This window comes from Chanodichthys erythropterus, chromosome 8, assembly GCF_024489055.1.
Source record: "Chanodichthys erythropterus isolate Z2021 chromosome 8, ASM2448905v1, whole genome shotgun sequence".
Taxonomy (NCBI): domain Eukaryota; kingdom Metazoa; phylum Chordata; class Actinopteri; order Cypriniformes; family Xenocyprididae; genus Chanodichthys; species Chanodichthys erythropterus.
This window is the reverse complement of record NC_090228.1, coordinates 43,256,003-43,316,950: the sequence shown is the minus strand read 5'-3', so window position 1 is coordinate 43,316,950 and position 60,948 is coordinate 43,256,003. Positions and strand designations below refer to the sequence as shown.

Here is a 60,948-nt window from a genome sequence, read left to right as displayed (position 1 = left end):
CTAGTGGTTTTTGGATATTTTACGGTAAAATATTACATATTGCACCTTTTTTTAATTTCATTAGTTTGATTTCATGTTTAAAAAATGTGATCTGTAGGTAAACTATGTTTTGGATGATCGAAGACCAAAGGATGAAATCATAGTGAAAGATGGTAAGACATGCTTGACAAAAGAGAATCTCATTTCCTTTGGAAAAATAAAGTACATGGATTCTATGGTGAGTATTAAGTACCCTATTTGTGCTGTGTTAAGATATTTTTGGAGACAAATCTATGCATAATTATAGGTGGGAAATGCTTGTTTGAGACTTGTCAAGGCAATGATACAGAAGCAGGTATGTATGTTTGACATGTTTTTTTTTTCCCCCAAGAAAAATTAATAATTTTTAGTATTTTACTAAAAATGTGTAATTTTTACTTTCTACAGGGAAAAGATGTTTTTATAATTGATCTCCACATCCCTCCAACATGGATCCAGCCTTAGTGCTGTGACTCTTTGTGTAGTCTTCCAGTAAGTGTTTTGTATAATAAAAATATAAGAATAATAATAGCATGAATATTCAACGAATAGGTACAGTGTTAAAAAGTACTGTAAAGGAATATTTTTTGTTTAGAAAAACTATTATAATTATGAAAATTACATGTTTTTGGTGAGTTCATAATGTAATAAATTTCTCATAATGTAAACATTACATTGAGCAAGATTTTATTAGTTTTTGAGAAAATTATTACATTATGAACATGTTACAATAATAATGTAATACTTATTACAATATGTGCAGTTATTTCATGAGTTGCTACACACCTGCTATGTTACTAAATGTACCTGATTTTTCATATCAACATAAGAGACTCCCTAGTTCAACCAAAGTTAGTTAGTTCACCCACAAATTAAAATTCTCTCATTAATTACTCACCCTCGTGTCATGTCATTTCAACCCCATTCATCTTCACATAAATTAAGATTTTTTTGAGTAAATGTTTTTTTTTTTTTTTATTCTCTATTGAAAGCAATGAATTTACCACATCCAAGTTCCAGAAAAACAGTTGATGTAACTGCAGTGATTAAATCTTAATTTTATTAAGCGACAAGAATACTTTTTGTGTGCAAAATAAAAAATATCTCAATTTGTATTCTGAAGATGCATGAAGCTCTTATGGGTGTGGAACGACATGTGGGTGAGTAATTAATGACTGCATTTTCATTTTTGGGTGAACTAACCCTTTAATCAATTTGTACCTTAACAGTAACCAAGATTCAGTTCTTTAAACCATAATTGTTCATTAATTTATGACAACGAATGCTGTAACTTATTGTAGTTGTTTTTTTTTTGTTTGTTTTTTTTTAATTGTAAAGGTTAAAGTAAACGGCTTAAACAAGAAGTCAAATAAATCAAAGACCTCATTGTACCTGCTCTGAGCCCATCATCGCATCTGTGACCACTGTGCCTTTTTTTTAAAGGTAAAACATGATTGTTCATTAATAAATGACACCTAATGCTGTAACTTATTGTAAAGTGTTTTGTTTGTTTGTTGTTGTTTCTTGTTTTTAAGGTTGAAGTAAACAGCTTAAACAAGAAGACAACAAGAAGACCTCATTGTGCCTGTGATTTGTTCATTATTAAGTCAAAATGAAATATGTTGAAATGGAAAAATTGTCTTAAACATTTGGTTTGATGTTTTATGTGCTTTTTTTATGGTAAAACATTAATATTCATTGTTAATTCATGACACCTAATGCTGTAACTTGTTACCAAATATGAAACATTTATTGGAATGTTTTTTTTTGTTTGTTTGTTTGTTTGTTTTTTTGAGGGAGAGAGACCGGTGACCAATGTGAATGTGTGTGCATCTGTGTTGACAAATAAATTCATAAATACTTTCTCAAAAGTAGCTTAATGTCAGTTCATTTAAGCTTAGTTTAAGAAATAAGTTATTGATTCAGACGTCCTTTTTTATATAAGGAATAAAAGTTTCTTAATAGACTTTCATATATATTATTGAAAAATGGCAGGTTGAATACATAATTATGTTGGATTTTTTAGTCAAGCGACCATATTAAATTATTAAACGATGCAAACAATTCTCCTTTAATGCAGCATTAAAAAGACAATAGTGTCATCGTTCAGCTTAAAGGGGGTCGCACACCGGACGCGTAGCTCGGCGCAGCACCGCGCCATGTCTTTAAAATTCGAACGCATTGTTTTCTATGAGAGTACGCACACCGGCGGCGACATTCGGCGCCTGTCCGCGGCACCCAGCAACGACTCAGAAAGTTGTTTAAAATCCTGCCGCGCCACAGAGCGCCATGTACATTGTTTTACATTAAATGTATATTATATTTCTCTCAAATCGTCGTTAATGTACATACTGACTTCACCCTGTGCTGCAAGATACATCAGTTTCACATTCTGAAGTTTAACAGCTTGAATAAAATCTAAAAATGTATAATAAACGTAGCCTTTTCTTTCCTTTTGCTTTGTTGTGCCATTTTTCCATGTACACTTACCCCAGTGCGAAATATTAAAGCATAGGCATGTAACGTTTCCCTGTTGACGTTAAACACTCCCATTGTGCAGCTCTTCTATCAGGAGTCGAGTCAAAATTGAGCTCGCACGTATATAATGTGCGCGGCCGGTGTGCGATACCTGTGAGTTGTCAGAGACGTGACGCTGTGCGGCGCCGAGCTTCGCGTCCAGTGTGCGACCCCCTTAAGACCAGTTTTTTTCAGTCAATAACTAAAGTGCATAATTATGGAGGAAACAGGTGGCATCACATTTCAGAATATTTCATCCATCCCCTGCTTGAAGATCAGTTGAAATTCTTTTAACTTGACACGGCGTCTTAAATACGCGGGGCTGCAAAAGACGCACGTCCCTCAAGCGTGTGTTTACATAGAAAAACAATGGGAAAGTAGCGCATTGGAATAGAAAAACAAGTTCTGTGTGAACGGCCCCTAAGACAAATAATGTTAAACCATTTATAAGTAGTACGATTCTGTAGCGATTTATCTTGCCGACATTTCGTTTTGGCATCTCGCATGGTTCTGTGTGAATTGGACAACTTCAAGATACGCCCCTCAACAAGTTACGCCCCTTTCTTGTTACACCCCACTCTTGCAGTCCACAGACAGATTCTATTGGAAAAACACACAGTGAATTGCAGCCATGGAAGCCAGTGAACAAACTGGGTCAGAGATCGCAGATTCTACCTGACCTAAAAAGCTTCAGCATCTATCTACAAAATCTCTATAAACGGGAGCATATTAAAACGCGATATCAACTCATCATAAATCAACTAATTATTTTACAGTGTGTAAGTCACTTCGCCTTCCATTGTCACTCCCGTCGCATGTCTTCAAACTGGCAACCCACGAGAGCGTCGATCCTGAGGAGGAGGGGGCAGGGCAAACAATATTTTGAATTTGAACTGCAGTACCCATTTCAACCACTAGCCGTCATTCTTACATAGAGCCATTGATTACATTGGGCTTATTGATTAGAACCTATGGCTGGACCATAAGACCTAAAATCAAAACCTTAACTAAACATTTTTAACTCGATTTTGATTTATGAATGATTGTTTTCTTTGTATTGTAAATATGCTTGACTATTAAAGGTTGGATATTTTCTCCTAATGAAAGAGTGCTCCGACATAACAGCTCACTTTCAGCAGTTATTTTATAGATGGTTCATACAGATTTGTTACAGATTTCTGCTCGTTGTAAATAAGATACAGATAAATCAGCTCATATTATGATCTAAAATCACGTTCAAATTGGCAAGCCTTCAAACACACAATTGTTAAACTTTCGTAAGGACTCAAAAGTGATTGCACTTCGGATCGTCTCTGTTTTGACTTGGCGTTTGAGTTCGCCTCTGTGTTGCTTCCATGCCGCTGACGGAACGGGGGCAGAGTTTTTAAGCGGAAAGTATTAACAATATTCAAAACCCAAAATGACCGACATGGGAAAATTATGTCAGTTAGAGGTTCTGAATTTCGGTTAATCATCCAGCCCCATTATAACCTATTGTTATAACATGCCAAACAAAAAATGTATTTCCTTCAGAGGTTCAGGCTCTTTGGAGTTGCCCAGATGGTCATGCTGCATTTATGCATTTTATCATGCCTTTATAGTACAACGGTGGCGACACCCAGAAATAAGAATTAAAACAAATTAAACAAACTTGACCTAAATCAAAATGTTCAGGCGTGAACACTGGTCAATTTCAATAAACCCGATAGCCACCGGTTACAATATTTTTCTCTTTACTTCAACAATAAATGCACAAGTAACAAATGTTCAGTTTCCAATTATATTGTTGCAAATAATCAACAGATAACTAGTCAATAAACTATAACACAGGAAACCTTTTACATCATCACAAAGAGTGAGAGTGAAAGAAAAAATGCGATACTGACAAAGATAATTTTTATTTCTGTATTCAGATAAACACTTTCGAGAAATGGACTCATGAAAGTGCTTATCTGAATACAGAAATACATTGAACAAGTTATTTAACAAGTTATAATGCAAAATATATAGTTTCTGCCAGACCGCCTTCTGTTTTAAAATTACGGAAAAAACAGAACTGGCGTTGCGTCAATTCCGTAAGTTGAATAGGGAAGGCGTAGGACGTAGCCTAAGCTTTCTAACTTGCTGGAGTTTTACACTTTCTTCGTAATTTGCAGAATGTGGTCTAGTGGAAGCTCGATATTTTACTTCATAACTTGTTAAATATGGATTTTTTATTTTATACAAATGCATTGCTTCACTTCAGAAGGCCTTTATTATCCTCCCGGAGTTGTGTGAAGTACACATTTATGATGGATGGAGACACTTTCTTCAGCTCAGACTTTTTTGGTAGTGCATTACTGCCATTATAAAGTTCAGATGTATCAGGATATTTATTAATATAACTCAGATTGTGTTCATCAGAAAGAAGAAAGTCATATACATCTAGGGTGAGTAAGTGGACATTTCAAAGTGAACTAATTCTTTAAATCATGCAATGTGTTGAGTTATCAGTGAATGCAAATAGTTTGTCAGAACTTTGAGCTTCTGTTGTCTAGCACAAATTAATTCTCACACTTTAATAGGAACGTTCAGATTTGGTCCAAATTCATTTGCGGTGTGAATGCAGCCTCGATTTTACACAGATGAGTATTTTCTGGTGCCATTTTAAATTGCTGAGCCATTTGAAACTCTTTCCACACAAAGAACAAGAATGTGGTTTCACATCTGCATGACTTTTTAAGTGTATCTGTAAGTGTAAAGGCAAAATAAATCTTTTATTACACTGATCACAATTAAATGGCCTGCCTCCAGAGTGAATAGATGAGTGATTTTTGAAATTTCTCCTTTTTCTAAACCTCTTACTACATTCAGAACTCTGCAGTTTCTTTCCAGAATGAGTTTGCAAATGTCGTTTTAGGTTTAGTGCTGCTGTGAAGCTCTTTTCACACAGTTTGCATGTGTAAGGCTTCTCTTTGGTGTGAATCCTCATGTGTTTTTTAAGATTTCCTTTTTGAGTGAAACTCTGTCCACACTTTTGGCAAGTGAAACAGCTCTCTCCAGTGTGAATTCTCATGTGCACTTTGAGGTTTCCTTTATCAGTGAAACACTTTCCACACAGATTGCAGGTGTGAGGCTTCTCTCCGGTGTGAGTTCTCATGTGGATATTAAGAGTTGGTTTAAGTGTAAAACTCTTTCCACATTGAGGGCATGTGTAAGGCTTCTCTCCAGTGTGTATTCGTATGTGCCTTTCAAAGCTTCCTTTTCCAGAGAAACATTTTCCACACTGTTTGCAAGTGAAAGGGCTTTCCCCAGTATGAATTCTCATGTGCCTGTTAAGGTTTCCTACTTGGTTGAAGCTTATTCCACATTGAGGACACAAGTAAGGCTTTTCTCCGGAGTGAATTTTCATGTGGGAATTAAGGTATTTTTTTCTGTTAAATCTTTTTCCACACTGTTGGCAGGTGAAAGAGCTATTTTCAGTGTGAATGCTCATGTGGACTTCAAGGTTGGTTTTTCTGTTAAAACATTTTCCACACTGTTGGCAGGTGAAGGAGTTTGTATCAATGTGAATGCTTATGTGGTCTTTAAGATGTCCTTTTTGACTGAAACTCTTTCCACACTGAGGGCATGTGTAAGGTTTTTCTCCGGTGTGAACTCTCATGTGCCTGTTAAAGCTTCCTTGTTGAGTAAAACTCTTTCCACACATTTGGCAATTGTACGGCTTTTCTCCGGTGTGAATGCTCATGTGCTTTTTAAGGCTTCCTTTTTGAGTGAAACTCTTTCCACACTGTTGGCAGGTGTAAGGTTTCTCTCCATTGTGAACTCTCTTGTGGACTTTAAAGTTTCCAAGCTGATTGAAACTCTTTCCACACTGTTGGCAGGTGTAAGGCTTCTCTCCATTGTGAACTCTCATGTGGACTATAAGGTTTCGACGTTGATTGAAACCGTTTCCACAGTGTTTGCATGTGAAAGGCTTCTCTCCAGTGTGAATTCTTATGTGGACAGTAAGACTTCCATGTTGATTGAAACTCTTTCCACACTGTTGGCAGGTAAAATAACGTGTAGTCCCAGTCTTTGGAGATCCTTTTTGAGAGGAAGTATTCTCAGTCTGTGAGTTACTAAATGATCTTTTTCCACTTATGAAGTCATGTTTTTCATACTGATCTTTCTTTTCCATTTCATCTAGTACTTCACTCTCATCTTTCAGTGCCATCAGATCTAAGGTAAAAAATAGAAAGATACAAGTTAACCCCAGTTTAATGGCATAAATCAACAAAGCATCAAAACCAACAACATGTATGCTAGATTCTATATGCACTAAGCTACTGAATAGGGCTGCATGATTATGACAAAATAATCGTAATTTTTGATTATTCCCTTGAAACTGAAATTGCAGTTATTAATTACAGTTATCACAATGTACATTGAATTGTGTTTTGAATAGATTTATACCATAAAGCTAATACCATATACCATTTTTGAAGTAACTGTCATATTTATATATATATATATATATAAAAAAAAAACAAGCTGAAAACAATGTCAACTATACATTGTTTTTTTGTTTAAATAAAAAAAAAAAAGCTAACCAAACATATGCATGGTAGGTATAATAATAGGGGTACTCACACCGGGTTGCTGTAGGAATTAGACACCAGGGTGGTTACCCGGGAACTATTGTTCACCTAGGGCCATTTTCCTAGTTGCATTCGCACCACTAGTAGGAACTCTGAAGTGACGCAAGCTGCGCTTGTTGTGACTTTTATTTTGGTAGACATTTTGACAGCACTGAGAACAGCTTGGCCAAAGCCTGAGCACACAGCGCTCACATTCTCCGTTTTCATTAGTTTAACAGTCCTGTCTAATACATTATTAGCTAGAACTGTTATACAACAAAAGTAGACAGTATTTGAAAAAGTATCATCTTTTGCCGTGTGGTTGATGTTCAGTGTTGCTGGCTGATCAGAAATACATAATCATGTTTCGCTTTGTCCGCTCAAAGTCACACTGGATTTTCTCAGCGTATTGAGGCCCATCTATCACGTTTGTAGAGTTAATTTGTGAAGTAAATATATAGGCGGTGTACACAGCTTTTTAAAAATGGCAGGCGTAACATGCTCTAAACACTCCTCTTATGGTGTGTTCACACCAGACGCGAATGATTTACATGTTAAGTCAATGCAAAGACGTGATAGACATCCTGTGGCACGCATTGAGCGTTTCAGGCAAATTGAAAAGTCTAAACTTTGGCGAATATTTGTGTCGCGTTAACCAATCAGGAGCTTGCTCTAGCAGTGATGTGATTACGACGTAGCGAGTGAAGGCAGAAATCCGAAACAACAATGGAGGACAAAATCATCGTCGCTGTATGTGGATACCTGGAGCTGTATGATACATCTTCGTACTTTTACAGAAACAGGAATAAAAAGGATCTTGCTTGGAAGAAAGTGAGTGAAGAGGTCAGACAATCTGGTAAGCTCTTTACTCAATTTGAGCTAATATATATATATATATATATATATATATATATATATATATATATATATATATATATATATATATATATATATTTATTGTGTATATATTATATATATATATATATATATTTATTGTGTATATATTATATATATATATATATATATATATATATATATATATATATTTTGTGTATATATATATATATATATATATATATATAAATATATATATGTATATATATATATATACATACGTATATATATACATATTTACATATATACATATATACATATACATATATATACATATATACATATACATATATATACATATATACATATACATATATATACATATATATAATAACTCTTGTTATTCAACTATGCCAAGGTAAATTCAATTTTCCATTTGATGGCACCTTTAAATGTAATGCTGTATAAGCTACTTCCATATTATTTTTTTCTAAATTTGTGTGAAATGTTGTAATAGTGAATGCACTTGAAGGCAGCATTAGTGTTTCAAAAATATCAATTTAATATGTTGAACATTTTATGAGGGTCAAATGATTCAATTTAGCTTTGTGCATGAAACCAACCTGTTTGTGTCTCAGTATCTTCTTGTTTCACTCTGAATGATTCTTCAATCTTCATGTCTTCACTCTCCTCTTTAATTAATGCCATCTTTATAATAGTGTAACGTGAATCTCAGTCGCTTCACCATCAGTCCTGTTTAAGATGAGAATAATTAACGGAAAGAACAATAAATCCACACTAAATCTCTGCGTGAGTCTCAACCAGCTCTAGTTCAGTTAAAGTGAGTGTTAATGGCCTTAAATTACCCGATTAGCAAAAAAAAAAAAAAAAACTCAAAAGTAAACTACAAATTAACAACATTATACAGACACTTAGTATTTATTATGCATCTTTAGTATTCAATAATTTGTAGATTATATTTAATAAATTGCACTTTCATGAAAACATTAGCAGTTGGTTTGTAAAAGTTTCACACATTCGTGTTCTCGTTTCATTTACAGTTTTTACCAGCAGGTCTCCGTGATTCAATTGACTCGCTTACTGTCCGATTAGGCAATACATTTAAATTTACTTGAAATTCGGACATACTCTTTTGACGTACTGTTTTTCGCATAATAGGTAGTAAAGTATTTGATTTCGATTTTCCAAAAGCTCTACTTCTCTCATCACTACGAGACCAAACTCGTGTTTATGATAAACTGATTCAGAATATATTGGGAGCGAATTGAGACGCACCTTTTCTGTTACTCGGGTGTGGATACACTTTCCTCACACAAAATAACGTTCATAAATGTTAGGTAAAGCATTACAATTTTACCTTCAATAACGTTGAATTCATTTTAAAAGCCACAAGAATTTCCTGAACGTGTTGTATGGATTTAAATGCTTAAAAACACAAACCTTTCTTCAGCCGAATCACAACAAACACTGGAGCGCGGCGCAACGCTGTGGCGTCACGATGTCAGATCAAAATAAAAGTGGTGAATATAATGAACAATATCAATAAACGAGCAGATTCTGTCTTAGAAAAGTCATGTTTGACCCTTTATTAACAAACCAGAAACCATTGCATTATATTGTTTAGCACTGATTTAATTCACTGTTGATTACCCTGTATGGAAATAAAACATTTGGTTAATAACCCTTTTATTTAGTAGAAATGTATTTTTCTATGTTTAAAATTGTACAGCTGTAGGCCTAAATCAAGGAAATACTTACATGAATTTATTTCACACTAATTTAAAATGATTTCATACATTTTCGATTATCCTGTGAAGTAATAAAACATCTGGCAAATTACGTTTAGTACAAATATATTTTTATATATGCAATGTACATTTAAAACTGAAGTTTGAATTGTGTTCCCCCAGTTCACTGTACTGAAACTGAGCAGAACTGGCACAAACCCAGAACGATTGTAAGTTTAAGTGAATTTTAGGAAAAGATAAATGATTATTGCTTTCCTAACCCTGTTCCACAAACAGTATGTTTTAAATTCAGCTCTGCTCTTTAATAGACGAAGACCTAAATTCATTCTTTATTAGACCTAAAAATTTGAGATACGAAATCACACATCATTCATGCTCTACCGCTTACTGTCGACCATTTTTTATATATACTAAATGTGCACATCCACCTTTGCCTTGGTGTCAGCAGTTTTATCAAAAGTCAGTAGCAAGCAAGATTGTATATCATACAATACTTTGAGGACACCATTAATAATATTCCACAGAATGAATAGTCTTGTTTTATTTGTAATATGTAATTGTCTGTAGACTATAATTTTGGAGAGTGTGAATGCTGTATCTACAATGCTTCAAGCTACAAACGCTGACATACAGAAGGACAATGCCATTCGGAGCTTGTCTGAGTATCATGATGCTTTTGACCAGGCAAAGATGACAGGGCAGATGCTTGCAGAAAAATGGGGATCTCAGACAACTTTCGAAAATGTGAGAGTCAGGAGTTGTGTGAAGATGAGCGCCTGTCCAACACAGAACATTATTTTAGAGTCAACATTTTTAAAGCATGTCTACTTGTAAGACATTTAACAGGTTAATACATTTGCCAAAGCATTGCATACTGGTCCGGTTTCATGGACAGTGTAGTTTCTAAGCGAGGAATACTCAACTGTCCAGCACATGTTGTAATCAAACACACCTGAACAAAGTAATCAAGCCGTTTAGGATTATATGGAGTGAAAACAGCATCAAAACCTTCAACACATGAGCGCGAGATCCACACACATTACCTGCAAAGATGCAATATGGTCCAGATGCTTTCAAGTTGAATCTTCCAATGCATTCATTTCTCAAGATGTTTTCTGACTTAGTGAGAAACTGAAGTCTAAATATTTAATCATGTACATAAATGCAAATATAAAGTAAAACCAAACATGTTTTTTTTTTTATTCTTGAACAAGAAATATATAGCCTTTTAAGAAAACCATTCAGATAACAAGAAAATTATTTCTGTAACTGTTGTCCAACCTCCTGGCTGAACGTTTTTTTGTTTGTTTATATTATTGTACTTCTGAATGTACTTTATAGTAATGTAATAACCCCTTCCCCACAGCACATATTAAAGGATTAGTTCACTTTTTAAATAAAAATTTCCTGATAATTTACCCACCCCCATGTCATCCAAGATGTTCATGTCTTTCTTTCTTCAGTCAAAAAGAAATTAAGGTTTTTGAGGAAAACATTCCAGGATTATTCTCCTTATAGTGGACTTCAATGGCCTCCAGATGGTTAAAGGTCAAAATTACAGTTTCAGTGCAGCTTCAAAGGGCTTTAAACGATACCAGACGAGGAATAAGTGTTTTATCTAGAGAAAAAATGTAAATGTATATGCTTCATATAAACAAATGATCGCCTTCTTCTAAGTGGTTCCCCCAAAACCGCACTTTCCGTTTTCTTCAAAAAGCTTAAGCTTCGAATCTTTACAAATCATTTGTTTCGAATCAGTGGTTCAGAGCACCAAAATAACATGATTTCAGTAAACGAGGCTTTGTTACGTCATGACTTTGGCAGTTTGATACACACTCTAAATCACTGATTTGAAACCTATGATTTGTAAAGATTTGAAGCTTCATGAAGCAGTGTTTTGAAATTGCCTATCACTAGATATTGTGGAATAAAGTCGCTATTTTGTTATTTTTGTCATACAAAAAGTATTCTTGTCGCTTTATAATATTAAGGTTAAACAACTATTGTCACATGAACTGTTTTAAAAATGTTTTTAGTAGCTTTCTGGGCATTGGAAAGGGAGTGTTATTGCTGGCAATGAAGGCCTAGGAAGCTCCTGGTTGAAGAAATGAAAAAAACAACCCCAGTGGGACTCTCATTTTATGAAAGATGGACCAGACCTTCTCAGTGAGGAGACATAAGATTGTGGATGCAGAAACTCCAGTGAAAACATTGAAGGAGCAGTGGCCAGCTCTTTTTACAGTAAGATACTTTAGTCCAGGTTTTCTCAAGAAACTCTTTTTATGATGAACCAATTTATTTGTTTACATATAAACATTGATCAGCGAACTTTAGCAGAAATGCAACAGAACCAGAATGGCACAAGAGAACAAACCTCTTCCGGAAGCTCAAACGTACTGCGTAACACATGAGAATGAACCTCGTTGGTTACGCAGCAAGTTTAAGCTTCCGGAAGAGGTTTGTTCTTGTGCTTTGTATTATTTGATTTATTTTGAAGTAGATTATTGTACTATAATCAAATTTTAAACTGGTCAAATTAAAGTGACTTTTAGAAATTTAATTATATGAGCAAACACAAACTTGTGTAGACCATCCATGTGTTTATTTGTTGTAGTATAAAATTTAACTTAAGTTATTGGAGTAACACTTGGTCTTTTTAAAGCAACGGGTTTGCATGGTTTTAAATTGGTTAAGTACATTGGATTGCTGTTCAAGTAAATACAACTGAGAAATTCTAAGTTGCAAACAGAAAATGACATCTTAGCTCAACTTAAATAAATGTGTAGTTTAGAATACACACTTGAAATCATTTAGTTGTTAAATAGTAATCCTGAGTACTTAAAAAGCAAAAATTTCTGGCAATGGGGTAAGAAAAATAATCTTGTTTCTATTTGAAATCTTGTTTTTGTCCCAAACAAAAAGATTATTTTTTTAAATCTTTTTTTTATAATTTTGCTTGTTCTAAGCAAAATTCAATTTCTATTGTTATTTTTTGCCCAGAAAACAAGAAAAATTCCCTGCATCCCACATGCAGTGCATCTTCTGTCAGCTGCGAGATTATGTATGCGATCTTCGCAAGGTCATTGGGGAACAGCTGCGGCTGCATTTCAAAGAAGAGAGAGCATTGTAACATGAACCCGCTGCATTCCTCCGCCTCACCAGAGTATGTCGCTGGTCCTGCCAGTCAGTGTGGTTTATATGCTACATCTGTTTGTTGTGCTATTAGTGTGCAGAGTCCAAAATATCCAAGTCCATGTCAAGTCAAGTACAAATTCACCGGAGTGCATGACAAATCCGAGACAAAATTGGACTCGAGTCTGAGTACCGTAACTCTACCAAACGTATAAAAATTAAATTGATAACTTAAGCTAGAAACACCTAGAATGAGCAAGTAACACAAGTACAATGTTCATTTCATTCAGTTTGTCCTTTTATTTATAATCTTTCAGTTACAATTTGGCATTCACAACAAGATAGAAGTTTACCTATTATTTTAATTCAGAGGCATCATATGACATGCATTGACATTAGAGGGCACTCCCACAACTGCTCAATATTTGAAATTATAACAAAGAAGATGATCAAGTGTGGCCACTGGTGTACTTATGCACAAAATAATGTAGTAAATTAGCTAAAAGAAAAAAATAATTAACATGATTTAAATATGAATATTTGGATCAGATTAACTTGATGTAGGTACATTAACATTGTTATCAGTTAACAGTTCATCCTGTGAACACTTAATATTGATTATAATTAATTTGCAGAAAAGGATATTTTTCATGGCCACAGAAAAATAATTCTAGCTTAGCATTTACAGCACTTAGAGCGTGTAACAAGATAGATCATTTAAGTGACATTTATCCGCAGGCAGGGACTCAGAACCAAATATGTATTGTGCACAAATGTTATCATCTAAATCACAAACACAACTAATCTAACAAACAAAAACACACGTACATGAGTAAGATGGAACTTGACAGAATGAAGCCGGAAAGGGGAACAGGGAATGAAGCTATGGAAAAGAGTCCATCAGTTTATTCTGAGGATTTTACTGCTTATCATAAATCTCTGTTTAGTTAAAATATTCTTTACTTGCATATCTTTTGCAGTAGAAGCAGTCTGTTGTTCTGAACAGGTTTTTGGTGATTCCGTGAATCGATGGTGTTGAAGTTGCAATCGATTTCTCCTGCGTTGAATGAAGAAATTACAACAAACTTGCATGGTTATTTTGACTATTGTAGTTGGGAAAGAGTTCTCCCTCTCACTCCTAGGTAAGCACATGGCTGGAGTGCAGGTTGAGGCCTCACAGCAACCAAGAGATACCGAGAGCAAGAGGAACAGGCATGTGTATGGCTCTTTAACCCTTTGAGCGGTACGGTCCCACATATGGGATTTCAAACGTTCAGCGATGTCACATAACTGCCAGATTCAAACTGCACTTTGGCTGCAAGATGGATGCGCGCAGCTATTGTCATTTCACAACTATGCAGTGTTTTCAGCCACAATGTTTCTTTTAAGGTTTTAGACATTTAAATACACATAAGCACCATTAAAACAATACATTTAGAGTTTATAAAATACACACTGATGTCAAGACAGTGGAAGCAGCAATAACAGTGAATTAAAATATAATTTGCTGACATTTATTCATATCAGACACACATAATGGGCCTATAAGTAACTATAAAGTTTACTCTATTATTCTTCTGGTTCACCAGCCACTTACTTGCATATATTTCAGGAGAAACTGATGAATTCACCTGCTTTAAATCCGATTGAGAGGACTCATTATAATAAAGATAAAGGTTTTTAAACGACAAAACACTCACTTATACATATTTGAGAATTGAAATATCAAATTAATAGCGATCCATCTGTCATAGTGTTATTGTGGCTGCGTTCAGCGCTCGTGACACGCACGACGCGTCGCCATGGAAACAATAAGTTCGAAATAACTGTCGCCTAAAAAAAACTCTGGGGGGTCAGTTAGAATATATTAAACTCACGCTTGAAAAGAGGTGCGACTTCTCCCAGATTTTAACCCTAAGGCAGGAACACACCAAGCTGACGGTCGGTCATGGGGCAGTTTTTGTTTGTCGGCCGACTAAGTTTTCTCAGTGTGTTCCGCACCGTCATCTGAAGTTGGTCCTTGTCTGCTTTTTTCGGCCGATTCAACATTATGAATCGCCGTCGGAGCTCGTCGGTCTGATCATTCTGATTGGCCGTTCAGATACTACCACCTGCTGGTTCGGAAAGGCATTACATCTTACGCAGACACAGAACTGACGTGCTACTTGGCCGTCGGCTGTCTAGCGTTGGTTTGGTTTCTCAGGCCAACTTTGGACCCAGACGCTGCCGATGTGAGCCAACCCTGCTTTCGTCGCCGTCGGCTTGGTGTGTTCTGGCTTTTAGGGTTAACCTAACCAATGAGATGAGCGGGAAATTTCTCTGTGGGGAGTTTTACGATCCTTTGTCCTTCTAGCAGGGCATTTGCATATGTAACTGGATTGATGTAATACTAATATGTTGCACAGGTATCAACATATCATATACAATAATTTAAATCTTCTAAATACAAACTCGTAGTCCCCAAACTTGGTATAGGCGAGGTTACAATAACCGTTATTTTATCATAATGTTTTCATAAAACAAAACACCATACAAAAAGACACTACACATGACAGTAATAACCATTCACACTATGTCCTGGGATGTATTTTCATTTATAGAACAGTTTGTCTAAGTAGAAGAGTCTGTTTTTACAGGCTTTGTGACTTCACTTTGGCCTGATTCGAGTGAGTTTGGAGCAGAGTTCTGCATTCTTTAAAACCATAAAACCATGGCAGCCAGAGGTCTAGTTACTATACTTTGAGGCTGGTCGCAGACACCTTGGTGCTGGGTTTTAAATATTATTTGTTAAATATAACAAATATTTGTGTTTGATTTGTCTCAGCCATTACAAGAAAATAAAAAGCCACAAGGTATAATATAAAGAGGTCAAGAATTTAAATATAAGTTAATACCAATAAAATAAGTGGTAATGAATCAGATATGACCCACATTCAGTTGTGATGTGAAAGTAGCCTTGATTTTTCAGACAGATATGCATTTTCTCACATTTACATAACATTATCTGTATAAGCATATCTCTACGTTTGATATTTTGAACTGCCTTCCTCCAGAGTGAACGTGCAGATGATTGTTCAAATTGCTCCATTTTCTAAACCTTTAGTCGCACTGAGGAACACTGCAATTTCTTTTAAGAATGAGTTTGCACATGACGTTTCAGGTCTGAGAGAGATGTGAAAATCTTTTCTCACTAAGACTCTTGTAAGGCATCTCTAGTGTGAATTCTCATGTGAGCATTTAGGTTTCCTTTAAGTCTGAAACTCTTTCCACACTGAAGACAAGTAAAAGGCCTCTCTCCAGTGTGAACCCTTATGTGATTCTCAAGGTTTGTTTTCTTTGAGCAAATCTTTTCACAGTAATGACACACGAAAATCTTCTTTCCAGTGTGAGTTTTTACATGACTCATAAGATTATTCCTTTCTGTGAAACTCTTTTCACAGTGAGGACATCTGAAACAGTTCTCCCTTGAGTGAATCCTTATGTGATTATTAAGCTTGTCTCTATATCTGAAACTCTTTCCACACTGATCGCATGTGAAAGGCTTCTCTCCGGTGTGAATTCTCATGTGAATCTTAAAACTTTCTTGGTGTGTGAAGCTCTTCCCACATTGTTCGCAGACAAAAGGCTTCTCTCCAGTGTGAATTCTCATGTGGACATTAAGGTCTCTTTTCTGCTTAAAACTCTTTCCACACTGAGCACATATGAATGGCTTCTCTCCAGTGTGAATTCTCATGTGAGTTTTAAGATTTCCTTTTAGTGAGAAACTCTTCTCACACAGTTTGCAGGTATATGGGGTCTCTCCATTGTGGATTCTTAGGTGGGCAGTAAGGTATTTTTTCTGTGTAAATGTCTTTTCACACTGAGGGCATATGAACGGATCCTTTTCAGAATGAATATTTAAGTGGATGTTAAGGTTTCTTTTTCTATTGAAACTTTTTCCACAGTGCTGGCAGGTGAAAGGGCTCTCTCCAGGTTGAACTTCAAGATTTTTACTTCCTGTTATTTGAGTCTGTGAGCAAGTAAGAGATTTTTCATGAAATCCTGACAATTCCTGACAATTCTTTTCTATTTCATTCAGATCTTCCCTCTCCACAGTCAGCAAAATCAGGTCTAGGGTAAAAAGAAACAAAAACTAGTTAACAGACATGAAAACATTTAGGCTTGTAAAGCATCAGATCCAACATGTATGCTGGATCCAATATTAGTGGGTACTGAAACAGGTCTTAACAATTAGTTAAAAGAAACACTCAATTAGTCAACTCTACTTCATTAGGACATGTACTCTCAAACAGACACTTATCAAAACCCTTATAAAACCTAGAGGACTGCATTGTGATTGGTATTCTGTGTGTCCCAATAAAAATCTCATGGAGCAGGCGGTTTTTACCTTTGTTGTGGTTGGGAATAGGAAGTCAAAAAATATACTGCATATCCCAGGATTTAACGAGATGGATGGAGTCAACAAATGAAATTCAGAAAAGATTAAAGTGTTTTTTTACTTTACAAAACCAAAACAAAGGATATCTGACAAACATGTTTTGAGATACTTTTTAAAGGTGCCCTAGAATGCCTTTTCACAAGATGTAATATAAGTCTAAGGTGTCCACTTAAAGTGTCTGTGAAGTTTCAGCTCAAAATACCACATAGATTTTTTTTTATTAACTTTTGTAACTGCCTATTTTGGGGCTTCATGAAATATGCGCCAATTCAGGCTGCGTCCCCTTTAAATGTTTGCACTCCCCGCCCCCGAGCTTGCGACTCTATAATACATTGCATAAACAAAGTTCACACAGCTAATATAACCCTCAAAATGGATCTTTACAAAGTGTTTGTCATGCAGCATGTCTAATCACACAAGTATGGTATTTATTTGGATGTTTACATTTGATTCTGAATGAGTTTGATAGTGCTCCATGGCTAAAGCTAACATTACACACTGTTGGAGAGATTTATAAAGAATGAAGATGTGTTTATGAATTATACAGACTGCAAGTGTTTAAAAATGAAAATAGCAACGCCTCTTGTCTCCGTGAATACAGCAAGAAACGATGGTAAATTTAACCACATTTAACAGTACATTAGCAACATGCTAACGAAACATTTAGAAAGTCAATTTACAAATATCACTAAAAATATATCATCATGGATCATGTCAGTTATTATTGCTCCATCTGCCATTTTTTCGCTGTTGTTCTTGCTTGCTTACCTAGTCTGATGATTCAGCTGTGCACAGATCCAGACGTTAATACTGGCTGCCCTTGTGTAATGCCTTGAACATGGGCTGGCATATGCAAATATTGGGGGCGTACATATTAATGATCCCAACAGTTACGTAACAGTCGGTGTTATGTTGAGATACGCCTGTTCTTTGGAGGTCTTTTAAACAAATGAGATTTACATGAGGAGGAAATAATAGTGTTTGACACTTGAGCATTTCATTTTCATGTACTGAACTATTAATATTCAACTATGCCAAGATAAATTCAATTTTCAATTCTATGGCACCTTTAAAAGCGCATAGCAAGTCGATCATAGGTCATCAGGAAGAGAATTCCATAACTTGGAACTGAGATGACTAAAGGCTGACTCACCAATTTTTAGCCGTAATTTTGGCACAACAAACAAATTACTAATTGATATTTGGAGCAATCTTGCTAGAGTATATTTATTCAACAAATTAGAAAGGTATATTGAGGCAGTTCCATGAAGACATTTAAAAACTTCAATTCTGAAAGATATATGCAGCCAGTGAAATGATCTGAGTGATGGAGTAATGTAATTTCTAATTTCAGGGCGAGTTAGCATTTGTGCAGCTGCATTCTGAGCTCTTTGGGAAATAAACTGCATTTGGAACAGTATATTGGATACATGCATTTTGTCTTCAAATGTCAGCAGCCTAATAGTGGTGTAACGGTCAATAAATTCGGCCTGAACCATTATGGTACAGGCGTCACGGTTCTGTGCATGCAGTCAGACGAATAGAGTCATTCACAGGAAATCCCCACTCAAATTTAGAAGGCGGAGCGCGGTAATACAACACTGTTCGCCTATTGCCACAACAGGAAAAAGCACAGAAGAACTGATAATCTATGCATAGATATATTTACAAGTAATCTAGTAGCATTACATTAACCTCAGGCAAGTCATTTAGTGTGCACAGCATGTTAGTTCAGTAGAGAAATGAACTCTAGAGGGGAGCTTTTTTTTGTTTATATCTAAGAATAATTAGCAACTGAATTTAATAATTTGGGTTCTGTTGTTAATTGTAACCTTTAACATTATAGTAATGTGCAAGAAAGGGCTTGAAAGCTTGAAAGTGAGACCTTGATTAGCTGGTTCGGGTGTGTTTAACTGGGGTTTGAGCTAAACTTTGCAGGACAGTGGCCCTCTGGTACTGAGCTTGGAGACCTCTGGTTTACAGCATTAGCAGAGATATTTGTTTTTTTTATCCTTAAAATGTTAATTATAACTGAATTTATTTAAAGAGTGAGACACAATTTGTTTAATCAACCACTGTTTAATTTATAAAGAAAAGATAAGTAATTTTGTGTTTAGTTTTCTCCCCCCTGCTGCATTGAACCATGACTTCAATACCGAGGTTTGTACCGAACCATCATGTTTGTGTACCGTTACACCCATACAGATTAATATTCCTGTTGTTGTCTGTCATTAGTTAATCAGGCGATAAGACAAGAGAAAATTACACACTGCTCTTTAGTAGATTAGAATTAATCTACATTTAATTTATACAGACTATGCAGTGTTGTTTTACATTTGATTCATTTCTGTCGATAAAGACTTTATTATTATATATTATTTGTTTGTTGTTGTTGTTGTTGTTATTATTAATTTCACAGGAATGCTATATGTTAAGCTCTAAGCTGTTCCCAATCACCTCTGAGAAAAGGAATGGATAATGTTGCACATGTTGCTTGCCAGTAAATAAAGATTTGTCAATTCATGATACTTTATCATCTCTAAATCTTTCATTCTTAACATACTTTGTTAATAATAACTAATCAGCCCCAAAAATCCTGATCGGAAGCACCCTTACTTTTGAGGATGACCAAATCAAATTATAGACAACAAATGTATAGTTGATCATTCACATTTGACAGTTTGCTTTAAGCACATAAATGTGCTTCTTAGATACTGTTGCATAATTAAGGGTGTGTTCACACTTGTAGTTCGGTTCATTTGGTTCATTTGGTCCGGACCAAAGAAAAAAAAAAACATTTAGTCCTGGTCCGATTAGCGTTCAGATTGGCAATTTTATCACCAAACCAAAAGATACCGAACCTTAAGGCATAGGGATACATTAACAACTTGATTGGTCAGATTTTATGACGTATTGCCTATTTTGAGACGGAACTTTCCAAACATCCAAAACAATGTTGTGTGCTGAGGTAAATGCGCTCGTTGTGTGATGGTATTTTGGCCAGCTGGGAACTCGTGAAGAGCTTATAAAATGTGTAAAGTAGTCAAAACAGCGGCTGGAATCCCTCCGTCACACACACACATGATCTGCTGCATGGAGATGTGCGTCTGATGCCTGTGATGGGCAAACTCGCGACTATGACAAGAAAAACCAACATGCGTGAGGATTCTTTCCTTTTTAGGGTCTCATCTTCCTGTTTTTGGTCCATGCTGCGTTCATATCATTTGAACCTCACCAGACTTCGTTTGGAAACGGACCGAGACCCATCTAACCGAGACCCACTAACCGAGCAATCGCACCAGGGTTCATTTTAATCGAACCAAACATGACAAGTGTGAACTAACTGATATAGGAATAAGTGATAGGAATGAATCATTTTTTTCAGTCAACACTGCATTGGATCCCTATTAAACATCATATACATTTTAAAGTCTTGCTAATTACTTACAAGGACTAAATGGTTTAGTTTCCCAGTACTTGTGCGAGCTCTGGCCAGTTGATAACTAGAATATCAAAATCATCTGCAGGCGGTAGATCCTTTTCCTATTTGGCACCTAAACTTTAGAACAGTCTTCCAAGAATTGTTCGGGAAGCAGACAAACTGTCAGTTTAAATCTAGACTAAAAACACATCTCTTTCTCATTATATACACATAACACAATATAAATTTAGATTTTCAAAACCGTTAAAGGATTGTTAGCCTGCATAAATTAGGTCAGCCGGAGCGGGGAACACTATCTATAACACCAGATGTGCTCGTTACATCAGAAGAAGAATGGCATCTATGCTAATAATAGTTTCTCTGTTTGTCCTGAGGTTTACCATAGTCAGCTGAGATTGAGGACCTGCGCCTTGACACGATGACAATGCAGCCTTGAAGTGTCAGCAGTGATTGAGTCAACAATAGATCATCCACTGTGAAGGCCTCATCGACATGACAACCAGTGGCACAGTTCCTCAACAAACCGTCCATACTGCCGTGATGAATACGATCCTCAACTGGATTGAACTGGATTAAATATTTTGACTGTTTCAAACCCAATCTGACTTCTGACCTGTAACACTGCCTGAATCATAATAAAGCACTGTTCGCTGTTGGCCAGAGGAGAACTGGCCCCCCGACTGAGCCTGGTTTCTCCCAAGGTTTTTTTTTCTTCACCATTTTTGTTACCTGTTTGGGTTCCTTGCCGCTGTCACCTTTTGGCTTGCTTAGTTGGGGACACTTGATGGGGTTTTTTTTTGCATTGACACCACTGTATGCAAACTGAACTGGAGGATGGTATCACTGTTCTTAAGAGCTGCTCTATAGATAAATGAACTAACTTAATAACTAATGATTTTTACAACAATGAATCAATACTGAACTTACTTAAGCTGGACAATGACAGCATTTTCTTCTAGAACTGCTGTGCAGCTGAAATTATGTTCCCACTATCACTGTAAAGCTGCTTTGACACAATCTGAATTGTAAAAAGCACTATAAAAGGTGACTTGACTTTCATTGTATTCAATTCAAAAGCAGATGTTGAGTTTAATGTTCCAGATAACTGTTGTACCAGCAACTTCTGTATTATTTTTCCTGATTTAATGCATAAAATATCATTCATTTCTGTAGAGATGGACATTTTAATAAGGATCAAGTGAAAGAGTTCAGCTTTGAGAATGAAACTGACCTGTTTGTTCCTCAATATCTTCATATGCCACTCCAAGTGCTTCTTCATGCATCATGACTTCACTCTCCTCTATAAAAAACTCCATCTTTATAATAGTGTCACATGGATCACTTCACCAGGAGTTTTTCTGTGTTTGGACAATCTGTCCTGTTTAAAATGAGAATAATTAACAAAGAAAAATCAATCAATCAGCTCTAGCTCAGTAGTCAGAGCTAGAGTTAAAGGGATAGTTCACCCAAAAATGAAAATTTGATGTTTATCTGCTTACCCCCAGTGCATCCAAGATGTAGGTGACTTTGTTTCTTCAGTAGAACACAAATGATGATTTTTAACTCCAACCGTTGCAGTCTGTCAGCCAAATAATGCGAGTGGATGGAAACTTCTACTATAAGAGTAAATAAAACTTGAATAGACAAGTCCAAATTAAACCCTGTGGCTCGTGACGACACATTGATGTCCTAAGACACGAAACGATTGGTTTGTGTGAGAAACTGAACAGTATTTATATCATTTTTTACCTCTAATACACCATTATGTCCAACTGCATTCAGCATTCGCTTAGTGCGGTCTGATTGCACTCTGACAGCGGCAGTGATGTCTTGCCCTCATTGAAGTGTGTGCGAGACACTGCCGCTGTCAGAGCGCGATCAGACCGCACTAAGCGAATGCTGAATGCAGTTTCACATAATGGTGTATTAGAGGTAAAAAAATGATATAAATACTGTTCAGTTTCTCACACAAACCAATCGTTTCGTGTCTTAGGACATCAATGTGTCGTCACGAGCCGCAAGGTTTAATTTGGACTTGTCTTATTTGACTGACAGACGACAACGGTTGAAGTTAAAAATCATCATTTGTGTTCGACTGAAGAAACAAAGTCACCTACATCTTGGATGTGCTGGAGGTAAGCAGATAAACATCAAATTTAAATTTTTGGGTGAACTATCCCTTTAATGGACTTAAATTGTCTCATAAAACACTCAAAATTAGCACTAAAAGAACAAAAATCACACATATATTCATATTCAAGCATTTATGGTTTATGTGAGATATGCATCGGTTTGTAGATAATATTTAACGCTTACATACAATGGCGTCCACTACAGTGGACAAATGGTTCAAAATGGTTTCCAAATATCTTAGTAGTAGTACCATGAATACCCAAAAAACTTGTATACAATTCCATTTAATTAGTGTCTTTGTATCAGTTTGTCATTTTGAAATGTAAACTTTAAAAATAAGTGTTAACTCCTTTTATTCTGAGAAAACCAGACAGGTACTTTTTTTTTCCAGCTAAATAGGAGGTTAAAGGGTTAGTTCACCCAAAAATGAAAATTCTGTCATTTATTACTCACCCTCATGCCATTCCACACCCGTAAGGCCTTTGTTAATCTTCGGAACACAAATTAAGATATTTTAGTTGAAATCCGATGGCTCCGTGACGCCTCCATAGGGAGCAATGACTGATAGTATAGGGAAGCATCGGAGCGTTATAAATCACGTGACTTTGGCGCTCTGAACATGCTTCCTGAAGCAGTATTTTGAAATCGGCCATCACTGAATAAGTCATTATTTTGTTTTTTGGCGCACCAAAAATATTCTTGTCGCTTTATAATATTAATATTGAACCACTGTACTCACATGAACTGATTTAAATATGTTCTTAGTACCTTTATGGATCTTGAGAGAGAAAATGTCATTGCTCCCTATGGAGGCCTCACGGAGACATCGGATTTCGACTAAAATATCTTAATTTGTGTTCCGAAGATTAAAGAAGGTCTTACGGGTGTGGAACGACATGAGGGTGAGTAATAAATGACAGAATTTTTGGCTGAACTAACCCTTTAAAAACACTCCAAATTTTTAAAATATTTTCTTGTACATTTTTTTTTCTTTGACAAAATACGTCATGCACCAAAGGGTATTATATTGTGCCTATTGGGCTATTCAGATTGTGCCTTATTTTGTACGTTTTAGTTTAGTTTGTACGTTTTAAAATTTATGATATAAAACAGCAATATTTAATAAACTATAAAATCTGAAGACTTTTATAATTTATTTTAATGCTTACAGTTATTTATTAGGTCATATAAAAAGAATGATTTTTCACTTGTTCAAATGTAAAAACAAACATTAAAAAAAAAAATTCTTTGTGATTCAACAATTCATGCATGAAAACATGTGCAGTTGGTTTGAATTATCTTCACACACGTTTCTTTTGTGTTCTTCTTGCATTTACAGTTTTGACAAGCATGTAACCTCAACGTGCAGCGATTCGAGCCCTAAGAAACCGCGATTTGTAGTATGAAGCTCCGTTTCTCAATCACTGCTAGCCAGTGACCGAACAGTGTGTTCATGATGAACAGCTTTACAATATATGGAGAGAATTGAGCTTTATGTACACCTTTAATGTTCTCATGTAATGATTAAAACCTTTCGTTGTGTTGTAAGATACATTAGTGTTACATTCCATAATAATTAACTTCCCAGTTCTATATAAATGCATTTAATGATTAAAAACACAAACCTTTCTCCAGCCGAATCACTGAAGCATGAGTGCGGCAGGGCCTTATGACATCATGTCGTCATACCAAAATAAAAGTCTTGTTCACGTGCTAAAAATCAGTTAAATGCATATATATACAAATGATAGTATAAAGGGTTTATTTAAGGACTGAATCCCCCACTGAGCTTTTTTTTCCAAAAGCTTCTGGCTTATCTAAACGTAAGCAAGTTTGAATTGCTCGCAATTAAATTAACTAACTGTAAATCATTTGTGGAATTCTCAATAAAGGATAGGTCGAGTATCTTGTTCTTTATATTACAAAGGATTAGAATGAACTTTTGAATATTTCAAACTCCTTAGGAATTTTGTGGTTTCAGAAAACTATCATTAACTAAAATGGAATCCATACCACAATCTTATTCCATTTCAGCTTCACCCTAGAATATAAGTGTAATAAGTCAAATAATCAAATATCAACTTTATTTTCTTAAAATGCATGATATTAAAAGGGCTGTAAAGAATATAACATTTATGGTGTGTTTAAAAAACAATTTTTACTGTCTGAATGTAACATTTAAATTAAAAATTGTTAACATTATTCTTCTAAACATTCTGATTTACATTTCCCTGAATAATCTTTAATAAAAATGGAATTTGTTCTAAAATGTGATTAAACATATCTTTAGAGCTCAGATTCACAAAAAGGTACTCCTTTATTGAAGAGAAAAAAAAAAGGAAAATAATATTTTTATTAAAATCATTTTACTCCCCATAATATCACAGGCACAAAAAAGTATACATAAATGTTTTGATATTAGTGAAGTTAAAGGAACACTCCACCTTTTTTGAAAACAGACTCATTTTCCAACTCCCCTAGAGTTAAACAGTTGAGATTTACCGTTTTCGAATCCATTCAGCCGATCTCCGGGTCTGGCGGTACCACTTTTAGCATAACTAGGATTTTTGCAACCATGGAGACATTTGTGACAGACGCTGCATATTATCATTGCACCCATGATACGGCAGCAAAGTTCCTTGATTATTACGCCGGATTGAGAGTATAGTTCCTAGCCATATCGGCCTAGAAAATCACAACTTTTCATTTTCCGTCGGTCTTAGTACACGATGTAACTACAGAAGTGTCAAGTTTTAAATAGGAAAAATATTGAAACTCTTTGGTCATTTTTGAGCGAGATGCTAATGGTCTAACCAGATTCAATGAACTATGCTAAGCTATGCTAAAAGTGGTACCGCCAGAACCGGAGATCGGCTGAATGGATTCGAAAACAGTAAAACTCAACTGTTTAACTCTAGGAGAGTTGGAAAATTAGCCTATTTTCAAAAAAAAAGTGGAGTGTTCCTTTAATGTTTTGAGAACTATGCCTATAGAAAATCATATTTAAGTAAGGGCAATATGCAAAATTATATATCAAATCTGCATTTTTGCTGAGCATGTAAAGCCCGGAACACACCAAGGTGACAGTCGGGCAGTTTTTATTCGTTGTCTAAGTTTTCTCAGTGTGTTCTGCACCGTCGGCTGAAGTTGGTCCTCATTTGCTTTTTTTTTGGGCCAATTCGATATGTTGCATCAGCGTCGGAGCTCATCGGTCCATCTGATCATTCTGATTGGGTGTTCAGCTACTGCCACCTCCTGGTACGGAAAGGTATTTCATCCTACACAGGTACAGAATGGATGTGCTTCTTAGCTGTCAGCTGTTGAGCATCCGTTTGGTGTGTCAGGGCAACTTAGGACACAGATGCTGCTTTCATCACCACTAGTTCGTCGGCATCGGCTTGGTGTGTTCCTGCCTTAAAATTTGGCACAGAACTTGAATATATACTTTATATAAAAAGTACATTATATTTATTTTAAATTATAACAAACTTGTATAAACTTTTTGAATTTTACTTTTACAAAAAAAACTTTTATAATAATCTGTAAAGTGTTACCTTTAAAAAGATACCAAACCTAAAGCTGTGCTATGAAGAATTCAAGATCTTTAACAATTTAAGTTTGTCATTTTCATATCTATGCTCAAAACATGGGACAGACAGTTAAACAGGTAAAACTTTTTATTTTCACAGACTTTGAAAATTAAATTTGTTAAACTCAGGAAGACACTGGCATTTCAGTACTAGAGTTGAAGAGTTCTGACATACAACAAAAAAAGTGTTTTGTGTTTTGGGTCTGTACAGTTGCTTTTGAATGCTTTTTGAATTACAGTTGCATTTCAAATTGACCCACGAAGAGCAAGATTGTATAAAATTTCTGTATGCACAATTCACAATGCAAGTGTTGAAACTTTGCATGCATGTTCATAACCCTAAATGTTAGATAGTATTTCAGATAGATTGGGAAAAAAAAAAAAAAAGAAAATGTGTGGCTGACAAAATATTTTTTAGTATTGAAATAGGTGAGGGAAAACTCATTTTACCTTCAATAGGGTAGTTGAAAACCAACATAACAAAACAAACATAACTGATGTTTTAAACAACTCAAATCAAAACGGGTCAAATTGACCCAAAACAATACATAAGGGTTAGCTGATCACTCAACATTTTGAACACCTGAGCATTTTTGTGTGTTTGTTTCTAGCATATTCAAAATATGCCCACTGGTCCTAATATCTATGATGAACGAAGCTCTTACGAGTGTGGAACAACATGAGAGTGAGTAATTAATGACAGAACTTTCATTTTTGAGTGAACTAAACCTTTAAGTTGAGAAGAAGAGAACATATTTGTGTACATGTGTATTCTACAAGCTATGCGTCTTATAGCGCTTCACTGGAAAATATTGGAGGCACCAAATTTTAGAAGATGGCAATGAATAGGGGCTTTTGATCTGAATAGTTCTAGGAACTCATTTACAGGAACTAGCCACTAGGATAGTTCCCCGGGGACTAATTTCTCCCCCAGGCTGTGTTCCTGGTTGCATTCTCACCGTGATCACCGATGCCGTGATTGGAGCTGTGTTTGTGGTGTGTCTTGGGTTTTGTGATAACGGCGCTGGAATGTAAATGCATAATTTATGACACTGAAAGAGCAAAAAGTGGGTCTAAGAGACAAAATCTCATATGATAACTTACAGTATTAAGGCAGGAACACACCAAGCCAACGACGAAAAACTAGTGGGGTGACGAAAGCAGACTTTGGGGTTGGCTCATATCGGCAGCGTCTGGGCCCAAAGTTGGCCTGACACACCAAACTCGACGGCCAAGTAACACATCCGTTCTGCGCCTGTGTAAGAAGAAATGCCTTTCCGAACCAGCAGGTGGCAGTAACTGAACAGCCAATCAGAATGATCAGATGGCCCAAATGACCGACAAGCTCCGGCAGATTCAACATGTCGAATCGGCTGGAAAAAAGCAGACGAGGACCAACTTCAGCCGACGGTGCGGAACGAGAAAGTTTTGTCAGCTGATGAACAATAACATCGGCTTGGTGTGTTCCAGGCTTAAAATATCATTGAGGCAGAGAAAAGAACAACCCTGCAGATGACAGGTACATGCCATTATCACTGTTTTCCATGTTCGTGAAGTAAATATGTTTACACGGCTTTTTAAAAATGCCGGGCACCAGCGTTTGACCAATCATCATACACTCACGTCATTGATAGTTTCTATAGGGCTGGTTTAGACCCTACTCTGAAGTAGGAGCTAGTTTAGTTCCCCCAAAAGGAGTTACTAGAACCAAAATCGTTCGTATTTCCTGCGGTACAAACCAAAAATCTGGGTACTTCAGCCAATAGTTCTAGGAACGATTCAGTTGTAAAGCAGCTCTACTTGTTTGTAAAACTCATTCCACACTGGCTATGTTTTCATGCAACCCAAAAAAAATCTGTTAGTAATCGGATGACTCACTAGGATCGGATGACTCATTAGGAAAAGCCTTCATGTAAACACCATAATCGATCCGATTGAGCTTGATCCAAATTAAATTTCCATGGGATTGGAAGGGGTACTTTGTTCCTTATCTAATCCAATCAAGAGGCATAAACGCGCACATCAACCCCATCACTTTTGTTTAGCGTTCGGATTCATCAACCAGTATGAATAAATCCCGATTGAATCAAAAGTTGAGCATGTAAACGTAGCCACTGATGATATTTAAAATTGTTCCCTCTTAAGTGAATTGCCATGTGTTACTGGTTTCCTTTTTAGTTGAAACTTAGTCCACACTGTGTAAGGGTTCCCTCCGGTGTGAATTCTCATGTGGACTGCATGGAAGAAACAAAACTCTCAACACTGTTGGCAGGTGAAAGGCTTTTATCTGGTGTGAATTCCTTTTCGAGTGACACTTGTTCCACACTTTGTTGGCATGTATAAGGCTTTTCTCCACTGTGAATTCTCATGTGCCAGCTAAGGCTTCCCTTATGAACGAAACTATTTCCACACTGTTGGCATATATAAGGCCTCTTTCCAGTGTGAACTCTCATGTGGGCATTAAGCTTTCCATGTTGATCGAAACTCCTTCCACACTGAGAACATTTGTAAGGGTTCTCACCTGTGTGAATTCTTGAGTGGATTTTAAGGTTTCCATATTGAGCAAAACTTTCTCCACACTGTTGGCATGTATAAGGCTTCTCTCCAGTGTGAATTCTCATGTGCCTGTTAAGGCTTCCTTTATGATTGAAACATTGTCCACACTGTTGGCAGGTGAATGGACACTTTCCAGTGTGAATTCTCATGTGGACTGTAAGGTTTCCTTGTTGATGGAAACTTTTTCCACAATGAAGGCAGGTGTAAGGCTTTTCTCCAGTGTGAATTCTCATGTGCCTGTCAAGACTTATTTTTCGAGTGAAACATTTTCCACACTGTTGGCAGGTGAAAGGGCTCTCTCCAGTGTGAGTTTTCATGTGGGATTTAAGGTTTCCACGTTGAGAAAATCTCTTTCCACACTGAGGACATATGTAAGGGGTCTCTCCAGTGTGAATTCTCATGTGAACATTAAGGTTTTCATGTTGAGTAAAGCTCTCTCCACACTGATGGCAGGTGTAAGGCTTCTCTCCAGTGTGAATTCTAACATGCCTGTTAAAGTTTCCTTTTAGAGTGAAACTTATTCCACACTGAGGACAAGTGTAAGGCTTTTCTCCAGTGTGAATTCTCATGTGCCTGTCCAGACTTATTTTACGAGTAAAACTTTTTCCACACTGTTGGCAACTGAAAGGGCTCTCTCCAGTGTGAATTCGCATGTGGACTTTAAGGTTTCCATGTTGAGCAAATCTCTTTCCACACTGAGTGCATGTGTAAGGGTTCTCTCCAGTGTGAATTCTCATGTGAACTTTAAGGTTTCCATGTTCAACAAAACAATCTCCACACTGTTGGCATTTGTAAGGCTTTTCTCCAGTGTGAATTCTCATGTGCCTGTTAAAGTTTCCTCTTAGAGCAAAACATTTTCCACACTGTTGACAGGTGAAAGGCTTTTTTTCAGTGTGAATTCTCATGTGAACATTAAGGTTTCCATATTGAGCAAAACACTCTCCACACTGTTGGCATTTGTAAGGCTTCTCTCCAGTGTGAACTCTCATGTGCCTGTTAAAGTTTCCTTTTAGAGCGAAACATTTTCCACACTGTTGACAGGTGAAAGGCTTCTTTTCATTGTGAATTCTCATGTGTACTTTAAGGTTTCCTCGTTGATTGAAGCCCTTTCCAAATCGAAAGCAAGTGAAATAGCTTCTAGTTCCGGTCTTTATAGCTTTTTTTCGTGTTAAAGTCTTTTCAGAACAAAAAGATTTTTCTCCATTTATGAAATCATTATGATTCTCATTTTGATCTTTCTCTTCAATTTCATTGAGTTCTTCCCTCTCCTCTTTCAATGCCATCAAGTCTAAAGTGAAAATATAAACAAATAAGTTAGCCTCAGTTTAATGGCACAATAAAACAGACATCAAAACATTTAGATATGTAATGCATCAAAAGCAACAATATGTATGCCAGTTCATATACCAAAGGTGTCCAAACCCTTTCCCCATTACACCTGCCAGAAGTTGTCTCTTAAAACCCCGTTTCCAGCAGTATTTAGCTCCAACCCTAATCAAACACATCTGAGCAAGCTAATCAAGGTCATCTGTATTACTAGAAAGCTAAAGGCAGATGAGTTTGATCAATGTTGGAGCCAATCTTTACAGGAAATAGTAGCCTTGAGGGCCAGAGTTGAGAACCACTGCTCTTCACAATATTAGTAACTCTTAAGGCAGGAACACGCCAAGCCGATGTCGATGAACTAGTGGCGATGAAACCAGACTGCAGGGTTAGCTCACGTCAGCAGCGTCTGGGTCCAAAGTTGACCTGACACACTAAACCGACACCAAACCATGTGTATTCTGCACCTGCGTAAGATGAAATGCCTTTCCATAACAGCAGGTGGCAGTAGCTGAACAGCCAATCAGAATGATCGGACCGACAAGCTCTGACGGCGATTCATAATGCCGAAAAAAGGCCAATGAGGACCAACTTCAGCCGATGGTGCAGAACACACTAAGAAAAATTAGTCAGCTGACGAACAAAAACTGCCTGACAGCTGACCGTAGGCTAGGTGTGTTCCTGCCTTTAACTTTCTTTAGAGCTGTCAGGTAAACCCTTATTTAAAAAAAAGCACAGTTTGACTCAGGAGATATAGCTGATTATAGACTGATCTCAATTAGGGATGCTAACGATTAATCACAGAGAAGTTAATTTTCAATAATAATTTAATTGACAAATTATCTATGGTTGTTTGAGCAAGGTTATCATTAGTTTGACTAGTTTTGGGGTGTGTCACGGCCCCACATGTGACATGTTGAAAAAATGACAAAATATTAATTTGTTCCTACAACTTATTTCTTGGCCATGACCCACTATAAATTGATTTGTTCTTGTTAAAAGACTAGTTCACTTACAAATAAAAATTTCCTGATAATTTACTCACCACCTTCCACATTCTTCAAAAAGCTTATGCTGTATGTCCTACACCTTCCCTATTCCAACTCACAAAAAAAAAAAAAACAGAACTGGCGCCGCATTCACTCCATAAGTTGAATAGGGAAGGTGTGTAGGACATACCGGGTAAGCTTTTTGAAGAATACGGAAGCCGGTCTGGTGGAAGCACTTGCGAGGCTATCGTTTGTGTTTATAAAGCATATAAATTTTTATTTTACCGATCATTACGCTAGATAAGACCCTTATTCCTCGACTGAAGAAAGGACATGGACATCTTGAATGACATAGGGGTGAGTAAATAATCCTTTAAATTAAGTGACAAATTAGTACAATGTGGCCATGCTTTAACTTAAATGAGGGAACAACTGAATAAGTTGTGTTAAATAAAGTATACCCCGGCCTTTATGCACGCATCCTCTCTCTCCTGGTGAGTACAATGTGAAAATATAACAGTATATTCTCCTATAATTCTGAACGTGGACAATTTGTCTCCAAGCCAACACCGTACCGCGTCTGCACTATAAGCGATATACTGCAAAACTGTCACGTAGCTGTTTAAAACAAGGCCCGCAGGAGCAATGTAGTTTTATCGAGCCATGCACCCGTATTACAAACATTCACTATATTGCCAAAAGTTTTGGACGCCTGCCTTTACGTGCTCATGAACTTTAATGACATCCCATTCTTAATCCGTAGGGTTTAATATGGAGTTGGCCCACCCTTTGCAGCTATATCTGCCTCAACTCTTCTGGGAAGGGTTTCCACAAGGTTTAAGAGTGTGTTTATGGGAATTTTTGACCATTCTTCTAGAAGTGCATTTGTGAGGTCAGGCAGTGATGTTGGTGAGAAGGCCTGGCTCACAGTCTCCGCTCTAATTCATCCCAAAGGTGTTCTATCGGATTGACTCTGAAGGCCAGCCAAGTTCCTCCACACCAAACTTGATCATCCATGTCTTTATGGACCTTGCTTTGTGCACTGGTGTGCAGTCATGTTGGAACAGGAAGGGGCCATCCTCAAACTCAAAGTTGTTCTCACAAAGTTGGGAGCATGAAATTGTCCAAAATGTCTTGGTATGCTTAAGCATTAAAAGTTCCTTTCACTGGAACTAAGGGGCCAAGCCCAACCTCTGAAAAACAACCACAGAAAAACAACCCCACATCATAATCCCCCCCTCCACCAAACATTACACTTGGCACAATGCAGTCAGGCAAGTCACATTCTCCTGGAAACCACCAAACCCAGACTCGTCCATTTGATTGCCAGACAGAGAAGCATGATTTGTCACTCCAGAGAACACGTCTCCACTTCTCTAGAGTCCAGTGGTGGTGTGCTTTACACCACTGCATCCGACGCTTTGCATTGCACTTGCTCGGCCACGGAAACCCATTCCATGAAGCTCTCTACTCACTGTTCTTGAGCTAATCTGAAAGCCACATGAAGTTTGGAAGTCTATAGCTATTGACTCTGCAGAAAGTTGGCAACTTCTTTTCCATTCTTCCACAAATGTTTGTAGACGCAGTCTGCATGCCTAGGTGCTTGATTTAATACACCTGTGTCCATGGAAGTAGCCTGGTAATACCAGACTCTGCTACTTCACTTTGCTTCGTAGACAGAGTCTGGAATGGCATAATAGAGAAGTGTTTTCTCTCTCGCTAGGGGGCGCTTGTCTGAAGTTTAAAATCATTGGTTACCCGTAAGCCAATCAGATACGTTTAGTTATCACGTATGTTATGTGCCTGTACAGCCGCATCGAAGCACAGACATCATGCATCGAACTCAAATCTATGATTGAACTTCCACTGTAAATGTTGTAAACACATGATGATGCGTTTATCAAACACTCTTCTTGTTCTGGCTTCAGTTTGAAAAAGAGTTGAATGTTCTCCATAACAGAGCGAATTGCATCCCGTGTCTCATTTCCCATTTCCGCGGTCGTTTCGGTTTTCGATTTCTCTAACCTACAATGTAAATCTCGGCGCTTAGCATCTACGTCACGGCTCTCAGCCCGCCCTCTGTTCGTTGATTGGCCCGGCTGTTTCCAGACCGGTGGCAAACAGAAAGCTCTGACGCTGTATCAGACTGAGTACAGAAGCGAAATGAAATAGGAAGTAGGAAGTCTGACGTAGTCAGGCTACCATGGAAGTGATTGGAACACCTGAATTTAATGATTTGGAGGGGTGTCCCAATACTTTTGGCAATATAGTGTATTTGGCAAGACAGACAATGAAGAGCAACAGCAGTAAAAGTGTGTATATGTTAACTTATTCTTTATACATATTTGTCTGACCATATTTAAAGTCTTTCAGAAAGTTAATAAATCCCCTGATATGCATTATCTTTGAAGGAATCCCACTAATTGTACTTAGAATACAATCTAGACACAGTTAAAAGTCATTTTGAAGATGATCTAGTTTTATGACGAGTTTGGCAAAATGCAGAGTATTTTGATGCTTGAAGTGCTCCCATCTTTAAATATTCTCTTAGAAACCTTTTGGGCTGCATTTACACTACAAGCCCTAATGCACAGATCCGATCTTTTGACCAGTCTAAAGTGAATCTAAACAGACACGACTGGTATCCAATATCTGTGTTTACATTACTTCCTGCTTCAAAAAGATTGGCATTGCTAGTTTTACATGCATATAGCAGACCCTCGGGTTTTGAATGGCCATGCTAATAAAATTATTTATATATTTCATGTCAGGTGGTAATGATTACCTGTTGGAATGGATTAGTTAACAGCTGTTAGTGTCATGTATTGCAGCGCAAACTCTGACTGAATGGATACAGAACAGAAAATAAAGGTAATTTGCATTTGATATTTTATCTACAGTTATAAGTTTCAGAATTCCATTATTTTTGGTATAAATTCAAGTGAGCTAGAGAGAGAGCACATGCGAAAAAGAGAGTAGCTACAGTGAAGCTTTTTGCTTATAAGAAAAACAGCACGGCGGTCTCTTTTAAATTAACCGGGCAAAGGTTGAAATTCAGCTGCTGAATGTGTGTGTGTGCGAATGTATGTGTGTGTGTATGCATGTGCGTGTGCAATTTCTTTCTAGGAAAATAAGTAACGTTAGAAAGTTCCCACCTCAATAATAAAGCTGCAAATTTTTAGTGCGAGTGCATACAGGCACGTCGGCTTCATAATACAACATAAAAGCTTAATGAGCAAACGTGCCGTCCTCGCCGTGTGATGGCTTGGAATTCCAATGGGAATCAGATATATGCATGTTTAGACGTAGGTCGCATGTCCAGAGATCAGATATGTATTGGATTTAAAACCACATTTGGAAGTGGCTCAGATCGGATGAAAACAAAAAAAAAAACAAAAAAAAAAAAAAAAAAAAAAAAAAAAAAAAATCGGATCTCGTGTGGATTTTTGTGTTTACACGAGTGCAACTAATTCCGATGTGTGTCAGATGTGAGCAAAAGATCGGATTTTTTTGTGCCAGTGTAAACGCAGCCTTGGAGTCTTATTTTAAAGAATCATGTTCATGTTTTATTAAATATTTATATATATTTTGTTATTGAGAATTGTAGTTATGAGTTCTGGAGAGGACTTTATTCTTCTTCTTGTATTTATTGTTTTGTGTGTCTTATTTAATTTTTTTTGGCAAAACTTTGTTGCCATTTTGGCAAGGATTCCCTGGTAGAAGAGATTTCTATCACAATGGGATCATTCCTAGAAAAATAAAGGATAAATGAAATAAAAATAAAATAATTTACAGTACAGTACAAAAAGTGTTTTCTCTGAGTAACTTGAACAAAAAAACATGTTCTCTTGTAATTTGACGTTATTTTGTTTGAAACAGCTGGTAAATATAAACTAAAAAAATAAAGCATTTTGTATTATTAATAAAGTAACTGGAGGACAGGATGTGCACTACTTTGTTCAAAACCAACATTGGAACACTCCTCGTACAATTAGTCTTGTTCATGAATAAACAATAGCACACTCACTGTAATATTTCACTGCATATTATTTTATTATTCCTTTGGTTTGCTAATGGAGTAGAAATATGTTTGAGCTTTGACAAAATAAAAAATGATTTTTCATAGTGATGCTAAATTTACAACTGAGCATATTAGTGCCCATTGGCGATTCTATTTACTCAAAGCCCTTTAAATGAAGAACAAATGTAGACTAACTCTACCAAATGTAAAGCTGATCGCTCACATTTCAAGGTTTGCCTTACACAAAATAAATATTTTTGTTAGATACTGTTGCATGATTTTTTGATAGAAAGCAATGGTTTTCATTGTTTTTAATGTAGAAGTAGATATTTGGATTTAATATCACAATTAGTTTGTGGCAACTTCTGCATTATTTTTTCTTAATTTAATATGACGTCTCATAATAACATGAAAATAGGATCTTCTCAGGTTCACTTGAAGGCAGCATTAGTATTTGTCTGGTCATGTGATCTCAACATGTCTGTCCACATGAGACAACACACTCCATAAAAACAGCTTTAATTATGACACTCATATGACATTCTTGAAAAATATTAATTTCTGTTGAGCTGTTTAGCTTTGAGAATGAAACCAACCTGTTTGTGTCTCAGTATCTTCTTGTTTCACTCTGAATGTTTCTTCAATCTTCATTTCTTCACTCTCCTCTTTAATAATCACCACATTTATGTCTTCACTCTCCTCTTTAATAAATGCCATCTTTATAATAGTGTGTCACGTGGATCTCAGTCCTGTTTAAGATGAGAATATTTAACAGAAAGAAGAATAAATCCAAACTAAATTTCTGGGTGTGTCTCAATCAGCTCTCTAGTTCAGTATTCTGTGCACTGGTAAGGGTGACAGTCAAAAAGTTGGTTTTATATTCGCACATTCAGACTTCTGATAAATTCAGACTTTCTAATAAATGTGCAATAAATTAATGTTTGCGAATTTTAAGCAGCGACATGATATTGACAACCAACGATTGTCAACTTACAACATTTTTAGTCGATCAAAATAGGCAAGTATTGTTTTAATGGCATATTTACTTGTGAAATATGCTATTGAATATACTTGTGAAATATGCTATTGAATACGGATGTCCGAATGTGCGAATATAAAACCAACTTTACCGAAGTGTGACAGTCAGAGTGAGAGGTAATGGCCTTAAAGTAACTGATTAGCAAAAAAAAAAAAAACACTAGCACAAACTAGCACTACAAATTAATAATAAAATAAATACTGTCATGAAAACATTTGCAGTTCGTTTGTAAAAGTTGTCATTATGTTTGTTGTTCTCGTTCAGACATTGTTTTGAGCAGCACGTCTCGCTTAGAAACCATGAATCATTTTGAGAAGCATTTGGTTTAATTAACTCGGAGTTTAAAAAGCTCAGTTTCTACATAACGAGTTCGTGTATAAACTAATTCACGATAAAGGGAGAGAAATGAGACGCACCTTCTGTGTTAAGCGTGTTGATTTACTCGCAAGTAATAACGTTCATTAATGTTAGATTAAACATTACATTGTCACATTCCCAAATATACTATTAATTCTGCGTTGCTTGTAAAACATTAAAGTTGATTGTTTTCCATCGGTTTAAACGCTTAAACACAAACCTGTCTGCAGTCAGATCACAACAAATGCAGGAGATCGTCGAGGCTTTATGTCGTCATGTTGCAAACCAAAATAAAAGTCTTTTTTTTTAACACGCCACTCTTAAAAACTTAAAGTTGCATAGAAAATGTACATAGGACAATATAAACAAAAAAATAAAAGATGACAAATTCAGAGTTGAATATATTGGTGAAAAAACAGGTTTAAATGTATGCTGTCCAATGATGTGCTGAAAATATCAGCAAACTACTAAAGAGTGAGAGAGGAAAAAACTAATGTTTTTGTGAAGAAACCATTTTATACTATTGTAAATTAGATTTAAAATGCAATAAATGTATAACAATTTTAAATAAAAAGTTCAAATGAGTGTATAAATTCATAAAGCAGAATTTATACTTGTGTCACTATTGAAGCACATAAAAGTTAGTGTTTTTCTCATTTTAAAAAAGTGAATTTCTGAATCTACTTGCAATTCTAAATTTGATCTACTACACAGATCCATTTGTCTTTCCCCAATCTTCAATCAAAAGTATTATATAGTGACACCATCCGCTCTAATATCAACCATAACAAAACGGTTTAGTTAATGAGCAGCCATTCAAATTTCATTGTTAATATACCCATACCCCTTCAACCTAACCAGCCCACAAAAGATCCAAATTTGAATTTTCTGCTGATCCCCTCTTCATCAACCACAATAATACTCCCATCTCTTATGAAACATTGGTTACAAAATGCTTTCCAAACAGACATCAGTTTAAACCTGTCACACATACACAATTCAACAATGTGTTGATTTCGATGACTTGAGAATCGATAATTCACTCTATATAGGGGCTGCTTCACTGCGTTATATGAGAAAGCAGTGGTCTTTATAAAAGAAGCACTTTAGAAGTTAAAATTGCATTTATCGGATCTTATAAAAATAAACCAAATTGCAAACTACATAGATATTCTAGTTTATCTATATTATGGGAGCTCTCATGATTTTAAAGCGACCATTATTTTACAACATTATTTTAGAACGTGTTAATTATATGCAGCTGACATGTATGTATTTAGGCATTGTGTATATTTTTTTGTTTTTTTTATTCAAAATATTCACAATCTTGTTAACTATATTATGAATATGCTATATTCTCATTGTAAAATATGTGGAAGTGAATGTGTTTTGTCACGCAATGAGTTTCCACCGCATTTCAGAGCTGTTGGCTTTACAAAATGTCTCCAAAATACATAGTGGCCGGTGAACTGGGAGAAGCCTAGTACTTCATTAAAATGTCTATTTATATCTGTGAAACCTAAAATAAACCTTATGTGGTTGAAAACACTGAATAGTGATATATGACAAGCGCTGAGCGTGTCTGTCTCCAGCTCAGTGCCAAAGCACGTTTGAATTTAGCAATGAAGTTCTATTCACATTGGTGTGATTGTACTCACCAAAGGGTTAAAATCAACCTGGTTTCGGGGGTGGAGGGGGGAGAAATGGAGTCTGAGGGGGAAATGCCTCCTTTTGCCCCTTTCTCTGCATATGTTTTGCAGAAGGCGAGCATCCAGCAATTTTCCATGAGAAACCACCCAACCAGAACACAAACATGTACATACACAGAGACAATATACACAGACACAGAATGGAATAAATGAGCAAATGACTCAGGAATCAATCTTAAGATGATAATGGAGTTTACTCCACTCCAGTCCATAACACCAAAACATTAGCAACTTCTGCACAACATACTTGAAACTTTATCTTCAAATCTGTAATATGGTCAGTAGCATGGGAAACCGTTTCGAGCTGATGATGAGTGAGGTTTGTTTGAGGTTGTTCTACAGTTATAGCTGGGATCTGTTCATTTTCAGCTGTGGGCAATGACTCAATGACATGATGAGCCAGGAGTGTGTTTAAATTTTCAGGTTTATAGGGATTCTCTTCAAACACATTGTTGATGGCTTTGCTGAAAGTTCCCATCCTTGAGAGCATTCCCTCTGTCCATATTGAAGCCGTTTTAATGTTTTCTGTGGGCAAAGCATGGTGATTACACGTTTCTTTAAAGTGTTGTAGTCAAGTTTGGATTTGTGGAAGAAAAACTATGCTGAGTGAAACTTTGTGAATGTCATTACTGGGCTCCAGAAGTTCAGAATCCTCAAGACTGTAGAACATGCAAAAGTACATCCCTCTACAAACGCTCTATTCTTCGATTGTGGACTGATTCTCCAGTGATGTGACTCCAGTGCCATAGTCCTAGTACAGAATTCATGAACAATGCCACTTTTAAGTTCTCACCACCATGATCTGACCTTACCCTAGAGCATAAAGGGACGTTGCTTTTATAAACAGATAGTACAGTGCAGGCTCAGTTGTCAAGTGTTGCAATGTAGGTATGGGATTAGCTGCGAATGTCCATCAATGGCATCATGAATCACAAAGCCCCATCTAAATTATTGACAGCAATAAGTTAGAGTGCCAACCCCGCATTGCTGCCTTCAACCTCGTACTTAGATATTGTCAACTATCTTGTTTATGGTATAAGTTTGTACACCTGTGAACAATTTAAAATTGATAAATCTCTTGAAGACATAGTGCAGGGTTCCTCAACCTTTTTCCTACTGCAACCCACTTTTTTTTTGTATACCAGTCATACAACCCACTAAAGCTGGAAATAAGTAAATAACTTTAATTATAATAAGTATATAAGGTAGCCTAGGTCTAAAGAGGCATTAATTTTATGAAAACATAAACACTTTCAATAGTTAGGCAGACTATGGAGCAAACTAATTAATTTATTTATTTTTACTCACGTTAATGTGAAATTTGAGACACGGTGGAATTGACCCTTTGCCAGGAGTTTGATTGACAAGCGATCTAACCAATTATAGCGCCGAATATGCCATTTTGTCAGTCAGGAGTTAGAAGATTAACCTCGGTGGATTTGAACTAGAAAAATTGTGTGTATTTACATCTTTCCGCATTTTAAACAACATTCATTCTTATGTTTATTTGATGCTATAAAATAACTAGTAGGAAGAGATGATTGGTTCACGAGCCGCTTGAGCTGAGGCACTACAGCAGTGGTTCCCAAACTGGGGTACGTGACGTGACAAAAGGGGGTACGCAAACAAAATGAGTAGTTCATTTAATTCTACCTTAAAATAACATTAAAATCGAGCATGTGTTTCTAACTGCCAAAATGTCATAAATCTAGTACATTTAATCAGAGTACCTCATCATTTGCAGTCAAAAATATCTGTATCCACACAAGCATGGCATGCATAAGATAGACTGCGTAGACTGCATGCTGCCTTAAATCGCGCTAAATTACTGTCGTTCTCGACAATGCACCTTTGTAAAAGTGGGGAAAAAGTGTTTTAGCACTTACTCGCATGAAGAACAGACACATATAATGGATTAATTTCGATTTAAGGCTCAAACTTTCTCTGATACAAAAACATACCTTGTGTGAGTTCTTGTATTTAATGATGATAACGAGCAAGAATGCAATTGTTCCCAAACATCCACATGACTGCAAACGTGACATTATTATACAACAGGTCAAAAATTAAACACAGTACTGTCAGTATTTACTCTATTTTGCAATGAAATAATAGTTCTAACAAAAACCACAGCAGAACTAATTAATTAGAACTTTTTCACAAACAATTCTGAGGCTTTGAACGAATCATGAGAGTTAGTGATTCAATGATTCATTCACAGCCACTTGCTTTGTTATTGAATGAATGACAAGATGACTCACTCATAAAAACAGTGACTTGCTGCCACCTACTGGCGGTTATAGTTTAGTATTTAAAAGTTTTACTTAATTTTACCAACATTGCATATTTCTCTATTGAACATTTTTTTATTTAAAACATTATAAAATAAATAAAGTTATTCATAAAGGTAAAATATGCACTGGAAAATCAATTTAGGGGGCAAATTTTGTCCCTTAATGGTAAAGGTGTGACTGCAGTCTAAGTGGAAGAGAGGGGGTACGCAGAAGTATGGTAATCCCTTCAGGGGGTACTCCAAGCTAAAAAGTTTGGGAAACACTGCTCTACAGCAATCTGTCACGACACATTAAAGAGCTACAAAATGGTTTTTATTGTTCAAATTTCTTTAAAAAATTCACAATTTGAAAGATGGGACTTTGTTTAATATCATAAATTTACATAAAAAATATATAAACATCCTAAAATATAGGCTATGTTTACTTTATAGGCAAAAATGCATACATTTGAAAAAAAAAATACTATTTGGCTACTAGACAACAGTTTAAAATAACTCTTCACTGAAACCATTCTGAACAGTATTTTATACGATTTATTTTCTAAAACAAGAGAAGGACAGTGAATGATTTTTAGCAATGTAATTTGACAGCATTTATCGTCATATTTTCCTAATGTCTTGTACAGTTAAACACAGTGTCACGTGGATGGGAATATGCATGGAAATGATATGCAGGTGACGTAATGCATAATAAATCTAGGCATTGTAAGCTCCATATATGGTGATTTCATGGAGGAGACTGATTCATGTATGCACAATCTTCAGCTGACTGGGTTTTATAAAGATAATTTTGCACAGGTTCTGGCGTAAGCATGGTTGTATAAATTTGTGAAAATCTGGCTTTTATGCGTACGCACACTTTTAGTATGAAATCTATGGAAAGTTTTATACATGAGGCCCCTCTCACGAAAACTTGGTTTTAAAAATGTCAAGCATGAAAATGTAAAAAATGCTTAATTTAAAAACTTTTACTTATCATTTAACACTTTTTTTTAATATAATTTCGAAAATAAGTCCTAAAAAATCTCATTACCGCAACAGTCTGAAAAAATCAACACTGTTAGAAAAGCTAATATATTTTAACATTTTTAAAAAATGATTATTAATAGTCATGCACAGTTACTTGAAATTCTGAAATATTTATTTTTATTTTAAGTTTTTTTTTTTTTTTTGATTAATTTCTCTCATTACCGCAACACCTCCCACAATTTACAACCATTTTTTTAAAAATATTTCGATGAAACCTGACGTATTTTCAAAATAACATGACAAATCTGAAAGAACATAATTTGTAGATTCTGCACATGCATTTAAAATCAAAGTACTATGTTAAATTAACATTTAATGAACATCTGTTGCGGTAATGATACATAGGTTTCGGAAATGAGCTTAATTATTTCGGTAATGATAATATGTATTCTTGTCTAAGATTTTGTTAAAAACTAATTTTAAAGTAGAAAAAACATAATATTTGCACAATCATGCATTCAAGTTCAAAACAGTTTTATTTTCAATGTAGATTAGTGTTTGTTTCAAAAAAAAAAAACAAGTTGCAAATCTGTTTACATGTACTCTAAACAATTGTAATCTGATTCAAATATCCGTTTATATGTGTTTTATATACATTCCGATTAAAACGTTTGAGCATGCAGTCTGCATGTGTGTCGTCATATCAGTCACACTTGTGGTAACCTTGCCTGAAAAATCCAGCCTCACCACTGTACCAGTGGATGAGTCTGGTCGGCCATTGAATCAATTCAATTTCTAGGGCGGAGCAAATCCGAGCAAACAGGAAGCGGAGTAAACCAATCAGAGAAGGGTGGATATGACATTGGCAAAGCGACAAGAGAGTCAACAGTGAAAAGTAAATAATTAATGTGTTTTTGGTCATTTAAAACTGAATTCACGGCTGAATAGAACAAACTCTCGGGTCTCCCGTGTGCAATCGGGTGATTCTCACGAAACAATTAAAAAACACCGGGCCAAATGATTTTAAATATAAAATGTGTAATATAGTAATATTAAAAAGCATCAGAATAAAGACAATACTGTTCTCTACCTTGCACAATGTGTGATTTCAACATAAGAATTTATTATTTTTCAATTTTATTGCCATTTCTGCTGAAATTCTCGTTACTGCAATGCGTCCGGCTGTGTTTGAACATGTGTTATGTTGTAATTTAAACAAATTAACATAAAATAATTTAGAAAACAATAAATGGATGTTTCAATTTACTGAATATTCACGTATAATAATAAAGAAGAAAAATTAGGAAAATGATGTGTCCATGCCAGATGTTCTCATCCTCCGCAACACTTTGAGGACTGTTTAAGCACAGAATACAGAATTTAAATAGTTTGATTTTGAGTAGCCAAACACATGGGCCAGTTACTTCAAGATGGCTACCAAGTAAGATCATCTCTTTATATCTCTCCAGTTAAATGTTAAATATTCTCTTGTCAGAATGTTTACACGACATTTCGCTTATCATTACCGAAATTCTACATTTCGAAAATTGTTAGATTTACAATTTTTTATGAAAATGTGCTTTATTAAAGTCTGAGTAAAAAAATAGCAAAGCCTTCATGGCTCCTCTATTGTTAGCAAAACATACTGAGGTACCTCATCCTCCGCAACACCATTCTCATATACCGCAACCATTTAACAGCAGTTGCGGTAAAGAGAACTTCTGTTTCGGAAATGAGAATTCTTAAAGCAAATGAAGTTCAAGAAAATCTTCAAGATGCTGCCCCAAAAGAACAGCCATTCTTGACTCAGCAGGTAAATGTCCCAGTAAAAAAAATAAATAAAAATCCAGTTTCCAATTTTGTCAAATCTATTTTAAAGGTTGACCGAACTTTCAAATGTAGAGGTCAACATTAAAAAGATGTAAATATATGGTTGATTTAGTAGGAGCAACTTATATTATTAAAATATTAAAAAGCAAGAGCTTAAAATGTCAGGTTTTATGGTCAGGTGCAACTAATAGTCTGCTGAACATGCTCAGACTGACCACGGATGATGCTCCTGAATATTTTTTTTTTGTGTGTGTCAAAATATTCAGAGTTATGAATATTTTCATTATGTTTGTTTGTTTGTTTTTTTTTTTTTTTGTAATTCATTGTAACAGTTGTGTTTTGTTTCAAGTCACTATTAGAGTGAATAAGGTTATTTTCAGTTAAGTTTCCATTTCAATAAGTACAAATAACTGTATGGTGGTCTACACAAGGTAGAGTAACTAAGGAAGTTTCACATCATTTGTATTAATGTAAGATTACTGAACTTAAACAGTTAAGTTAAAATAACTGCATAATTATAATTTTAATGTAATTAAGTTTAACTAACACAATATACACTATTTTCAAAAGTTCTTAATATCTTTTTTTTTTGTTTTTTTTTTGTTTCCAACTTGTATAAATATATCATTTTTTTTTTACAGCGTAATGACATCAACTTAACTCCCCCCAAAAATGAGATATAGACACCAAGAGAAATAAAAACATCTACCCCAAAAGAATCACCCAAAACGAAGAAAAGAAAAATAACACTATCAAAATTAAGGGCAAAGTTGCACAACACAGAAGAGAAGCTTCTGGACAGGACTAAAGATACTTTAAACCTTCATAAGCACAACCACAGAATCCATGTCTTATTATGGGAGCATCTTAGAAACCCAGACATGTTATCTGGAAGATAAAATTAAAGCATAATTATGAGATACCCATATTGGCGCTCTTCAGCTTGGAAGACAGACTTTTCACATTTTTTAACTAGAGACTTCAGGGGCAACGTTTATGTCATCACCACCAGGAGCAGTCAGGTGCAAGAAGTGGCTGCTTTGGAAGGCTTCGCATTGATGCCCTGTCAGGGATGGTGAAAAGTGAAGATCTCGGCGATGCGGTCACTGGCAACAGAGTTTAAAAACAAGTCTAAGAATCATCGTTGTGAGAGTTGTAACATGCTTCAAAGAGCGCCTAGTTACGAGTCAACTGCATCAGCCACAAAGTGTGTTCGCTGCCACCAAATAGCGAAGTCAACGTGAAGCGGTACCTTGAATCTGAAAGCGTGATGCAACTATTAGAAGATTCTCAAGATGTTGAGGATTTTTTTTTTTTTTGACTTGGAGCCTTATATATTTCAAATGCAAGATGTCGCTGTTTTAATAAGGAAAATAGCTGACAGACTGCAACGGTTGGAGTTAAAAATCATCATATGTGTTCTACTGAAGAAACAAAGTCACCTACATCTTGGATGCCCTGGGGGTAAGCAGATAAACATCACATTTTAATTTTTGAGTGAACTATCCCTTTAACGTCATGTTTGGCTAACTATATGCATAGTTTTTAAGGGATGCACAATACTATTGGAGTGTCATTTGCTGATAAAGGTTTAAAATGTAATCATCACCATCAGTCCAATATGGAAAATGATGCTAACATGCTTTACTGATGGGACATGTCAGCATTCTTCTACTCTTGCCTGTGATTAGATTCACTTTAATGAATTGCTGTTCTGAACTTGACAATGCAAGTACAGAAGGTAGGGTCTGGTGTGTGATACAGTTAACAGTTACTAGCATATGCAGCAGCTGAAGGAGCTTCCCCTGGGTCCTGGTGCTTTATTCAGGGGTGCTGTACATGTTAGACCTAAAATAACATAAGTTACTTCTATTTACGAATTTATTAATAGATGTCTAATCCAGAATTATGATTTGACTTAATGCTATGACGCTAGCATAACACTTAAAATATCTCCAGAATAAAGATATGTATATCAGCATTGACTATCAGCCAAAATGAGTTAAAAATTGTAGGATATTGGCAAAAATCCAACATTGTGCATTCCCTCGTTCTAGAGAAGCCGCTAATGCATTTTGCATTATATTTGTATACCTTGACAGTCATGTACGTGGAGGAGTTTAATTTGCCGTTCCCACTCTCCCAAATGAAGACCTTTAAATGAGCTCAGCTCTACGTCATCTCCAACGTAGAGCTCACACAAGGCTTCATCTCTCCACAGAGACACGTCGATGTCCCTAAGTTGTGGCAAAAAAGTCAGGGACAGGTCCAGGACTGGGACCTCACTCCCTTGTACCTCAACCATCCTCAGAGGTTGTATCTGCAGAATAATAGACCAATGGTTAAGTCAGGGGTGTCCAAACTTGGTCCTGGAGGGCCACTGTCCTGCAGAGTTTAGCTCCAACTTGCCTCAAGACATCTGTCTAATAGTTTCTAGCATGCCAATGTAGACCTTTATTAGCAGGTTCAGGTGTGTTTAATTGGGGTTGGAGCTAAACTCTGCAGGGCAGCAGCCCTCCAGGGCCAAGTTTGGAGACCACCTTTATCCTTTTTGTAAATCTGATTCTTTATTTTCATCCAAAAGAATGCAGAACTTATTTCTAGATATTCAGTAATGGCATTAAAATAACTCACATTTTGTACTTGCCCTTTAAGAGTCAAGTAATCTCCCCATGAGAAGATTTCTTCCTGTGCCGTGACGTGGTCTGAGGGAGGGCACAGGGCGTCTTTAGCAGCCTTCTCCTCCTCTTCGGAAAGTGTAACAGGTGCTGTTCTAAATCTAGTTGATGATTTGCCAAAATAAAAAATTTGGCGGCCGTATTTATTGCTAATCGTTACATTTTTTAAAAAATAGGAAACTCCCTCTTCAAAATCTGTTGTCTCGTTGTTGTTTGATGACAAGTATATATTCTTCCCATCACTGAGGCTACTAGTTGACCTCACCCTCAGTGACGAAATTTTGACCTTTGTGCCCTCTCTCGCAAAGGTGACGCCTTTGGAAATGGTTCTATTGGCTACACATTTGCAGCGGATTGGTGCTGGCCGAGAGTAGGGGCTAGGAGTTGCCATCTAGAGGGTAAGAGAAAAGTACACAAAATACTTAAAATACTTTATAATTTAAAAAAATCATTGATCATTTTCAAATATTTACAGGATAGTCCTGTCAGACATTTGCAATTAATAAATGTATTAATTGAAGTTCATTAATAAGATTTAATGTAAAGATTATTTATTACCTCAGAAAATGAACCAACCTTTTAGGGGACTTTTTTGGTGAAAAATGACAGTATTATATATTTTTTTCTATTAGTATTACATATTACATATTATTAATAGTATTACAGTATTACATTTTTTTTTTCTTTTTTCTGAGGTAATTTTTCAACTTAACTTGATGAAAATCATTAATATAATTTGAATTAAGTTGAAAAATTACCTCAGAAAATAAATTTTTCTGTCAGAACCCCTTTTTCTGAGACCAAATCCTGTCAGAATGTATGTTATACTGTCACTTTTAACTCAAAAAAAGTCCCCTGACAGGAAAGTTCATTTTCTGACGTAAAACTTAATAAAAAAAAATAAATCTTATCAAAATGTATTATATCATACAATCTGTACTTCATAACTTGATGAATACAACTTATTATAAATGTATTTTGAAAAGTAAAAAGTGTCTCACCTCAGAACATAGGCTGGCTTGTTGCAGAGTGATCAATTAAAAACTTGAACTTGATCAATTGGTCTTGAACTTGGCAGCTATCCAATAAGAAGATATCGCCAGGGCACATGATGACAAGCCAGATAACCTTTTGGCCAATTTTTTGCCTCTTCCCTTTAGTCTTTCCCCTCCCCCTTAGTGTCTTGTCCCCACCCTCTTATTTATTCATTGAACTTGTTTTTAGTAGTTTTTAGCTTTTTTCAGTGTTAATAAATAAAAATTCATAAATGACATCATGCACTAGTATAATTTTTTTTTGATCAATTTACTAATTGTATTATTGTTGGTACATATCTATGAAATAATGGGGATTGGAAAAAGCAATGCTTGTTAATATAATTTTAAACACAAATTAATGACCATTATCAGCTCTTCAGAACCAATATGAGACTGCTGGAACTTAGAATCACTCCTGCCCAGCAGTTAATCATTTTAAATATCCGAAGTTATCTTTTTACCCTTTCATACCCAAGTTTAAAATATTCTGGTTGAGCCCCCAACTTGCAGTTGACCGTTATTTAGAACGTGTCACTTTAATGTTTCCATGGTGACGCGCCATTGCTTGTCATGTGATGTAGCCACAATAACACTGTGTGACCGATGTTTTGCTTTTATTTATTTATTTTTTTAAACAAAATACTCTCAAACTTTTTAACTATAATGTGAAATATGAGATATTCCATTCTTTATTGATGTGTTTTGTTGTTTTAAACACCTTTTATAATGATTTCCTTTAGTGGAGCTAAATGTGCGATGTACGCCGCCATGTTGGTTTGTGCCGTACTTCAGAGAATCTGAACGTAAACGTGTACATCTTGGAGTTCCCAGCTGTGTCCTAAAACAAACACCACACAGACAAATATTATGGCTATAGTGTATAGCTCATAACAAACCAGTAATATCACTGAAATTGTGCACATACTTCTGAAGTGTTTATATTTAATGTTTTTTTATAAATAAAATAATTATTTATTCCATGTTGTGTTTTTTTAAATAAAGTTTATATTGAGTTAAAACAAAGAAAAAATAAAGGCTGCGTCCGAAATCGCATACTACACGAGTAGTTACTACATTTGAATTTGAGCGTACTACCCGACCGTTAAAGGGCAATTCTTAGACTTAGACTAAGACAATTTGTCTTATAATGTAAGTGCGTTCTCTTATGGATCATTAAACTAGACTATATATATATATATATATATTTAACTGTTAGACTATGACAATTTTGATTTGAACACTTTTTTCCCCTCAAGTTCACAAGGCCAAAAGTGCCTGTAGTTGAAGAAGTACGTTCCATATAGTATGAATACGGGTAGTATGAATAGAATTCGGACGTATTACATCCGCCATGATAATGTTGTCATGTGTCACGCGTCACCACAACAGCGCGAAAATTTAAAGGGGCCACTGTACTCCGCGAACATCTGCAATGTTTTTATTAATGCTTACCGCTTTCATCTGCGTTTTAACGTCGATTCAGTCAACAGCTCAAAGGAGGCGTCGGTCAGCTGCTCGCAGATCACGCTTTCGTCAACAGATCGTTAAATATTTGTCAAATAACGTAAGTATAATCACCCATTTAGCTAGGAAATTTTACCTCAGAATAAAAAGATATGTCTGTGAACATCATGGCAGAGGCTGATTTGGAGCAACGAAATGAATTAATTTATATCTATATATATGTATATATAGATATATATATAGATAGATAGATATATATAGATAAAGAGAAAATGAATACACACAATATACATAACCTAAATATTATAGATACAATATATACATAAATACATACAATGTACATAAATAAATAGTATATACATATTCTAAAAAAAAAAAAAAAAACTTTTTACATAACATTTACAGACTGTGAGCCCTACAACCTACTTCCGCCTGAATGTTGCTGTGCCAATTCTCCGACTGTATTTCGAAGATGGATCTGACCTTCGTCCCAGTCTCCGGCTTTCACGACAGACCATCACATCCCTCATTTCCGCTTGAAGTCAGATTCTGACCATGGCTGGGAAATGGATGTTGAGGTGCTGGTGTTCCTCTATTGGCTGGCTCATGCAGCATCATATAGAGTTGTCTCAATGGCCTTTGACATTCCAAAGTCCTCAGTGCATGACATTGTGCACAAAATGAGCCAGGCAGTCATCAATATTTTGAGGAGGCTGATCACTTTCCCCACCCCGGATGACCTGGAGGCAGTGGGAGCAGGTTTTGCCCAGCTGGCTGGGTCTCCAGCTTTCAACATGGTAGCTGGTGCTATAGACGGCTGTCACATCCGTATCAAGCCACCTGCAAGTGACGCCGCCTGCTATTTTAACAGGAAGCTGTTCCACTCTGTACAGCTGCAGGCCATAGCTGACCACAATGGAAAGTTCCTTGATATCTTTGTTGGGTACCCCGGGTCTGTGCACAATGCCAGGGTGCTGAAGAACAGCACCGTTTACACTGGCCGCCTGTATCGACCTGCAGGAAAATGCATCCTTGGAGATGGTGGGTATACTTGTTTGAGTGCACCCATCTGCCTCATCACACCGTATAGAGAGCCTGTACAGAATAGGCTCGCTTCAACACCAAGCATGCTCGTGCACGCAACATTGTGGAGAGAGCCTTTGGGATGCTGAAGACACGTTGGCGCTCAATCTTCTTCAAGGCCCTGGATGTCAGCCCTGCCTTTGTGCCAGATGTTGTTGCGTGCTGCGCGGTGCTCCACAACCTCTGTCTTCAGAATGGGGACATTATTGATCCAGAGGTTGTAGAAGATCCTGACAGTGACCCACCTGAACCCCAAAACACAGAAGCCAGCGCAGGAGAGGATGTGCGGGACAATCTGGCTGCAGCCTTGTCCGCACCAGACAACTGTGTGTGTGCTCTTCATGAGCATGATTACCTGTAAGACAATTTAACAGGTTAAGACTCTGCAAATCAGTTCTTGTTCTCAGATTGACATTTATTAAGCTTCTCTATTTTAGCTGGTTAATATGTAAATAGTTAGGTGTGTGTGTGTGGGCACAGCCCACAGGGTGTTGTGATGCGAAAAGTGCAGTAGCAGTAGAAAGAAAGAGGTGCATTGCAACTGTGTGCATCCTTCTTACTTACTGCTCACTGCCACTGGCAGCCCTAGTGATGAAAAAAATAGTTTTTTTTCAGGGTTTCTGCGAGTTTTATAAAGGTAAATTACAGATTTTAAGGGTATACAACTCAATATGTTCTCTAAATGTAAATTTATATGGAGCACATATAAATAAATATACATATATTTATATGTGCATAGCAACACTTAAAAGTTTACTAACACTTCAAAAAACAACAACTAGAATTGTACTGATCTCCATTACTTTAATTTTACAAACATATAGTTTAAGCTGTGAATAACTCAAACTTTAAAGTCATTTATTTTTGGCAGTGCATGTATATTTATTGCCCTAATGAATTTAAAATTTTCTGCTGTTTTAAGACCTTTTTAAGGTTTAAAATTGTGAAAGGGTAAATTCAGACTATTTAAGACCCGCAAAAACCCATTTATAGATTTCCTCTGCCAGTGCACAGCCTCTCCATCACCAAGACTCCTGTTGGGCCTCCTCGCGGCTGCTCATGGTAACTGGGGATTTTGCAGCCCCAGGCTAATCAACAGGTGATCTCGGAGCTGCAGTGGTCCCCAGAGGTGACACCCACCAACCACTGTCACACTGCCTAAGGCTGTGTGTGTGAATTTGTATAATAATTCTGTATAAATTTTCTCTATTAAAAAAGTGAATTTTGTACAAAAAATGAAATTTGAGCTACATATCACAAATGTCACTTGTGGGTTATATTTATATTATATAAATATATTTGAACTTAATTTTACAAATTACTTATTTCTGGGGTAATTGTCTGGGACATTTTGGATTTCCAACCATCCTCCCTTAAAAAAAAAAAAAAGAAAAAGTGAAATCCTATAAATAGGATCGCTATGGGATTGCTAGAAGCAAATACATATTAACCTGAAGAGCTTTTTTAAAACTGTTAAAGTCACCTGTCTGAATATGCTGAAGCTCATTTTTCTGACACCACTATATTAAAAAATTTCTATTAGGTGTTTATTAAAATTCTATTATACAACCTGATGCAAAAGTGATTTTGTCTTAAGCTTTGTACTCTTATTCATGTAGATGTTAAATTAGAAAATAAATAAATAAATAAATAAAATGAATACATTTTAAAGCTGGCTGGTCTTTTCTCTACAGTACTGTACTCATTGTCAGTCAACATTTTTGACAAAAACACTGAAACTACTACAAAATTCAGTGTGCTTTAAAAATAGTTGTTACTCAATGATAAACATTAAGCACTTTACAGCTGACAAAATCTAGCTACTGTAAAACTCTGGACATTAACATTAAAATAAAATGCTGATAAAACAGCATGAAACAAAGAAAATCCCAACATAAATAAATGGAAAGAGATTGTGTAGTTACTATTATTTTTTTATTCAATTTTTTTTGCAAAAAGCTCTAAAAGCTGAAGAAACCTCTCCTCTCTCTCCTTTGTCTCCCTGTCTCTTCTTTCCTCTCTCTCTCTCTCATTTCTTGGTCTCTTCTTTCTTCTCTTTCCCTGGCCTCTCGTTCTCATCTTTTTTCTTGCTCTCGTCTCTCTCTTTCTCTTCTTTCCTCCCTTTCCACCATCTCTCTCCATCGCCTTTCCTCCCTTTCAACCGCTTCTTTTTCTCTTTCTGCTTCTTTCTCCTCCTCCTGATCTCACAGATCAGCTCCTTTATGTCCTTCCTTTTCCTCCCTGTTTTTGAGGATGTTGACCTCACTGAGGATGGTGAGGTTACAGCAACACCTGGTCCAGATGAGGCAATAAGATTGGGTGGTGTGATGGAGGGTCTCCCCCCTATTGCCTCATCCAAGACAGCATACCATTTCCAGGATGCTGCTGTAACCTCACCATCCTCGGTGCTCACACCAGTCTGTGGACATTTCAGATCCTACAAAAAAAAAAAAAAAAATGTAAAAGCAAAATACCAAGATATTCAATTATATTCATTAGATTACTGCATTACTATTACATAAACAAACATTAGCATAATTAAAACATGAAAGAATTCACATTTTGGGAATAACCACTTTTAAAACTAATCTTACTTTATATTTTTGTTTTAGGTTTTCCCACTTCCTTTTGACCTGGGCGGCAGACATTTTGCCTACAAAATGTTCATCTTTTACAAAAACTCTGCAATAAATGCACAGAAATCAAGCATAAAACATAAAATAGAACTTAATAATAAGCTGCCGTAAACGTCAGTATGTACAACTTTCACTGTCAACAGAAAATAAATACATTTTACCTTAATTTGTATTCTTACTCAAATCTTTTGATTGCAGCATTACGCTTTCCAGTGAAGAGGGCTTCATTAGCCACTCTCCACTGGATAAGGGCGCGGGTGTGTTCATCAGTCCCTGTAAGTTCATGTCAAAACAGTATTTAAACATTAGTCACGATGATCGATCTATTAATGCAACACTGGAAAAAAATATTTTAATTCCGTTAAGTTTGCTAATCTCATTAAACTGCTAAACAACAAACGTCTTAACAAGTTTTAACAAGTTGATGTATCTTGAGCTGTTTGTTAGCTCGATGTGCTCAGTAATAGTGATTAAAATTTTCTCATCTATTTACTTTTGTTTAAACTTTCAATAAGTCAGCCGGTTTACTTACATTATGTTATATAAGTGCAATTTAACCACAATGAACACCTTTTCCCCTGAGGTACTTACACTTAAAAAACGCAGAATCGCCGCTTTCCGCCATTTTCGAATATGAAGAATCCTCTCCTGTGGCATCACGGGATAGCGCAGGGTCCATTGTATGCCTACTACAGACTTCGGGCGGAAGCAGTAGGTCATCCGGGTACTTCTCGCCTACTGTTTTTCGAATACTATGAATTCGGACATACTACTCGCCTCGCATACTGTTTTTCGCATACTATATAGTAGGGAAGTATGCGATTTCGGACGCAGCCATGGACATTCAGTTCATTCTAAACCCCTACAGCTGTATCATGTACATTCTCTCATACATCTCAAAAGCCGAACATGAGATGAGTGATTACCTAAAGAAAGTTATAAAAGATTCAAGCAGTGATAACCTGTCTGACCGTGAGAGCATGAAGCCGGTCATGAATGCATATTCAAAGAACAGAGAAGTCAGTGCTCAGGAGGCAGTCGCTCGCACATGCAGTTTAAAATTGAAATCGTCATCACGTGCTGTCATATTCATACCTACTGATGACAAAGCTGTAAAGATGAGTTTACCCATGAAGTGCTTACAGGCCATGGATGATGACATAGAGAATGTGTGGATGACTGGATTGCCAGACAGATACGAGGCCAGACCAAACAGACCTGAATTTGGGAACATGTGCATGGCTGAATTTGCAAGTGAATACCGCATTGTTTATGCAGGACGGACAAAAGGTAAAAATGTTTTGCAACTTCAAAAAAATTTGGGATACATACAGAAAAGAACAAGGGGAAAAAAAGAAGCACGAGAAGCTAAATGATACAGACAAATGCATGTTAGAAGCTGTCATAAAATCCGCTCCTGGAGATTGTCCAGCTGATGCATTACACATCTATGCAACCAATAAAGAGGTAGACAATCACAACACTGAAGCCATATCCTCTCTCTTTTCAAATATTATTAACATTGATGCACATGATTACAAAAAAGATCCTCGAACAGGTGAAATGAAAAGGCAAGCCGCACCATTAAAAGGAGACAAACGTGGCCTTATTGACAAACTACAGATTGCAATTGGTGCACTTGTGATGTTAACCAGAAATATTGATGAAGAAGATAGACTGGTTAATGGTACTTTAGGCAAGGTGGCAAAAATAACAGCCAATACCCTAGATCAGTGGTTCTCAACCTTTTTTGGGCCAGCGCCCCCTATCCATTATCCAGGTCCCTTACCGCCCCCTTCCCACACCACCATCACCAAAAAAGGGGTAAATGTTTTTATTGAATGTATGCTGATTATTATTTTAATATTTATAGTTGTAGTAGTAGTAATAATAATATGTATAATTCACGTCCTTATTTTCTTCTTTTTATCAGTATTATTATTAATATTATTAAATCCGTAACTTTTTTTGTATTTTAAATGTACAAAATGTATGTAATGAGCAAGTACATCATGAATCCAATTTCCAAACCGTGTTTTTGTCTTATCCTGAATCACTACACACCTATCTTTTTAAGAGCCGTTCATATTTATGGTCGCGGCGCTTTCTTCTATCCACAAGCGCTTGCTCTCCCGTGGCGTCTGTCATTTAACTGCGCTCTCCATCATGACGAGGAAGCATCAGCAAAGGAGCCCTTGCATTAGCTTTACTATATATATGTAATGATGGGTCAACAACGTGAGGATCCATTTGCAGCGTCTTTATTAAGACAAGACAGCACAATGCAAACAGGGACAAGACAGTAGCGTAAACAGGGACAGGCTTGGGTCGAGACAGGCGGCAAACAAACAGAGTCCAGGAAACAGGCAGAGATCGGGGTCGGCAGCAAAGGTTCACAGAGGTAAAGCAGTCCAATCAATAACAGGGTAACAGTCCACAAGAAAACGCTCAGAAATGATCATCAAGGCAAATCAAGACTTCGCGGTGCATGGATGCGTGTGTGAGTGTTTTATGGAGTGAGTGTGATGTGGTGCAGGTGTGTGCGCAATCAGTCCCAGGAATGAGGGCCCATGGGAAATGTAGTCCAGATAGCAACAAGTCAATATTCCGGTGACGGCTCCCTCCGGCGGCCGGGATGAAGAGCCGCAGGGGCCGCATTCGTAACAATATATATATATATATATATATATATGAGCAATATCACACGAGTAGCCGTGCGATATGGCTGTATATCAGCACGTTGTGATTCGTCCCGTAGGTAATCACAGCGTGCTGATATACAGCCATATCGCACGGCTACAGTGTTATATTGCGTTTATACAACAGTTCGACGGCACGAGTGTGTAAATAAATAAGAAATAACAACGGAGTGTCTTTAAAACCCTCTTTTGTGCAGCACTACTTCCTTCCGCCACGGATTCAAATGTCAAGTCGACAGTTGGACCAAGCCTCCGTTACTAATTCTAAAACGTCACTTCAGAACTAGTAACGAAGGAACGTTGAGTCTCTCCATTGAAGATCATTGTATGTAGATTATTATGAAAGAGAGCTCGAGAGTGTAATTAATTACCTGTATCTGATATATTATTAATTTCTCAGGTTGATCTTATATCCATAATATATATATAAAAAAAAAATCAGTTTGAATGTCCGCTGAGGAAAGCGTCACTGGACGTGTGTGAATAACAGAGAGCGTGAGAGAGACTGAATGTGCGTGCGTTTCTAGTTTCAATTTTAGGTCCGACATTATTATTGACAAAATATTGCAATTATTGCCTGCAACGAAATCAAGACAAGAACTATAAATTACCTGTGTCTGCTGTAACATATCAGGCTACATTTTAAAAGGGAGTCAAGAAGTTCAATAATTGATATTTTCCGCTTAAGATCATGTTTATTTTATTTTTTTTATAATAAATAAAATTTAAAATAAGTCATCAGCATGTCATAAATAACATCAAATAAATTTAGTTTTAAATAAAATCAAGTAGCCTATATATTTTTATACAGCCTGTAGCCTAGTTTTTTCCTGTTTTTTTTTTTTAATCATAACAAAATATAAAGTCATAAGCATATCATAAAAAACATCAAATAATATATTATTTACCCATATATTTTTTTGTTTGTTTTTCATTTAACAATTAAAATAAGTTCAAAATCGATTTAATACAGCTGATCTACTGAGAGTGATTCGGACAGTTGTTCACATATATTTGTACACTGCCGTTGATCGTGCATCCCGTGAAATAGTTATTTGGTGATAAAGTCTCTGTTGCTTTTTGTTGCTTTTCTGGTATGGTTTCCTTTTCATCTGCTGCTAGTACTGCACTCCAGCATTTTCTACTCTCTTGGGATGGTCTCCAATACGATTTTAGGGCGCCTTCTGACCTACAAAAAAACAAGTGCGTGCATGTGTATTAGTTTTTTAAAACAAAACACGCATTTTGCATTATTTTCTTTTTATTGTAGGCTAAACAAATCAGAAACATACCTGTGGCCACTGACAGCTATGATCTCTCTCGCTTGCAATCCTGCATCTGAGAGTTTTTGAATTGTAGTGGCCCTGATACTATGGTTCGTGTAAGATGATAGTGTACCTGCTTCTTTGCACAATCTCGGGAGCATGTTGGACAGTTGATTTACACCCAGAGGAACACTGCTGTACCAGATATTGTCGTTAGCAGCAAACCTCCTCTTGGGCTGCAGGTAAAGTGTTTTTGCGTCAGGTGGGATCTTGCTGAGATATTTCTCCAGGGAAGAAACTGGACACAGGCGGTTACCAGGCTCTTGATACATAGCACCCCTCCGATTCTCCCTGTCGACCTCCAGTGGGTTCTTGTGGTTTTTTGTTTCCTCATTAAATGTCATAGTGAAATATTTTGTACCGTTTTCATCTCGCTTTAGTTCAAACGAGTCTGGCTTCAGCTTCCGATTACCCTCCTTCCCTCTTCGTCCAAAGTGTAACTGAATGTCATACCACACTTTATTTAATAACCCTTTTGGGTTGCCAGGATCTAGTGCAGCACATCGTTTCAGTATTTGCTGGTCTTCAGATGAAATCGGTGGGTAGTGTGCTGTTCTGTCTCTACCGGATCGTCGGATTTGTTTAACAACTCCTTTAAAAACGTTGTTGGCGGAAGTGAACTCGGAGTCTTGTACTAAATTCCATGAACGGCCAAGTGGAGGTTCATTGATGTGGCGATTCAGCCCCGCCCGAAGACTTAGGTAACTGCTGATACTATAGAGTTCTCCCTTACTTGTCCGAATGGAGCCATAAAAATCGCGTAACAATGAGTTCATCTGTGATTTCTCTATGTTTTTGAGGTCGACATTGAGCTGTTTTTCGGCTAACCATGTCTTAAAACAAGTCATGGCCCACACTGTTTGCCGCACAGTGTTATTTTCGTGTCTGCTTTTTTCTAAATCGTCCAAATCCGCAGATGTAACGGCTACACATCATGCTGTTTGCCCTGTTAACGGCTTCTTTCCACTCCCTTCTTCATCTGATGAGCTTTCATAGCTAATATAAAATGATACATTCATAAAAAAAGTATCATTTGCCATGTCTGTTTATAAATAGATAGCTACTTTGTAACGTAATCAGCCGTGGCAGAGTGATACAAACGGTGCGTCGGTTGGAGTTTTGTTATCACTAAAATATCGCATGGCTGGAGAGCGCTCTCAGCCAATCAGATTCGAGAACCAGACAGAACTGTTGTATAAATATATATATATATATATTATTATATATATTATTACGAAAAAAGCTGAAGCTGATAGGTTGGTTCTTGTCACATCACCTGCAGTGAGCTTGAGGCATTCTGAAAAGTTGAGATGTTTTCATCTCGCCGAGGCATAGGCACGCCTGGAAAAAACGAGTGTGCTGCACCGCATGCACTTCTGTTATGAGCGCGCTTGCCGCACGCCTACATTTGAAATAACTAATCTGCATGCGCAAAAAAACAAAACAAAAACACAACATGTGAACGTCCCCTGGTTCAAGTCGGTTATAGCAGTGTATATCAGTGTTAACGAAATGCAACGGTTACAAATTTGACATTCAAAATGTAATTAGGCCTAAGTGGCTTATTGCAAATTGCAGCCAATCAGGAAGGTGAAGGCAAAAAAATGCAACGGTTAGAAATTTGACATTCAAAATTTTAATTAACAGCAGATGTACCGCGAACAGCCAGTTAGCAAAAAAGAAACATTGTTATCAATTATTTTCAACGGAGAACATTAACAAGGAAAAAAGAAGAATGATTTATTTGAACTTTCGAATTAGCAAAATTGATTTGAAAATTAGTGTGAGCTTCGTCGTCGCACTGGATGTCGACAAGATGCTCCTGATTAGCGGGCTCACATTCAATCACATCCGCTTGAAAGGGATGCACAACCCAACTGGGGACATCAAGGTTGAGGAGGTCCCTGAAGCGGATCTCCATTTCGGCCTTAGCCATCGTCAAGTGGTCAGTGTAAACTAATAGGAGGTCATCGGTAAGAGCCTCAGACACCTGTAATGAGTATTATTTTACAGTTAAATTGTTCTCTTTTCCCCATGAATATTTGAAGAGATTGGTTAATCCATTTTGATTAAAAATGTGTTTTCTTTACCAAGAAAGCAGCAAGATGAAAATTTCTGTTTCGAACTTTTACATAGCATCTTTTGGTTATAAAAAGATTAAAAATTCAAATGATTTTAAAAGGTTTATTATGAAAACTGATTATTTTTCCCCCCTAAAATGCAATAAATTTATGACACGTTTTTTTTTCCAAAATGCAATTAATCCATCAATATAAAATGTATTTTTCATATTGAAAATACACAACAAAGTAAGTTGATCCACATATGACAGCCTCTGAACTTTCAATACTAATCAGGCATTTGACTATATACATTCAGCCGTCGCTCTCAAAATGATTTCAATGAGTCATCTTGTTAATGTCATAAATTAGTTATGTCTCTGTTTGTCAGGCGCCACAGCACGGTTAAAATAAAGACATTTGCTGAGTACATTGGTATTAAAAACGGCTTTTAAAAACTATCCATGATTCAGTTTTGGGTACCGTGACAGAAGTTTGATGATATCGTGGTTGAGCGGATACCGTGTTCTGCAGAGAAGGGAGACTGGCGTTTGTCACGTTTTGGAAAGAAAGGGAGAAAACATGACAGAATAACACAACGGATATCGCATTTTGTGCAAAATTAATAAATGACTTTTTAATATCGACCAATTACAACACTGATTTTGGCGGAAACTTTTTTAAATTGCGTTTATCGAATTTTGGAAACAAACTCTTCCTTTTTAGACTCTCTAATTTGTATTAGTTGTTTTATTGATTTTTATTATACTGAAATATTTATAAGTTAATGCGTGCTATAGGTCTGTATTGTCAGATTCAGTAGGCTATAATCACTCAATATAATAAGCATTACGGAAATAAAATATATTAGGCTAATTATAGCCTAATAATAGTGGGTCTGTTATATCTATTTAGTGTTGTTTCTGAAAAAAAGATCACCTTGGCCAGCTGTGGGAAATGAGCAAACTGCCTCCTGACTATACTCTGCCTGTAGAGATCAAGCCTGGAGGTGAGACTGTGGATAATAGCCTTGGATTTGACCAGAGTGATGTCGTTTCCTTGGAGCTTTAATGTGACTTCATTCATCTTCTCAAAAAAGTCTGCGAGGTACATGATGTTGCAGCGGCTGGATGACACCTTTTCCCAGAGAGCTCCATCAACTCTTCCAGGAACTCGACGATGCTGTCAAACAGCTCACAAAAACGAGCAAGGCAGTTTCCCTTTGAGAGCCAGCGGACATCGGTATGGAGAAGAAGCCGTTCAAAAGTCTCATCGTTTTCCTGACACAGCTGTCGGAACAGCCCATCATTCAGTGCATGGGCTTTAATTTTGTTTATTGCTTTGACTGCCACATGAAGAGACTCATGGAGAACAGGATTGGAGCATTTTGCCATAAGGTTGTGGCGGTGCAAAACACAGTGGACTGTGAGGACATGCGGCACCTGCTCCTTCAGCAGAGCGGTGAACCCACGGTACCTGCCAACCATTGCGGGAGCACCGTCAGTGGCACAGGCGAGGATATTAGAGATTGGAATTGATTTCTCCTGTAGATTAGCAGAAAGCGTGTTAAAAATGGTCTGGCCCTTGGTGTCGGTTTCCAGATATTTAGAAAACAAAAATTACTCTGCCATCTCGTGACTGTTTGAGGCCCTATAACGGACATATGCCATCAGCAGAGCGTTGTTGTCAGCGGTGGTTGTCTCATCCAGCTGAAGGCTGAATGGAGTGTCCCGTAGGATGGCACATAGCTGTTCCTCGGTATCTGCACCCATTTCATTAATCCTGCGTGCCACGGTGTCATTGCTGAGTGGGATGGATTTCAGCACCTGTGTGTGATCGCGCTCCATCACGGTAGAGATTACCTCTTTGATGGCAGGAAGCACCAGCTTTTCTCCAATTGTGAATGGCTGTCCACATATGGCGATCAGCAGGGAGATATTATATGATGCTATTAGCCCACTATCATTTTGGCTGTTACTTTTAGCGGAGAGCCTGTTGATGGTTCTCCTACTGTGTTTCTCCTTTAAGGCCTGGAAGAACGGACGGTCCTTATCTGCCTTATCTGGGTGGATCTTCATTAGGTGCTCCTTGAGACGTGAATGTTTCATGGCTTAGTTTGAAAACACATGTTCGCAGAGTAAGCACATTGGGAGTTGGGCGTTGGTTGGAGATGGTATAAATCCATACTTAAGATATTCAATAGAATATTGTCTACATTTTTTCTTGCTCGGCGCCGCCATTTTGCCCGCGCAAAAGTGGACTGATCTTTTTTTTTAATTCACTGTGTGTGTACTGTGACTTTGAACTTTGAAGTGAAAAGTGACTAAATGTCTATTATTTATGGAAGACTGGAATGCAGGATTTGTTGTGACACATTATAAACTGGAAGAATAAGTAGGCCTAATATCAC

At 36.6% G+C, this 60,948-nt stretch overlaps 2 protein-coding genes and 2 pseudogenes across 5 annotated transcripts; 1 reads left to right on the top strand and 3 right to left on the bottom strand.

Annotated features, from left to right (window-relative positions):
• Window positions 1-4,553: 4,553 nt before the first annotated feature.
• On the bottom strand, window positions 4,554-24,552 carry LOC137025282 (zinc finger protein 585A-like). The gene is made up of 6 exons (XM_067393294.1): window positions 24,507-24,552; window positions 21,980-22,126; window positions 16,060-16,978; window positions 12,111-12,132; window positions 8,591-8,675; window positions 4,554-6,735 (listed from the first exon to the last, which is right to left on the bottom strand). The coding sequence occupies exons 2-6, from the start codon at window positions 22,062-22,064 to the stop codon at window positions 5,123-5,125; spliced, it is 2,724 nt and encodes a 907-aa protein (XP_067249395.1). The 5' UTR covers window positions 22,065-22,126; window positions 24,507-24,552; the 3' UTR covers window positions 4,554-5,122.
• Window positions 24,553-26,554: 2,002 nt separating this feature from the next.
• On the bottom strand, window positions 26,555-37,031 carry LOC137024991 (zinc finger protein 665-like). 4 transcript variants are annotated; one of them, XR_010895811.1, is made up of 4 exons: window positions 36,976-37,031; window positions 35,956-36,108; window positions 27,575-30,314; window positions 26,555-27,494 (listed from the first exon to the last, which is right to left on the bottom strand). XR_010895811.1 is itself a non-coding variant. In XM_067392980.1 (3 exons), exons 2-3 carry the CDS (start codon window positions 36,074-36,076, stop codon window positions 28,696-28,698), a joined length of 1,740 nt encoding a protein of 579 aa, XP_067249081.1. In that variant the 5' UTR covers window positions 36,077-36,108; window positions 36,976-37,031; the 3' UTR covers window positions 26,555-28,695. The 4 variants fall into 4 exon arrangements, 3 of the variants coding, with proteins under 3 accessions (XP_067249081.1, XP_067249083.1, XP_067249084.1); XM_067392980.1 differs by having other exon boundaries at window positions 26,555-30,314; XM_067392982.1 differs by lacking the exon at window positions 36,976-37,031 and adding an exon at window positions 36,815-36,969 and having other exon boundaries at window positions 26,555-30,314.
• A 6,427-nt stretch (window positions 37,032-43,458) lies between these two features.
• Window positions 43,459-50,179, top strand: LOC137025281 (putative nuclease HARBI1; annotated as a pseudogene).
• A 9,441-nt stretch (window positions 50,180-59,620) lies between these two features.
• Window positions 59,621-60,778, bottom strand: LOC137025280 (zinc finger BED domain-containing protein 5-like; annotated as a pseudogene).
• Between the last annotated feature and the right edge of the window lie 170 nt (window positions 60,779-60,948).

Coding starts and splice junctions, on each gene's coding strand:
- LOC137024991 (XM_067392980.1), bottom strand. CDS start 36,076: ATGGCATTTATTAAAGAGGAGAGTGAAGACATAAATGTGGTGATTATT. Junction 30,315..35,955: donor AGATACTGAGACACAAACAG/GTTGGTTTCATT, acceptor TTTTCACTTTAG/ACTTGATGGCATTGAAAGAG.
- LOC137025282 (XM_067393294.1), bottom strand. CDS start 22,064: ATGGAGTTTTTTATAGAGGAGAGTGAAGTCATGATGCATGAAGAAGCA. Junction 16,979..21,979: donor AGATATTGAGGAACAAACAG/GTCAGTTTCATT, acceptor TTTTTACCCTAG/ACCTGATTTTGCTGACTGTG. Junction 8,676..12,110: donor CGTTTGAGCTTCCGGAAGAG/GTTTGTTCTCTT, acceptor ACTATTATAAAG/ATGGCATTAATTAAAGAGGA.